The sequence below is a fragment of the Gigantopelta aegis genome, chromosome 3 (assembly GCF_016097555.1).
Source record: "Gigantopelta aegis isolate Gae_Host chromosome 3, Gae_host_genome, whole genome shotgun sequence".
In the NCBI taxonomy this organism is placed as follows: Eukaryota; Metazoa; Mollusca; class Gastropoda; order Neomphalida; family Peltospiridae; genus Gigantopelta; species Gigantopelta aegis.
Window position 1 is genome coordinate 93671137 of NC_054701.1, and position 72089 is coordinate 93743225.

Below are 72089 nucleotides of genomic sequence, written 5' to 3' on the forward strand. Positions count from 1 at the left end.
TATAACATTATTCATTATAGAGTTGCATGTCAATTTTAACATTATTCATTATAGAGTTGCATGTCAGTTTTAGCATTATTCATTTTAAATTTGCATGTCAATTTTAGTATTATTCAATATAGAGATACAAGCCAATTCTAGTATTATTCATTATAGAGTTGCATGTCAATTTTAGTATTATTCATTATAGAGTTGTAAGTCAATTTTAGCATTATTCATTATAGAGTTTCAAGCCAATTTTAGCATTATTCATTATAGAGTTACAAGCCAATTTTAGTATTATTCATTATAGAGTTACAAGCCAATTTTAGTATTATTCATTATAGATTGCATGTCAATTTTAGTATTATTCATTATAGAGTTAAATGTCAATTTTAGTATTATTCATTATAGAGCTGCAAGTCAATTTTAGTATTATTCATTATAGAGTTCAATGCTAATTTTAATATTATTCATTATAGAGTTGCAAGCCAATTTTAGTATTATTTATTATAGAGTTGCATGTCAATTTTAGTATTATTCATTATAGAGTTGCAAGTCAATTTTAACATTATTCATTATAGAGTTGCATGTCAATTTTAACATTATTCATTATAGAGTTGCATGTCAGTTTTAGCATTATTCATTTTAAATTTGCATGTCAATTTTAGTATTATTCAATATAGAGATACAAGCCAATTTTAGTATTATTCATTATAGAGTTGCAAGTCAATTTTAGTATTATTCATTATAGAGTTGTAAGTCAATTTTAGCATTATTCATTATAGAGTTACAAGCCAATTTTAGTATTATTCATTATAGAGTTACAAGCCAATTTTAGTATTATTCATTATAGAGTTAAATGTCAATTTTAGTATTATTCATTATAGAGCTGCAAGTCAATTTTAGTATTATTCATTATAGAGTTCAATGCTAATTTTAATATTATTCATTATAGAGTTGCAAGCCAATTTTAGTATTATTTATTATAGAGATGCATGCCAATTTTAGCATTATTCATTATAGAATTACAAGCCAATTTTAGTATTATTCATTATAGAGTTACAAGCCAATTTTAGTATTATTCATTATAGAGTTAAATGCCAATTTTAGTATTATTCATTATAGAGTTAACTGCCAATTTCAGCATTATTCATAATAGAATTACAAGCTAATTTTAGCATTATTCATAATAAAATTATAAGCCAATTTTAGTATTATTCATTATAGAGTTGCAAGCCAATTTTAGCATTATTCATTATAGAGTTACATGACAATTTTAGCATTATTCATTATAGAGTTAAATGCCAATTTTAACGTTATTCATTATAGAGTTAAATGCCATTTTAACATTATTCATTATAGAGTTAAATGCCAAATTTAACATTATTCATTATAGAGTTACATGCCAATTTTAGTATTATTCATTATAGAGTTACGTTCCAATTTTATTATTATTCATTATAGAGTTGCATGTCAATTTTAAAAAATTTCATTATATAGTTACGTGCCAAGTTTAGTATTATTCATTATAGAGTTGCATGTCAATTTTAACATTATTCATTATAGAGTTGCATGTCAAATTTAGCATTATTTATTATAGATTTGTATGTCAATTTTAGTATTATTCATTACAGAGTTGCATGTCAGTTTTAGCATTATTTATTTTAGATTTGCATGTCAATTTTAGTATTATTCAATATAGAGATACAAGCCAATTTTAGTATTATTCATTATAGAGTTGCATGTCAATTTTAGTATTATTCATTATAGAGTTGCAAGTCAATTTTAACATTATTCATTATAGAGTTACATGCCAATTTTAGTATTATTCATTTTAGAGTTACGTTCCAATTTTATTATTATTTATTATAGAGTTGCATGTAAATTTTAGTATTATTCATTATAGAGTTGCAAGTAAATTTTACAATTATTCATTATAGAGTTGCATGTCAATTTTAACATTATTCATTATAGAGTTGCATGTCAATTTTAGCATTATTTATTATAGATTTGGATGCCAATTTTCGTATTATTCATTATAGAGTTGCATGTCAATTTTCGTATTATTCATTATAGAGTTGCAAGTCAATTTTAGCATTATTCATTATAGAGTTACAAGCCAATTTTAGTATTATTCATTATAGATTGCATGTCAATTTTAGTATTATTCATTATAGAGTTAAATGTCAATTTTAGTATTATTCATTATAGAGCTGCAAGTCAATTTTAGTATTATTCATTATAGAGTTCAATGCTAATTTTAGTATTATTCATTATAGAGTTACATGCCAATTTTAGTATTATTTATTATAGAGTTACAAGCCAATTTTAGTATTATTCATTATAGAGTTACAAGCCAATTTTAGTATTATTCATTATAGAGTTAAATGCCAATTTTAGTATTATTCATTATAGAGTTGCATGTCAATTTTAGTATAATTCATTATAGAGTTAAATGCCAATTTCAGCATTATTCAAAATAGAATTACAAGCTAATTTTAGCATTATTCGTAATAGAATTATAAGCCAATTTTAGTATTATTCATTATAGAGTTGCAAGCCAATTTTAGTATTATTCATTATAGAGTTACAAGCCAATTTTAGTATTATTCATTATAGAGTTTCAAGCCAATTTTAGTATTATTCATTATAGAGTTACAAAGAAATGTTTTATTTAATGACGCACTCAACACATTTTGTTTACGGTTATTTGGCGTCAGACATATGATTAAGGACCACACAGATTTTGAGAGGAAACCCGCTGTCGCCACTACATGGGCTACTCTTCCAATTAGCAGCGAGGGATCTTTTTTTTGCGCTTCCCACAAGCAGGATAGCACAAACCATGGCCTTTATTGAACCAGTTATGGATCACAGGTCGGTGCAAGTGGTTTACACCTACCCACTGAACCTTGCAGAGCACTCACTCAGGGTTTGGACTTGATATCCCATTCCTTGACTGGGATCCGAACCCAGTACCTACCGGCCTGTAGACTGATGGCCTACCACGACGCCACTAAGGCCACTTATATAGAGTTACATGCCAATTTTAGTATTATTCATTATAGAGTTACATGTCAATTTTAACATTATTCATTATAGAGTTACATGTCAATTTTAGTATTATTCATTATAGAGTTGCAAGTCAATTTTAGTATTATTCAATATAGAGATACAAGCCAATTTTAGTATTATTCATTATAGAGTTGCATGTCAATTTTAGTATTATTCATTATAGAGTTGGAAGTCAATTTTAGCATTATTCATTATAGAGTTATAAGCCAATTTTAGTATTATTCATTATAGAGTTAGAAGCCAATTTTAGCATTATTCATTATAGAGTTGCATGTCAATTTTAGTATTATTCATTCTAGAGCTACATGCCAATTTTAACATTATTCATTATAGAGTTACATGCCAATTTTAGCATTATTCATTATAGTTACGAACTAATTTTAGAATTATTCATTATATAGTTACATGCCAATTTAAGTATTATTCATTATAGAGTTACTTGCCAAATTAAGCATTATTCTTTATAGCGTTACATGCCAATTTTAGCATTATTCATTATAGAGTTACATGCCAATTTTAGCATTATTCATTATAGAGTTACAAGGCATTTTTAGTATTATTCTTTATAGAGTTGCATGCCAATTTTAACATGATTCATTATAGTGTTAAATGCCAATTTTAACATTATTCATTACAGAGTTACAAGCCAATTTTAGTATTATTCATTATAGAGTTACAAGCCAATTTTGGTATTATTCATTATAGATTGTATGTTAATTTTAGTATTATTTATTATAGAGTTCAATGCCAATTTTAGTATTTTTCATTATAGAGTTGCAAGCCAATTTTAGTATTATTTATTATAGAGTTAAATGTCAATTTTAGTATTATTCATTATAGAGATGTATGCCAATTTTTGCATTATTCATGATAGAATTACAAGCCAATTTTAGTATTATTCATTATAGAGTTACAAGTCAATTTTAGTATTATTCTTTATAGAGTTGCATGCCAATTTTAACATGAATTATTATAGTGTTAAATACCAATTTTAACATTATTCATTATAGAGTTACATATCAATTTTATTGTTATTCATTATAAAGTTGCAAGCCAATTTTAGTATTATTTATTATAGAGTTAAATGCCAATTTTCGTATTATTCATTATAGAGATGCATGCCAATTTTAGCATTATTCATTATAGAGTTACAAGCCAATTTTAGTATTATTCATTATAGATTTGGAAGCCAATTTCAGTATTATTCATTATAGAGTTACAAAGAAATGTTTTATTTAATGACGCACTCAACACATTTTATTTACGGTTATATGGCGTCAGACATATGATTAAGGACCACGCAGATTTTGAGAGGAAACCCGCTGTCATCACTACATGGGCTATTCTTCCGATTAGCAGCAAAGGATCTTTTTTTTGCGCTTCCCACAGGCAGGATAGCACAAACCATGGCCTTTGTTGAACCAGTTATGTATCACTGGTCGGTGCAAGTGGTTTACCCCTACCCATTGAACCTTGCAGAGCACTCATTCAAGTTTGGAGTTGGTATCCCATGCCTCGACTGGGATCCGAACCCAGTACCTACCGGCCTGTAGACCGATGGCCTACCACGACGCCACCAAGGTCACTTATATAGAGTTACATGCCAATTTTAGTATTATTCATTATAGAGTTACATGTCAATTTTAACATTATTCATTATAGAGTTACATGCCAATTTTAGTATTATTCATTATAGAGTTACATGCCAATTTTAGTATTATTCATTATAGAGTTACATGTCAATTTTAACATGATTCATTATAGAGTTACTTGCCAATTTTAGTATTATTCATTATAGAGTTACAGGCCAATTATAGCATTATATATTATAGTGTTACGTGTCAATTTTAGCATTATTCATAATAGAGTTACAAGCCAATTTTAGCATTATATATTATAGTTACATGCCAATTTTAGCGTTATTCATAATAGAGTTACAAGCCAATTTTAGCGTTATTCATTATAAAGTTACAAGCTAATTTTAGCAGTATTCATTATAGAGTTACATGCCAATTGATCGGCTCACCAATATTCCAATGACTCAAATGGACTAGTAGTGTATGCCTATCTTTGAACTAAGGTAGGTAACTAATTAAGTTAAACCAGGAAGATTAATGTTTCTCCGATACAATTGTGTGTTAAATAAATACACCTGAACAGACGACAGCTGCACACGTGGCTGGATTTAAGACTATTTTATTATCTCCATCTCTGGCAGCAGCTGCTACTAGTCCAGCTTTCGGTAATTTTGGCACACGGTCTAGAGAAGAAACCCGCAGCCGTCACATTGGTTACTTATTTATCTTACATTACTGAAACTAGCTTAGTGTGAGCACGAACTCTTTTGACCTATGTGCTGGCTAGTAGCCTGCAGGTGAAAGCAGTTCGCGTTAAACCAAGCCAGCAGCAGTTCCTTATCTATAAGGCTATCTTTTCAACTGTCTGTTAGAGGAAGATCTCTGCTATGCAATTTCCCCACAGACGGTTACGCAACTTGCAAAGGACGTAAATGCCAACACTGTTATCAGGGACACTGTTAACTTATATCACCCAACCGATCACGTAAATGTATTTCAGTTAACCAAACAATCGGAAAGTCCCGAAAGCAAAGGAGCATTTGTTTAACAACACCTCAGCACATATGGCTATTCTTTTGGTATCTAACATAGTTTGACACTTGGTCATGACTGAGATATGGAAAGAAAGAGATAGAGAGAGAGAGAATAGATAAATAGGGGGAGAGAGAGAGAGAGAGAGAGAGAGAGAGAGAGAGAGAGAGAGAGAGAGAGAGAGAGAGAGAGAGAGAGAGAGATAGAGAATAATAATAATAATAAATAAATAATAAATAGTAAATAATGTAATAAATAAATAATAAATAAATAAATACAAATAATAATACAAACTAATTTACACACGGCAGTGACATGCTCTGTACCACCGTAGGCTCTCTTAAAGACCACTGAGCAACACCCTTCCCAGGACAGGTAAAATGTAAAACGCACCCAGAACAGAATGGTGAATATTCATGGATTCATCAGTTACACTGTCAAATTCGACCACAATAGATGGTGGGCATTCTTAGATTACTCAGTTAGAATGTAAAACTTGACTAAAAAACCTTTGTTGACATTCACGAATTCATCATTTAAAACTGGAACGTGTACCTATGTAATATATAACCCACATGACTCACTTGGCCCTGGTGGTTGTAGTTTTGTCTTTCTAAACTAATTTTTAATCATTTAAAACAAAATTATGTTATGTTATATTGAATTATTCAATAAATGTTTGAAAATACGTGTATTATATTTTCTTGAAATACATTACTTTACAAATATTTACGTATATTTGTGATAGGCTTGTATGTCTGCTGTATTATATCTATAAAATGAGGTTAATTTATGTTACAAGTAATACTGCATTGTATCTTTAAAAATGAGAGTAATATTTGTGCTATGCTGTATCTCTAAAATGAGGTTATTTTTAATGTAATATGTATTCTGTATTATATCGTTAAAATGAGGTTAATATTACAAGTACATGTTCGTGTTGCACGGTATCTTTATTACGAGGTTAATGCAAGACAATAATATTTATGTTGTATTGTATCTTTAAAATGAGCAACGTAACGTATGTACTACATCGCCTGTTTAAAGCCGCAGTCACAAAGTTGAACAAAGACCTAATGTTTTTGGTGTGTGTGTGTATGCGTGCGTGCGTCTGTACGTGTGCGTGCGCGTGTATGTGTGTGCGCGCGCGTGTGTGTGTGCGTGTCTGTGTGTGTGCGCGTGTGTGCGTGCGTGTGTGTGCGTACGTGTGTGTGTGTGTGTGTGTGTGTGTGTGCATGTGTGTGTGTGAGAGAGACAATACTATATTGATATACATGATCACAACTTCATTTACTATCTTACAGATTTATATTATTGCAAACTGCGATAAGGTTGACCAAAATATTAACACGTAATCTCAAAATTTAAATTTGGATTGGTTGGTATCTTATTGGATACGCGATGAATATGTTCTATGTACTGAATATTTTATTCGCCAAGGATTCTCGAGGAAAGCACATTACAATTTCAATATTCTTGAGTTACTTATGCAAATATTATACGTGGAATCGATTAATTTATAGTTATTTATTACACATGCATGTAAATATGAAATTTTGTAACTGAAAGAATACACTTTTTAAAATGAGATTGAAAATAATAAATATGTGTTGCACCGTATTTTCAAAATGAGGTTAATTGTACAAGTAATATTCATGCTGTATTATCTCTTTAAACTGAGGTTAACGTTATAAGTAATATTCATGCTGTATTATCTCTTTAAACTGAGGTTAACGTTACAAGTAATATTCATGCTGTATTATCTCTTTAAACTGAGGTTAACGTTACAAGTAATATTCATGCTGTATTATCTCTTTAAACTGAGGTTAACGTTACAAGTAATATTCATGCTGTATTATCTCTTTAAAGTGAGGTTAACGTTACAAGTAATATTTGTGCTGCGTTCTCTCTTTAAGCTGAGGTTAACGTTACAAGTAATATTTGTGCTGCGTTCGCTCTTTAAGCTGAGGTTAACGTTACAAGTAATATTTGTACTGTATTCGCTGTTTAAATTTGTACTGTATTCGCTGTTTAAACTGAGGTTAACGTTACAAGTAATATTTGTACTGTATTCGCTGTTTAAACTGAGGTTAACGTTACAAGTAATATTTGTGCTGCATTCTCTCTTTAAATCCCCTGCGTGTGCTGTAACCTCACCGTGGTGCAGGGGTGTAACATTCTCTTTGAGAATGGCCAATACAGCACAAATTGAAATTTTGAGTAAAAGTCAGTATCTATCTGTGATATTTGTATTTTTGCACAGTTCTTTACACTGTTTTTATTTAAAACTTGAATTTGTTTTATTGATGTTGATCATCACCTCACACCCAATAGCCGATGTATTTTTCATGCTGGGGTGTCGTTAAACATTCATTCATTCATTCATTCTCTCTTTAAACTGAGGTTAACGATACAAGTAATATTCGTGCTGCGTTCGCTCTTTAAACTGAGGTTAACGATACAAGTAATATTCGTGCTGCGTTCGCTCTTTAAACTGAGGTTAACGTTACTCGTAATATTCGTGCTGCGTTCGTTCTTTAAATTGAGGTTAACTTTACAAGTGATATTCGTGCTGCATTCGCTCTTTAAGCTGAGGTTAACGTTACAAGTAATATTCGTGCTGCGTTCGCTCTTTAAGCTGAGCTTATCGTTACAAGTAATATTTGTGCTGCGTTTGCTCTTTAAACTGAGGTTATCGTTACAAGTAATATTTGTGCTGCGTTCGCTCTTTAAACTGAGGTTATCGTTACAAGTAATATTTGTGCTGCGTTCGCTCTTTAAACTGAGGTTATCGTTACAAGTAATATTTGTGCTGCGTTTGCTCTTTAAACTGAGTTATTGTTACAAGTAATATTTGTGCTGCGTTCGCTTTTTAAAGTGAGGTTAACGTTACAAGTAATATTTGTGCTGCGTTCGCTCTTTAAAGTGAGGTTATCGTTGCAAGTAATATTTGTGCTGCGTTCGCTCTTTAAAGTGAGGTTGATGTTTCGCTTCTTGCGGTGAGCGACTCCCGCGGTTCCAGCTGTCTGTTTTGACGGTTCCTAAAGCCATAAGTGAACTTCAGCGAAAGGTCGGCCGGTCATACACCAGTTATCAAAAATAAACCCACTATTAAATGCTGTGGGAACAAGACCAGAACATAAAGATTAAAACGCGAACACGAATCTAGCACCAACGGAAACATACACACATACATACACGACATGATATCACCATATTCACGTTTCAAATCGTTTGTGTTCTAATTACATTTGCAAGAATTTTTTGTCACGTTTAGACCATATATAAATGCAATCAGATTCACACGTAGCTAATACTTCATGAGCAGGCACGGCAGAGGGGGAGGTATGAGGCGGAGGTGGTCGGATTGTGTGTGAATGGCCGTAGTTTGTACTCTGCTAAATAGCCCGAGTACTCTGGCGGCAAAAGAGCTAGATGGACATTTAGACGGATATCACGCTTTCTTACCGTCAGAATGAATGGATGAATGAATTAATTAATTAATATTTTACGACACAAAAATACACATCGAATATTGGGCGTCATAAATGGTAAATATATGAATATATTAGTTATATATAAGTATGTAAACCCACAGTGTAAGGAGCTGTGGGAGGGAACTATAATACAAAACATAAGTCAAGGTAAGTATATTTTAAAACTTTGTATAGAAGTCAAAGTGTTTTAAAAACTTTACAATTAATTCTGGATGGAATTTATAAGATTCCAAAACATTTCTGTTGCCAAATATATCATTTCTCGTCGGCTTGAGATGACCACACTCCACCAAAATGTGGTGCACAGTCATTGTACACTGACAATGTTCACACTCCGTCAGAGTGCTCGGGCTATCTGCTAAGCTGTCGTTAAAAAACTTCTTCTTTTTTTCTGTTATCTCTCAGTATAGAACGATTTGTAGCCCAACTTCCATGTGTTTAAGTTGTGAAGCCCGATATGAGCTCTCTCAGTAGCACTTAACACGATCTGATCGAGCAGTTGACTTAATGAACAGGGCTCGGTATGCACCCACTAACACCGGCGGACCCTCCCGCCCCGGAATCGACAACTGGCGATGTCAGAGGCCGAGTCCGGGGTGGGCGTGCCTGAACCCTCGTGGATAGGGGCACGTAAATATAGTTACCCATACCCATAACACCGGCGGTTCAAGCATGTTACGTAACGCATGACCCCGGCTCTCACAATAAGCATGCCGTGTTCTGGTGCCTGTGGAAGGTGGTAGGTACGAGGATTGCGTGTCTCCCCGAAACTCGAACATTCTCCTTCGATAAGCATGTCTTCTGGACTTGGAAACAGATACATGACATTTATATATCTAGACGCATGTTACATGTGCACGCCCGTTACTTTTATCTTTTTATCTCTCAATTCTGGTTTCTTGTCTGTGTCTGTCCGACTATCTGTCTGTGTCTGTCCGTCTGTCTGTGTCTGTCCGACTGTCTGTCTGTCTTTGTCACACCAAATTTATTATTTTCGTATACACATACACCCACATACATTTATATACACACACACATTCATACATACATACATACATACACAAAGATACACACACATACATACAAACATACATACATACACACACATACACACATACATACACATACATACACACATACATGCACACACACACACATGCATACACACATGCATACATACATATGTACGCACATACATACATATGTACGTGTGTGTGTGTGCGTGTTGCTGTACGTACGTACATACATACACACACACAAACAAACTCACACACTTAACATAGCATACACACATACATACAAAGACACACACACAAAGACGCACACACACATTCACACACACACATACAAACACACACATATATATATATATATATATATATATATATATATATATATATATATACACACACACACACACATACACATACAGACAGACACACATACAAACACACTCACACACAAATACACACACAGACACACACGAATACATACATATGTACGTGTGTGTGTGTGTACGTACGTACGTACTTACATACATACACATACGCAAACACGCGCGCACTCACACACACAGATACACAAAAACACACACGCATACAAACACACACATACGCACACACACTAGTGTCGTATACACATATTTGTATTCACATATATTTGGATGTAGCTCATATTTTTTCTTTTTATTTGGAATTGAACATCATCATCATCATGAACAACAATTTCAACATCCACAACAACACCATCGACATGAACACCTACAGCATGGTCGGGGACACAGTTGGTTTCACTGCTATACTAACTCCATGTTCGGACGCACGTCTTGCGCAGTGTCAAAACCCTCATCACCACAATCTGTGCATGTCTCCCCAAGTCTCTGCAAGTCACGTCTGCTACAGGTAATGGCTGTCCAAACTGACTCTATTTTCCCCCTCAACGTGTAATGCAACACTGCTAAGGAAATCAATGGGCGATTTCGTAAGGAAGTCACAAATGTGCATGGAGTTATAAGAGGTGAAACATTCCCCACCTTACACATTGAAATAGAACCAGTCGAAAGTGGCGGCTTGTACAATACGTATCAATCCATCCGCACCGCCCCATTCCAGTGAATGCTATATATTATTGTTGACACCTCTGTTCAAATCCACCTGTTTCCCGCCCCGTTGTTATTTCATATTTCGTCATTAACACAGCAGACATAAAGACTTGACATGCTTGGTAATGGTCATGGCCGTATTGCCCCCCCCCCCCCCCAAATCCGGCAAAACAGTGGGAACAATTCGGGCAAATTTTATTTGGGTAAAATTTCGAGCAAATCAACCCCTCCAGCCCCCCTAAATCAAAGAGTCCCCATACGCCCATGGTAATGGTTTCACGTTGCCATTAGCGTACGAGACGGGGTCGAAGGTGGCGAGGGTCAACTGCCCCTGTTCCTGAAACAACTCCTCAAATTCGTGCAAAAACGATAGAGATATTCGAGCAAAATGAGCTGGCCTGAAACGTTTTCACCATGTATTTCCATTATTCTAACCACAATATTAGATGTAATACCTATACAAATGCGTAGTGATTCGTTTGCAACCATATATAACTGTTTGGCAGTAATGCCACTATAAATACATGTTATCCAGATTCATGCATTTTCATTTTAATTCGAACAAAAAATGGCCTGTCCCCTACAATAATGGGAGCCCGTATCCAAATAGTCATGTATATATATATATGCATGACTATTTGGATATATGTATGTAACCATGGTATCTGTTTATTAGTGGCAAGAATGTGAATGTTTTCAAACTCTAATAGTATTATGGCTATAATATCGCTGATATTATCTCCGATTACAATTAAAGGAACAGACCCTAGTATCAACCCGTGAAATTTAACACAAAGTTTAGTTAATCTACAAACCTGTAACACATTTGGATAAAGTTACAATTTAGTGAAACACGAGTCTGTGACTTTGAAATGGTGAAATACCCTCTAAGAATAGACTAAAACTCGACTCCATCAGTGTTACTTTTCTGACGCACGTGCGGTTTTAAAAATATGAGAAATGTATTTTGTGATATTAAAAACATCAGGATGACCCAAAACACTTCAAATGTACGGAAATTGATAATCTAAACAATAAAATCTAAGTAAAGTATGATTTAAGTTATCAAAAATGGTTATAATAGTCAAAAATATGCGTTAGTGTTTAAAAACTAGGGTATGTCCCTTCAAAAAGGTTCATCTCGTGCATGTTGAAATCTTTCAAGCATTTTGATTTGTACTGTTTAAAGTCCAAGCTGTTACACGACACTAATTATGTATATCCGAGTTATAGTATAACTGTAAATCTCCTTAAAAGTATTAAATGTCATGTGATATCTACCTTTGTAAGAACATTAATAAATGCAAGGTGCATCTGTCCTTATAAGAGTACCCACTTAATGCCGGGTTGTGGTAGTATTAATGTGTATTGCTACAAGTGGGAATTATTCGAGTCTTCGTCCAACTTGTAGTACTACAAGTCCAGGTTACATAGGGGTGGGACGTAGCCTAGTGGTAAAGCGCTCGGCTGATGCGCGGTCGGCTTAGGATCGATCCCCGTCGGTGGGCACGTTGGGCTATTTCAACGCTTTAGCCAGTGCACCACGACTGGTATATCAAATACCGTGGTATGTGCTATCCTGTCTGTGGGATGGTGCATATAAAAGATCCCTTGGTACTAATGGAAAAATGTAACGGGTTTCCACTCTAAGACTACATGTAAGAAACATACCACATTTTGACATCCAATAGCCGATGATTAATAAATCAATGTGCTCTAGTGGTGTCGTTAAACAAAACAAATTTTATCATCTACATAGCAGTTGTCACGTGTGTGTTTTCTTGTGATAGCAGACATCGGCTAGACGATTCACAACGATTACAACACAACTTGATGTTACTGCTTTTAGGTCACGTACGACGTGACACAGTAAACTGACCCACCGCCACCCAGGGACGGCTAGAATAACGGCATCTACCGCAAACAACCAACTGCTTTGAGTTTTAACAATACGCATGTAGAAGAGAAACTCGCATTCAAGTAGTAGCCCATGCAGGGTGTATGGCTGTCGCAGATCACTGGGTTATGCTAACAGTGCCCGTATGATATGTCGAACGGTTTGATGAGAGAACAGTCACGTAACCCACAGAAACCCGTCACACGTTGACGGCTATAACGGTTCTAGTGTAATTTTTCCCTCGAGATAATAATTTACAGTAGCGGACATGAAAGATAAATGTGTTTTTTAAAAGGTCACAAAAGGTTATTTGTTTTTTTACACACAGATATCGGAGTAAATAGTCCAGTCGGTAGAACGCTCGCCTGCGGTGCTTGAGTCGTAGAATCGAATCATGATCGCTGGAACCATGCTCTGATTTGAGTTTTTTCCTCATCCCAACCAGTGCCCCACTACTGGTATTTCAAAGATCTTGGTATGCAGCCAATGCCCCACGACTGGTATATTAAATGCTGTGGTCTGTAATGTTCTGTCTGTGGAAAACGTGCATATAAAGGATCCCTTGCTGCTAATGGAAATATGTAGCGGGTTTCCTTTCAGACTATATGTCAGAATTACCAAATGTATCCAATAGCCGATGATTTATAAATCAATGTGCTCTAGTGGTGTCGTTAAGAAAAACAAATTATAACATTAATAAATCAATGTGCTCTAGTGGTGTTGTTTAATAAAACAAACTAAAATAACTTGCATAGTATACATTCTGTAAATGAATCTTGGAATATTATGTTTTGGCAAATTTTTCTCCATTTCATTTAGAACAAAGTAAACTTGTTCATGACTTAAAATAATCGTGAATCTCGCTAACCGGATATACAGTTATTTTAAAGAAAACCTATTATGTAACTGACTCGAAGTATTAAATTAAAAATCATCGTTTGTTTTGGACTGTCTTATAACAAAGTAGGTATGTCAGTGATGAAATATTTATTTTAGTGTGCATATTCGTCGATTCAGATATTGATGTGTTACAGAGGCGACTTTAATTGGCATATTGTTGAACAAGAACTATGCATGTATTCGGTGTCTGACGTTGTTTAAAATGAAAGGACAAACCATCCGACAAGACTATTCGAGTGTTAGATTTGGTTAAAGGCAGCTGGTTTGTCGCTTAAGAATTGCCTGAATGTTGTTCTGTCAGTGTGTGAGCTTGATTTAGCGCCAAATACACTAATTATAAAAACACACCCTTCTCTGTACTGAATGTGTGTACAGCACCGCGTTACGTTTGCGGAAATACGATCTTCTTTCATCCCTCCCCTGCGCATGCTGTAACCTCACCGTGGTGCAGGGGTGTAACATTCTCTTTGAGAATGGCTAATACAGCACAAATTTAAATTTTGAGTAAAAGTCAGTATCTATCTGTGATATTTGTATTTTTGCACCGTTCTTTACACTGTTTTTATTTAAATCTTGAATTTTTACATTGATGCTGATCATCGCCTTGTTTGTTTGCATTACCATAGTTTGACACCCAGTGGCCGAAGTGTTTTTCGTGCTGGAGTGTCGTTAAACATTCATTCATTCTTTCATCCCCACCACAAAGCATTGCTCATAAATAAATTTCAAATAATGTTTTATGAAGCTGGGGTTAGAATGTAATTATAGTGGTTATCGCTTTAGATTCCGCTTTCAAAGTGGAATGTTTTAACCTTTAAATATTTAGTCAGTAAAGACACGCTAACGTCAACAGAAATGTTCCATGAACAAAAGAGGATACAAAATCGTATCTCTGCACAAAGTAGAATCAAAGGAAAGCTTTGACAAAGTTGAGGCCTCTATCACAAAATGATTTGTTGACAGGACTGTCACTCCCCAGGATGGTAAATCTTTCCCGACACCCCCCCCCCCCCCCCGCAGGAGGACTGCCACTCGCAACACAGACTTGACAGTATGAACCTCGTAGGAGGGCTGCCATTCGCTCACGAACTTGATAGTATGAACCTCGGGACGACTGCCACTCGCAACACGAACTTGACAGTATGAACCTCACACGAGGACTGCCACTCGCAACACGAACTTGACAGTATGAAACTCACAGGAGGACTGCCACTCTCAACACGGACTTGGCAGTATGCAACTCACCGGAGGACTGCCACTCGCAACACGGACTTTACAGTATGAAACTCATAGGAGGACTGCCACTCGCAACACGGACTTGACAGTATGAAACTCGCAGCAGAGCTTCGCATGTGTGTATTAAAAACGTGCCTCTTTTTGAAGTTGAATAGAAAGGTATTCCAAACAAAACATTGATAGTTTGCACATAGACAGGTTATTATATTATGTTTTGAAGTTGAATAGAAAGGTATTCCAAACAAAACATTGATAGTTTGCACATAGACAGGTTATTATATTATGTTTTGATGGTGAATAGAAAGGTATTCCAAACAAAACATTGATAGTTTGCACATAGACAGGTTATTATATTATGTTTTGATGGTGAATAGAAAGGTATTCGAAACAAAACATTGATAGTTTGCACATAGACAGGTTATTATATTATGTTTTGATGGTGAATAGAAAGGTATTCGAAACAAAACATTGATAGTTTGCACATAGACAGGTTATTATATTATGTTTTGATGGTGAATAGAAAGGTATTCGAAACAAAACATTGATAGTTTGCACATAGACAGGTTATTATATTATGTTTTGAAGTTGAATAGAAAGGTATTCGAAACAAAACATTGATAGTTTGCACATAGACAGGTTATTATATTATGTTTTGATGGTGAACATTTTTTTTGATACCTGACTTAATTTTAAAATGACGCTAGATGCAACACGGAATGTGAGAAAGAAGCTATATGATTGAGAACCTACTCGACATCTATCGTACGTACTACCAACGATGATCAACTGTTGCACCACTGTCTTTCCATACAGCACGTTTTCTCATATAAACCCCCACACTTCTTTATTCCTTAGCAGTGGTCGTAAGAACAAGTTCACCTCTAGAAATGCTTTAAAAGAAAATTTCGCAATGTTGTGGGCAAAAATAATACTGTTTAAATAAAGAAGAGCACCTAATCCTGTAACAAAACACTATGGGTGTAAGGAAATAAAATGGTGGTAGATGGCGAGTATAATTTCACTGGTGTGGCATTTTTGATATCACGTTTGTATTACGCGCCAGTTTTGAAAGTAAGACACATATCACAATTGAAATGGTACCCATCAATATTCAAAATAATAAACTAGTTTTGTGCAAAATTTCAGATTCTTTCAGTTTACTTTATTCTTTGATTACTACTACTAATATTGATAGCATTTACCAATCAGTCCCACTTACCTATGTATAACATTTCTTTATAAAAACAATTCTTCTAATCTAAACGTAGTCATCCAACATTTCAGCCATCTTTAGACATTAGTTTTGTAACAATCTGATAGAGTGCATGTGTGTTGTGTATTAAATATCATACATCAGACATATGTCAGTAATTTAATGTTCATTGAATAAACAATGTTTTATAGGTTAATTTTAATTAACCTAATTAGTTTTGCGTATCATATTTCATACTGGCGGCTCTTTAGGGATAATATCCTCATTTGATCCCGAGAAAAGTCATTAAAAATTAAAAATAAACATACTCTACAAATTATTAAATATATACACAATTGAGAGCTGAAATGTATAAGTAACACGAAAGAAAACAAAAACATAAAACACAACAAACGTACAAACAAACAAACAAACAAAAATCAACAAACAAATACGTAAAAGAAAAGATATCTTTAGAAAAAAAGAATAATGGCTGAAGGCACATATTACATTCAGAAACATAAATATAAGTCTTCAAAGGTTTTCAAGACAGTTTCAATTATACAAACGCAATCCTACACGCACATAAAACGAATATAAAAGTACGATAACATCGGGAATAAACCGAAAACCTCTCAGTCCACAGGAAACATAATAGTACTAGAACTAGTTCACTGCCAAATTCAGGTCACAGAACTGTCTATTTATCTGATTATCTATCAATTTACCGTTCATATGCCAGAGGCCGTGGTATGTGCTGTCCTGTTATAGGAACACACATATAAATGACACCTTGCTGCTAATGAAAACATGCAGCACTTCCCTCTAACTACATGTCACAAAGACCAAATGTTGGACATCTAATAGTCGATGATTAATAAATCAATGAGCTCTCTAGTGGAGTCGTTAATGACGTAATGAGAAGTGGTTTTATAAGTGCAGTCAATTAACAACTGTGCCATATTATAAGTATCTTGGTATAACATTCTCTTCTCGTTTGAAATGGTCTAAGGCTTGCGAGACTTTATCTATTCAAGCGAGAAAAGCCTGTTTTCCTATTTTTACTTTATTCAAGAAATACCCTACATTATCATATAGTATTGTCCAGAATATATTTGATACTAAAATAGCTCCTATTTTATTATATGGCTCTGAAATATGGGGATTTACTTACCGAGAATCTATTGAAAAAGTACAAAGTAATTTTTTTAAAAGGTTTTTAGGAGTTTCAAAGAGAGTATCATCAAATGCTGTACTTGGGGAAATAGGTAGAGATCATTTGTGTGTGAAATACTTTAGCCGTTGTATAAAATATTGGTATAAATCGTTATATATGGATTCATCCAGATATCCCAAAGCTTGATATGATATGTTGAAATGTCCTGATGAAACTGGTACAATTAATTGGGTATCACATGTAAGAACATTGTTGTTTCAAACAGGGTTTTCTTATGTTGGGATTGCTCAAGAATGTGGCAATATCAAATTATTTATGTCCAGCTTTGTACAGAGATGTAAAGACATTCATTTTCAACACTGGCATGATAAAATTAACTCTTCTCATTTTTTAAAGACATATTCTTCTTATAAATCTTTTTTTGAAACAGAAAAGTATATATTATATTTGTCACAATACAAAGATCTCTTGAGAATTGTTTCTAAATTTAGGTGTTTGTCACATAAATTAAAAGTACAGAAAAGCAGATATAATCCAGTAATAGAAAGAAATGAAACTATCTGTTTAAAGTGTAATCTTAATCAAGTGGAAGATGAATATCATTTTCTTTTACTATGTCCATATTATGCTTTGAGCAGGAAATATTTCATATCGAATACTTTATAGTAAATCCTTCAAGAGAAAAATTAATTTATTGATTTCTACACAAAATATTACGTGTATTAAAGGAATAGCCTTGCTTTCAAAAAGAAATCTGCCAGTTTAAATTGATTATACCTGTATTGTAAATTTGTACACGCGTAGCGCACAATTAATTTGTTTTTAAAAGTAGTTATCTTGGTCATGTGACCTCAATAACTGAATAAATATCTTGTCTTGTCTTGTCTTGTTAATCATCTATCTATCTATCTATCTATCTATCTATCTATCTATCTATCTATCTATCTATCTGTCTATCTATCTGTCTCTGTCTCTCTCGCTCTATTTGTCTTTATATATCTATCATCCATCCATCCATCTAATTTACATACGAACATAAATGAATCCATTTATCCATCCACATCCATCCACCCATCTATTCATCCATCCATCCACCCCCCCCCCCCCCCACCCCACACACACATACACACATAGAGAGAGAGAGAGAGAGAGAGAGAGAGAGAGAGAGAGAGAGAGAGAGAGAGAGAGAGAGAGAGCGACATACACACACACACATACATACATACATACATACATACATACATAAATACATACATATATACACATACATATATACAATACATACTATACATGTATACATTGATACACACACAGTTATCGTGGTGGTCTGGAACTCGGGCGATTCGGTGCCAGAGGTTCGAGTCCCAGCAACGGCATGAGAGACAATTTGTGCGGCCAATTTGTTTTATTTGCTGTGACAGTGCGTTAATATCAATGTATGTACTAATAAAACCCGACACACGTACAATATAGATGCGCATGCATTGACATAAATGCTATTAGTAAATGACAGCTCTACAGACCATCGAATAAAATAATGATGACGTCATTTATATTTGTAAATGGTTGTTTAGTAGTACCTCGACTTATTGATATTTTTTGTTGACACTCTGAACATGGTCTGACCTGCATCTTGTACCGCGGCACATGAGGCCTTAGTTTATTGTGCCTGTCATGTTCTGCATTATGATGTTACGTTGTCTGTTCTGTTCTGTTATTTTATGTTGTTTCATCTTGTTTTAACTTGTCTTGTCTTGTTTTGTCTTCTCTTGTCTTATAAAACTCATTTTGTATTATATCTTGTCTCATCACATCTTATCCTGTATTATGTTATCTTGTCTTATATTTTATTCTGTCTTAACTAACCTTGTCTTATACTATCTCGTCATTTTATTGCTATCACATTATATTTTATTACAGATATTAATATAAATGTTACATTAAGCAAAATGTAGTAATAATTACACTCTTGTCTATTTTGGTATTTGTGAATATTGTGCACGTGGGCATACTTTGGAACTGCTAGTACTGTTCTACGTATGCACACACGCACGTGCACAAAATCTATTCACGGTTCTACAAGAATATCATTGAAGAACCGTATTTTTCTCATAGAACCGTATTTCCAAAGGGACGTGCATTCGTCCTGGACATGTTTTAGCATTTCACCATATTGAGTAAGAGCATGAAATGAGAAAACAATCGGCGAAAGAACGCACATGTGGCATCAGGTAGACAGCCCGTTGACCCTGAGACAATGTAGTACGTGCGGTCACACACGCTCGAGTAAATAGCGCCAGGGTCTGGGTGAGAACTTCCACCAATCACAGCGCTGTCGTTCCCGTGACGTATGACGGACGGCCGGTGCTTTAAAGGCACCACGCACTCGTCCCGTTGTCATTCGCCATTGGATCAGACTCAGTACTTGAATCTAAACGGTAAGTAATTCACTTACTTGTACTCGTGTGCAGCAAACTTCATAAGCAAAATTTTAAAAAGAAAAAGCAAACGAAAAAAAAAAATGAAAGAAGAAGCTAGTATGACTTTAAATGAAGCAGTTTTTATTTTTACCCAAAGTTTTAAAGGTTTTGTGCTCTTTGTATTAAGTTTTTTTATATTTCACGAAATGTGTGCGAGTTCATGAATAACGTATGTCGCTTATATCGGAAAGCTGGTTCAATACGCTCCCGGCTGAAATAGAGTCAACTGGGGTGAAATAAAACGATAGAACACGTTTCTCGCTCGGCATTTCTGTAACAGAAAAAGAAGTTGCCGAAAACTTGTTGGAATTCCTTATCGTTTGCTTGCTAAATAGTTTCAGTGAAAGAAAGTATGAGCGTACTTGTCTATAAGCAATGCTCTTTCTGAATTTTAAACTCATAAGTTATTATTTCTTAGAACATATTATTCGTGTACCGATTGTTTGAAACTTCGAAGAAGTTATATAGTGCGCACCGTTCCAAATGTGGAATGCGTGTCTACCAATTTTCTTTTAGCTTTATTATATCTTTATCTTTAAGTGACTAAATTTCACAGGCGAGAAACGCACAATCCCCAAGACCCCGAATCCCTCCTCAAGAATGCCAAGACCCAGTATTAGTTGCACTTTTCAAGAGCTTGGCTACGCCCCTAGTTTTAGTGTGTACGGAAACGTTAACTTGAGACGGCGTGGCTTTGAGCCTAGAGCAAGACTATTTGGGGAAAACAATTGCAGTTTTGATGAAACTTTTCTTACTCGTATGAACTACATTTTATACTTTAATGATAGTCACTTGATAAAATGTGGTTGGTGTTTCATAAATATAATATTTCGCTTCTTTTTTAATAATTAAATAATACAATTAGATTTTGTTTTCTTTCTTGTACTTCGTTTTCGTTCTTTTTTATTTAGTTTTGCGGTTAATGGTTGAAAAGACAAATATAATGTTTGAAAGGCAAAAAGATGTCGACAGAGGTACCACAATCTCTCTTTTTTTAATCTATTAGATTGTCGATTTAATGTGATTGTGACTAGACAGTAGTGTTATTTGAATTTCTAACCTATGTTATTAACATGTTACTTGGACTATCAGTTGTGTATGGACTTTCTATATTTGATAAGTGAGAATGAAGACACGTCATAAGACATGTGTTTCTGTTGTATTAACAAATCCAGATGAGAATACGATCAATCATCGGACTGGTGGTAATTAGTGCGATTTATTTACAATTAAGTGGAATCCAGTTGAGACGTGTCCAGCTGGGCCCCACTGAGAGAACTGTAGGCCCCCGCCCGATCAGTGCGACTCCTGCGAGAATTAGTTTTGACATTCACTTATTTTTATATCTCGGTATTAAAAAGTCCACGCACAGTCGGTATCCACGTGTACAAAGATAGCGCCAAAATAATATCTGCCGACGTAACGTTACGTTCGGCAATTCCCGTGTACAAAATGCCCGCCAAAACTCTGCCGATTTTATGTTCGGCATTTTCCGTCTACTGTGGCGTGGTCTGGAAGGCGGGACATTATGAGCGATTTGACTGGGGTTTTTTTTAGTCGTAATCATTTAATGTTTGGCACGAAAATAGGTCTAGTGAGTCGCTGCGGGCGCCCCACCTACTGAGCATGCTTCAAATGCCCGCCACAGCTGTGCCGACTTTGCCTTCGGTAATTTCCGTGTACCAATACCCTCCGTTGCCCGGATGACCTTGGCTGACTGGCTGAATCGAAAATTTCCGCTTCAGCCGTAACTTTAATGAGTCACAAAATGGAAATGAAAGCGAGACGCGTTAGAACGTGACGACAGCCGGGGACCGTGATCGAGTAACGGTCTCTGATAACGGTTTTAATTATTGGCTGTATGTAGTGTATATATACTCGTAGCTTTTTTCTTTTCTTTCTTTTTTCTTTAGGATTTTTTTTTTTTTTTAAGTTTGACATAATTTCATGTTTGATCTAGGAATGTAATTTAATTTAGTTTAATATATTTTAATTTAATTTAATTTAATTTTCATTTTTTGATCATGTACAACTAAACGACACACTTGTTCATAAATTTATCATAAAATATAAACTAGTTGGCACGTGTAGTTGGACGCTGCAGTTGTATGACAACACATCGGCTATGATATCAGCCGCAGCTCTCTATTCCTCTGTCCTTTGGCAGTTCAATTCCCCATACCATCTTGACAACTCCACACGGATTTCTCGCTACAGCCAGTGCACCACGACTAGTATACCAAAGGCAATGGTATGTGCTATCCTGTCTATGGGATAGTGCATATAAAATATCCCTTGCTGCTAATCGAAAAGAGTACAAGAGTACTCCATGAAATGACGACAGCGGGTTTCCTCCCTCAATATCTGTGTGGTCCTTAAACGTATGTCCGACGCCATATAACCGTAAATAAAATGGGTTAAGTGCATCGTTAAATAAGCTATTTCCTTCCTTACTCCACAAGGATACTTGATTGTTCGAGCCAGATTTAAGAGTGCACTGTTAGGCATCTCGGTGTTTGGAATAAGCCGTATGGTGGGGATTGATATGATTTTTGTTTAAAATTCTGCGGGGTTTTTTTTCTTTTTTTTCTCACTTTAGTTTTAAAACCCATACAGGATTTTTTAATAACTGATGGTCCCATCATTTAGTTTGACAAACTAATATTTATATTGATATTTCACTTAATAGGGAGCGTGGGTGCTGGATGACACCTAGTTAATTTTTAACCTGTAGGTAGCGTCTAATCGGTTTACTCAAGGTGTCTGCTTGTATAGTTGGTCTATAGACAGCGTGGATCCTGCGTACGTCTCTATTAACCCGTAGGTAGTGCCTAGGCGGCCTTTAGGTTGAGTTGGGCCATGGGTGTAAATATATAGTTAGTCTATAGATAGCGTATGTCCATAACTATTAACCCGTAGGTAGCGTCTAGACTGCCTATAGGTCGATTTGGGTCATGAGTGTAAATATATAATTAGTCTATAAACAGCGTGGGTGCTATGTGTGCTCCCTGTCTGACACTGGTTATTTCCTTGCTGACGACGATATTGAGTAGATAAATCAATGGCCGGACGACATGCTGCATATGAGCTGGTGGCTGTCGGTTTGAGGACGTGATAGGAGGCATACATTGAGGTGTACACAGGTGTTGGGCATGTGCCAGACCTGTCGGGCAAACATTGCAGTTACAGACAGGTCCTGCGGAACGTTTTCAAAACCCGCATCACACCACGTGTAGAAATATGTCTGATGCTGGTCGATATGGTCTTGTCAAATGCTACTCGTTCCCAGGTTTTGTGTGGACACGTTTCGTCTAGTTTATAACTATAAGTAATTGATTGATGCAGCAATGAACTGTTTTGTAATATTAATGTTTACTGAAATTTAAGAGATGCTTTGGTATATGTACGCAAACACGCACACAACCAAGCTCACACGTACGTACGTACAGATGTACGTACGTACGTACATGCACTTACACATACACAGAAATACATACATACATACATAACATACATACAGAGATATACCGGAGGCCGAATATTATGGTGGTCGTCTGGAAACTGCAGATTTGGTGCCTAAAGGATCTTTTTTTTCCTGTGCCCGTGCGTTTTTATATTTGTATGTACTTGTCAAACTCTACATACATACAACATATAAATATTCACACATCTATATATACATGCATATATACATACATTTACATAATATTGGTATCTTCTAAAGTATAGTAACCCGAGCATTTGTCAGTTGTCGTCGCATAAATCATGTTAAATGTCATCGCTGTTTATGGTGGTATTTATTGACACGTGACTGTATGCTGCTAGCCACGAATCTGTCAACACCACGCACAAGCGCTCTGAAAGGTGAACGTTTTTTGTTTTTATGGACGTTACGGAATGCGATTTTAAACTTTGCTGACTGATTTTGTCGACACGTTACGGAATGTACCGATTTTGTCGCTGGTTATGGACGTTACCAAATGCAATTTCAAACTTTGCAGACAGATTTTGTCTTATTGTAACCCAGTGTCTTCTATATCTGATCGATATCTCTACGCATGACCGTGTCCAAAGAATGTTTTGACAAACACGAGACTACTAGTACTATAATAAATGGAGGATCAGTGACTAACCTTGGCTAACGACCAGTTTGTCTGTAACGGCAAAACATCTACCCACTCTCTATACATCTACCCACGCTCTATACATTAATGTTTAAACAATAAAAGTGTATCGTTGATTTAACCCCTCCTCCACCCCACCCCCCAAAAAAAAGAAAAAAAAAGAAAAGAAAAAAGAAACGGCATATTTCAGCCGACTCTTAGGTTAGCTATTTTTCTTTGGTCTAGTTTTGTATACGAACAATCACTTGGAAAGGTATCTCTCTCCCCCCCCCCCCCCCCCCCCCCAATCCTTTCACGTTCGTTACATGATTTATAGGTAGTGTAGTGAAATTAACTAAATTCAAAATTTCACTATAACAAACTACATGCTGAGGCGCAGAAAAGACGAAAAATATATTTCTCAACATATCTCGCCATTTTGAATTTGACAATTTGTTGTTTTAAACTTGTAGGCCTATTTGGACTTGGTATTACAAAACCGATCTTGTCTAACAGGGAGGCGAACATTTCACCTCTGTAGTAATGCACTGATGGTTGGATGAATGGACGGATGGATCATGGCTGACGCAGAGTTTTCACACAGTCAGTCTTTCATGTGTATTCGGGTCAAAGGCTCCATGTTTACAGCGTCATCCTCTGTTTCCGTGAACTGCCAAAAGACGGACTGTTCTCTGGCGTTCAGCTGTGTTCATCCAGAGAGAGTGGAAAAAAACGTTCGCCGACCTGGTTAAATCGAATGACTACTTAGGGAACTAGTACAAACAGTTGACGAACGTTAGCGTAGCCCGCTGTCGCTGAACCCAGACGAGTGTTTAGGCAGGCAAGGGATGCTGGCCAGTGTAGAGACTGTTGACACGGGGTAAACTGTTGCCGGTCACACGAGAGCGCAACTATTGATTTTAAACGACTGGGATTTGTCTTAAACTTTTTTTGAAAGTTTCGTATTGATTAAAGAAAGCTTTATTAGAGCACCATCTGTGCTCTTTGTTCTCCATACCTCAGGGCCGTAGGTAGCGGGTTTTTTTTAGCGATCGTGTTAAACATGGCGTCATTCGCATAGGCGTACCAGATAGCGCTTTGTTTGGGGTGGACGGAAACTGCCCTGAAATGTTTTAGTTGCCTTATTTCCACATAAGCTTGTAATTTGTAACATTAAACAATAGTCAATACTGAATGAATTACAAATTATGAACTGCATACTTACAACAAGCAAATAACAAACATTCGGTCTTTGCGCTGAAAAATACATAATTGCTGTGTATGTGTATGGGGTGGGTGGGAGTGGGTGGAGGTGGGGTGGGAGTGCTATCCCAGACTCCTCGTTTTTATCATATGCTTGTTACACATCGACATGAACATGCGTGTTATATTCCATAATTAAGTCAATGTGGCATATGTTTCATGATTAATTGTTCCGTGTTGTAGGACCAACCCACTGGCCCATCCAAATACACAGTAATATAATTTACAATAACGTAATACTACAGTTTGCATGTAGATCGTCATATAGAATGATTCGTTATAATCATATTTATGAAACGCGAACTTTAGGTAGCATATTTGTAAAAAGCCTTACTCACAAAGATAAGAAAAATGTAAACACCCCCCCCCCCCCCCCCGTAATTTCCCCAAATTTGACCCTAAATGACCCCCGAAATGACCTTTAAATGTCACCTTTGTGTGGGTACCTACCCCTTTCGTTAAATTATGGATCTGCACCTGAAATTTCAATCAGGAAGCACCCCTACTAGATGTGTAATGGATATAACTATGAACATTATTGACAAATACTAATGAAAAGAATTAAAGTGAACAAATATTTGTGTCATTTTTAGCGTATTATATATTCTGAAACAAAGACCTTCATTTGACCTTGAAAGTATAGGTCAAATTGACCAATAGTGAAAATGCATCGAATCAAAATGAAAAGTTTGGATATAAAGCATAAAAAAAAACATTTTTAAAGAGTTTAATCTCCCTTATAACTGAAATTTGGTGTATATCCCGTGGACTGTTGTTTTTGGGTAGCAGCAGATCGAACAAAATTTACTTTGACGTACCATTAAAAGTATGCAAATTCCCAGTTAACATAGGTTTAGACAAGTAACAGTTTCAGATCTGAAATGTACACATAATATTATATTTACATTAGAATTAATGTTCAAACCTTCCTGACTCTCTAACATAGATAAATCGACCTTGCTCCCGTACTATAAATACGGTACATATATACAAACTAATAAACAAAGCAACTGACTGAAGGCAGTTTTTTAGTAAATAAATGTAGTTATATGAGGAAGGGGAAACAATCGTGATTTTATAAATTCAACAATGATCATCTCAAGATCTGTGGTGTAAAAGATTTAGGAAAAAAAAGTGTGCATTTTAGATAGAGTACATGGCGACCGTTTGGTGGTCTAAACTTGATCATGTGTTTTACGAAGTGGACTCCAGACGTTAGTTTGTTTTGTTTAACGATACTATAAGAGCACATTGATTCACCAATCATCGGTTATTGGATGCCAAACAACTGGTAATGGTTACATAGTATGTGCTATATTTTTCCATTACTAGCACGGAATCTTTCATATGCATTATCCCAAAGACAGTATAGCACATACCACGGCCTGTGATATAGCAGTCGTGGTGCACTGGCTGTATTGTCACATACAAACCTAATACGGCTATTATAGGACACACGGACTACGTTTAGGACAGCGACACCGCGAACAACACTTATGAGCGCGTCTTGGATGTAAATGTAAACAGTGCCAGGCAAGGCAACACATACTAAGAATGTACCTGCAAAAGATCTCCAAACTGTTGGCGACATTCCGCGCTTAAAGCTTCAACGTTCAAACTAAGCCTTCGCAAACACCTCCAACAAACCCGCTTATTGGCTGTCGCGCAGGTAACACCTACAGGGATTGGTCTAGACCTCGTCTCATTTTCAAACTCTTATTTCCTTTGAAGAAATATGTAAACTCCATGTCGAGCAGACGGAAAGTTTTCTCAAGAAAATCATTTACCACCGGTATACAAGGACATTCGAAATAGGACCGTTGTATTACTACGCAGACAATGTTTTTACAGCGTTGTCTTTTTCTGTATCGCATCTCATTAAAAACCTTTAAGCGCGAATAACACTGTTCTTGTCAGACGGTTCTGGGGAGCAAACGTTGATGCCGACGTCGCCTCCGTCATAGCAAATGTAATACCTATGCCTTTGATTTTTTTATTTTATTAAAATTCACTTTTTTCACTTTTGTACTTTTGATTAATTGAGGATTTTTACCTCACAACACATTTCGTTTATAGGCCTGCAAGAAGCTTAGACAATAAGTTCTGCAACATTCATGTTCTTGTAAGAAAAATAACCATTTACTAAGCGTGTACAGGTATGGTAACGTGAACATTAGTTTGTTAATTCATCAAATTCATTTTCAGTCAATCTGTCAAATAAATCATCCGATTTTCATTCAGTTTGTAAAATGACTGAACGGTTTCTTCATAAATTAATTGAACATTTTCTGTCATTTTACATATTGATATATATATATATATATATATATATATATATATATATATATATATATATATAGGTTTGATGATATATATATATATATATATATAAGTTTGATGATATATATTTGGTGGCAGAGGTAAATTATGTATTCTGTTGCATTGTATTTCAGCAGTTCGAAATAATCGAAGATGGTTGACGCCGGAGTGAAACAGTTCTGGAACGATAATGTCGCCAAGGACCTCAAGGGACATGGCATCGCCGTCTATATGAAGTACGTAACACACACTGCATACATAATTGCCTTGCATTGGCCCGTGTTTGGTCATAGTGGACGCACTCTGGGTCATTGTCAGTTGGCTCGTCTGTCCTTGTAAAATCAGGATGTGAGAAAAATTGAGGTGGATGTTTAACAAGACAAGACAAGCATTTACATTCGGGCTGTTGTACAACGGCATGGGAGGACTATATACATGTGCATATACAATGTATAACATACGCACTCCCTTGCCTGCTCCCAGAGCTGTGACACACAGACACACTTTGAAACATTTCTTGATCTTATACCTAATATATAAAGGGCAATTCCACGAGAGACATGAGAGGAAAAAATTACATTTCATTATACAAAGGGTCAAAATTAATTCACAAGACGCCCAATTTGCAGAAAAACTAAAAATTCATGTTTACACACGCGTCTTTCTTAATGCTTCAAGCATGAACACATTGCATAATTTCAAGGCCAACTCAGACCAAAAATCAGGAACATTAAGCCACTGAGAGCTGAGATGTTGAGCGCTTTTATCTGGATCCAGTTGGTGAATCTTGTTAATTTTTAAGCACAGTTGTTATTTTGACTTGTCGTAGCAATTTGTATATAAATTTTCAGAAGGGACTGGTGGACGGAGCAATTAAAAAAAAGCGTTGGAAGCATAAACTTTGAAAAATACAAAGCGTTTCACAAGAAAACAGTTAATTGCTTGCACAATTATATAAAAGTGTGAAAGACAAAACCGTATAGCGTGATCCTAATTGTATCTTTACACAACACAGAGCAGAAAAGATGTTTCAGACAAAGTCGCGATAGCTTCCATCCTACAATATAAAAACTATATATATATAGGGGGAGAGAATAATATAAGAGTGGCCGCTACATACCATTTATGCCACAAGTTGTTTTAAAATGTATCTAATGAGCGAAAGCGAGTTTGATACGTGTTTAAACGAGTTGTGAGATAACTGATATCTAACGGACACGAATGTATTATTCTTTTTCTTACATATCCTAACCCCCCCCCCCCCCCCCCGATTTTAAGCAAATTTTAACATCTTTTTCGACTAAAAGTTATTTACAGCCGTTGCATCACAGACACATGATTTCCAGGTTAACTATACGTCACAGTTTAATCGATTTCTACCGTGCTGTTTTTTATTGGACGTGGTCATCACCTAGGAGCAACCAGTCGTATGTCTTGAAATTGTTAACATACGTACATGTGTAAACAACTATGTGTTGCCAAAAATAACTCAAGATATTCTCACCAACGGGTGTGTAAGAAATATATTTGACTTCCAGGTTCCTGACAGCTCACCCAGAATTGCAGAAGAAATTCACCACGTTCGCAACTGTCCCACTTAGTTCCCTGGAAGGAAACGATGCGTTGGCGAAACAAGCTGTGGCGGTGATGACGAAACTCGGGGAGATCATCAACTCGGGAGACCTCAAGGCAGCCACCAAGACTCTGGCAGCCAGCCACAAGGGGTATAAGATCGACCAGTCTGAGTTCCAGGTGAGTCGATGGCCAGGCGTGCTAGAGTGTGCCCTAGTATCCTGCTAGAGGGTGTCCTAGTGTCCTGCTAGTGTGCCCTAGTGTCCTGCTAGAGGGTGTCCTAGTGTCCTGCTAGAGTGTGCCCTAGTGTCCTGCTAGTGTGACCTAGTGTCCTGCTAGAGGGTGTCCTAGTGTCCTGCTAGAGTGTGCCCTAGTGTCCTGCTAGTGTGCCCTAGTGTCCTGCTAGAGTGTGCCCTAGTGTCCTGATAGTGTGCCCTAGTGTCCTGCTAGAGTGTGCCCTAGTGTCCTGCTAGTGTGCCCTAGTGTCCTGCTAGAGTGTGTCCTAGTGCCCTGCTAGAGGGTATCCTAGTGTCCTGCAAGAGGATGTCCTGCTAGAGGGAGTCCTAGTTTACTGCTAGAGGGTGTCCTAGTGTCCTGCTAGAGGGAGTCTTGTTAGAGGGTGTCCTAGTGTCCTACTAGAGGGTGTCCTGCTAAAGAGTATCCTAATGTCCTGCTAGAGGGAATCATGTTAGAGGGTGTCCTAGTGTCCTGCTAGAGGGTGTCCTAGTGTCCTGCTAGAGGGTGTCCTAGTATCCTGCTAGAGGGTGTCCTGCTTGAGGGGATCCTGCTAAAGGATGTCCTGGTAATGTTGTCCAAGATGAGGAGTCTGATATGTCGACGACACCGAACTACGTTAGAATGATGTTAAGGACAGACGCCCGCACCCCCACCATTACAAAATCCTAGATCCATATATGTGGGCAGACCAGTCTACAATCTCACTTACTAACCTCGTTTGCACATTGGTTCAGGGGCAGAGGCCATACCTAGCCCAAAATAACGATAGGGACAGAGGCCACAGCTAGTCCAAAATAACGACAGGTGCAGAGGCCATACCTAGCCAAAAATAACGACAGAGATGGAGGCCATACCTAGCTCAAAATAACGACAGGGACAGAGGCCACAGCTAGTCCAAAATAACGACAGGTGCAGAGGCCATACCTAGCTCAAAATAACAACAGAGACAGAGGCCATACCTAGCTCAAAATAAAGAAAGGGACAGAGGCCATACCTAGCCCAAAATAACGACAGAGACAGAGGCCATGCCTAGCCCAAAATAACGACAGAGACAGAGGCCATACCTAGCTCAAAATAACGACAGAGACCGAGGCCATACCTAGCCCAAAATAACGACAGAGACAGAGGCCATGCCTAGCCCAAACTAACGACAGGGGCTGTAAAACTAGAATCATGAATTTTAGAATTTAAAAACAAAAAAACTTAATTACATTGAAATTTAACAGTGAATCTCAGCATTAATGATTCGAATCGGTAGCCTTGATATGCTGTTTCAGAGGTCTTTAATTGTTTTTAAAATGAGCTGCCCCTAAACGGATTCAGCTAGTCTGTGTTATATCCATATTAAGAATAGCCAATTCATATTTCTTTTAATATTCTCATTTTGATCATACATGTTTTCACTTACACGTTTCTGTATTTAAAATAACATATATGTTGTTGTCGTTGCAGAAAATCTTCCCCTCCATCGTCGAACACGTAAGTGCGGCTGGAGGCGACAAGGCGGCATGGACGAAGGCTCTCAACGACATCGGTGCCGCGTTCGGCTCCAACCAGTAGCGTGTGCATCTTCCCTAACCACACGACTATGCATATTGGAAATGGCAACGACATCGTTCAGTGGACCACCTTCTTGTGCTAGCTGTGACAACGTCAACTATTTTATTGTTTGGATTGTATTGTTTCAATTGGAATTTCACAGACAAAAGGCACTAAATCGTTTTATATGGTCTCACTATTAGTAGTCTTTTTATATTGGAGTACAGATTTGAATTGTTTTTAAAATCAGAATTTCTAGCGGTGAGTGGATGATGATGATGATGATGACGACGACGACGACAGTGTTGGTGATGCTGATGTCGCTAGTGCCAGGGACTGAATGATGCCGCTGCTGTAGAAGAAGATTCGGCTTAATCTGAGATACATTTCGTTGCTTCTGCTTCAAATAAAAACAAAACAAGCCTCTTATTAGCAAAATTAAATACAACAATTGCAAAATATTTGTGATTTGTTTTAATTACCCATTATAAGTCGGTTAGATATATTGTTAACTTGTTCCCTTTTGACATTAAAACCTTTAAAAACACTGAACGTTTCCTTAATTGTGTGTATGCGTTATTTTTCCTAAGTAGTTTTGCAATAAGACTGTCCGTGATGTATGAAGCTACCTTGATGACCTTCAACCTTTGAGTGTCGTCATGTAAGCCAAGCCATGCTACGTGACGAGCAACAGTACATGCTCATCACTCGAACCAGCTACTGACTGGTGTAGCTTGTTTAGTCTGACCTACTTTCTACAATAAAGATCCTGTGTTTATATTTCAATTATATATTGCAATATATGAAAATTGTGTTATATTTGTTCTTTTCATATCTCAGTCGTGTAGGTGAAAAACAAAACAACAAGTTACATTTGAGATTAGCAGCAAATAAAAGTAGACTTATTCTTGGTTCTACAGATAATAAAAATCATATATTTATGTGAATCTTATTTCTTTCAAATAGTAGGACTTCTACTAAAGTGTTAACGTGTGCTGAATATCGCTTATGCAGCTCACCATATTCTATATAGCAGCTCTCAAGGTAGCACTATACCAGACAACACCCGACTAGGTCAAAGTTCGAAATGCACTCTGCGTTTGATAGCGCATTTAATACTATAAGTCCTGCCATAGGTGATGAATGTGACAGTATGTGTTGTCAAAACAATTGTTTTGTCTTGGCCTTGACTATATATACATTTTGTTGCATCTAGTGCCAATGTATCAAGTACCACTGAGCTTGAAATATGTATAGGGTACCTGTAAAAATTGTCCAAAACTAAGGGTGTTCTAAAAACATACAGTTGTATAAAACATTGGCCATGGAAGGTTCCACTTTCTTCCGTTAATACTTTGGGGAAGGTGTGTAGTATTAAACAATTATGACATTGTCATGAAGCCGATATATTTTATGGAGCGAAAATAAGCAACAAACAACCGAACTCCCCCTAAAAAAACCCACCCCAACAAAACAACAATGAATTCCATAAAACACAGCGGTCTCACAATTGTGCCATAATTGTTTTATTACGTAACTAATTTATTTAAATGTTTTATATACATGCGCTATATCAAGTGTTTTATATACATGTACTATAGCAAGAGGTAGTATGTTGTAGTATGACGTATGACGTGAAATATGACGTCATTCCTAGCAAAGAGAACCAAAGCAATATGATCTGAAACTAAGATCACGTGACTTGACATTAACCATTCGGAAGTTATATACACTATGTATGATGTAGTAATATATGTGGGTTGTAGTTTTGTTGATTAGGGATGTAAAGGATTGGAACTTTCCATGGAAAGTTTCGGGGAATATGGATGGGTCAGGAATTTTAATTGTGCACATTAATGATTTTGTTAACATTAAGAACATTAAACCTAATATCATAATTAACAGCATTGTAAAACCTTTCACAAAAACCTTTATTCCTAAGAACATTAGCAATATTTTAATTATATTATTTTTTTAATTATTGGCCAAGCATGAAGCTGAACTCCACACTGATATATGTATGCTAAAGGTTTTCTCAGTATTAATAACACAATTATTTGTGTTTAATGTGGGAATCTCCATGATGCCAAATATGAGCAGCATTGTGACATTTTGAGTGTTTATTGCATTTACTAACAATACTACATTGGCATATTAAAATTTGGTCAATTATACCACGCCACGTGGGCATTCAGATGTATGAAAACATTTCACCATTGCCAATTTTTTTTAAACCAATATGGAAAAGAAGTGTACCTGTACAAATACTGTTAACAGTTATGTGACAAAAATATTACCAGACAATAGAAACACACGAAACATGTTCCAAGTTTCCCCCAAAACATTAACAAATGTCCAAGCCAATCAGTAAAGTGCATCATCACTACCATCCAATGATTTGACTGCGTCATGTGGTCCATCCTCACCTGGCTAATTAAAATACTCTTCTTCTGTTCATTGCCAATACAGCTGTCATTTAAATCATTGGTTATTAGATCTGACTGCGTCACGTGGTCCATCCTCACCTGGCTAATTAAAATACTCTTCTTCTGTTCATTGCCAATACAGCTGTCATTTAAATCATTGGTTATTAGATCTGACTGCGTCACGTGGTCCACCCTCACCTGGCTAATTAAAATACTCTTCTTCTGTTCATTGCCAATATAGCTGTCATTTAAATCATTGGTTATTAAGCCCATATCAGTAACATCAAGCTGGTAAATGGTCCATCCTGACTAGGCTAATTAAAATTCAGTTACTGACCTAGTCGTCAGTTTAACTGTCATTTTAATAATTCCTTATTATATTGGTAACATCAAGCTGGAAAATGGTCCATCCAGACCAGGCTAATCAAAATTCATTTATTGAGTTAATTATTAATTTGACTGTCATTTTAATAATTCGTTATTATATCAGTAACATCAAGCTAGAAAATGGTACATCTTGACCAGACTAATTAAAATTCAGTTATTGAGTTAATCGTCAATTTAGCTGTTATTTTAATCATTTTTTATTATACTAGTAATATCAAGCTGGAAAAGAAGTATTGAATAGATCAGTGTTATATTAAAAAATGTTTGTTTTTTTAAATTTCCAAATTCTCCGAAAGTTCCACAAAATTCCCGTCAATTCCTAAATATTCCCAGTGGAATTTTGTTTTGACTAAAAATGGAATTTTACAAACCTGTTTGATATATTGCATAATAGTTTTTTTTAAACCACATGCATTAACATTGCCGCTATTTAGTTTATAATTGATATAGTACAACCTACAAACTGTATGTAATAGAGAATAAGAATTTTGGTCGTTTACTTTACTTAAACTAAGCTGTTACATAGCTGTTACTCGATCATTCAAGTTTACAATGACCTTGACCGTGACAATATCACTGTACAGTGCTCTGAATATAGTTTAAATAAAAGTTAGCACTAAGGAAAAAATAGTTTTTGCCTACAGTTTATATTATAATATATATTAATAATTTCTTTATACATGGTGATTAACTCATCATATTCAAGTATACTTAACTATGGTAATATATTTAGGTAAGCTGATCACAAATATTAATGGAAATTTAATTTTCTTTTAAAAATAATTAACATAGTAAATTTATCATGTATTAGTAAGCTGAACATTTAACTTTTAACAATACTGATTTTTATTGTCATGTTAACATAGAACCAATTTTTCCAGATCTATTTATCTACCTTGGAGTAAATTGTGTTATCCAAGATTACTAACTACATAACATGCTAGTGAGCTCCGTGGTCTAGTGGATAAGCTGCTGGACAATCAAGGTGACTACAGTGGTTCAAATCCCGTCAAAGCTGGCTCACACAGCTCGTGTTTCTCACATATCACCCTCTGCCTATCATTCTCATTATCTTAATATAAAACAACTTTCCAATTTCTCCCACGATTTCAATCTGTTTCCACCCTTTCTGTCAGTTTCATCCGACTCTGTCTTCTGAGCTGTCCACACCATCGCCTACTTGTCTCAACTTCCTGCACCCAACTGGCATCCTTGTCCTCTGCCGCTGATAAAGCTGGTCTGACCCACGGCACTAACTAACGACCGCCGGTAGTAGGGGTGTATAGTACGTGGTTACAAGTGCCTGTTAACAATGTCAAAAGTCACTACTGAACACTCCCCGTAAAGGTCAGACTAAGCCCACAGCTAAAAGCTGATGGGGAATGGCAGGTGTGTGGCACATATAACCACAAGAGGCTGTGGATAAAATTTAACCAGGAATATGGGTAGCTGGGTAACATGTTTACAACCAACAGAGCCTGTTTGAGGACTAAAATTATATGCTAAAAATAGTTTTCTCGTTTAGAGTATCAGTGTCTGTATTCACAAGGTGTTTGTTGACGTCATAATGTTTGTAATAGCCAAAACCGCATTTTATTTCCAATACGAAACAAATGTATTTTACGAAAAAAGAGAAAAAAAAGAGAAGAAAATACTGCTACACACATTAGTACACGACCGCAAACATACAGCATATACAGACAGTGGTATTGTAAACAAGAACATATATCTGGTTAGTCATTGTAGTCGCCAACCAGACTGTTAGTCAGAAGCATCTTACAATGGCTGCAAACTCGGGACAGTTCCTTTCTCAAAATGATCGTAGCTACGATTGATAGTAGAGACATATGATCATTGTTACGGCTGGCACGTGTAACCTTTACAGCCGATTCACAAAGCAACCGTAGGAAAAACGTAACAACGCATTTAAGGCTCATTCACACTGGTGTGTGTGTGTGTGTGTGTGTGTGTGTGTGTGTGTGTGTGTGTGTGTGTGTGTGTGTGTGCTTCGTTTCATTTTACATTCATTTTAAAAACTTTTGCGGCCAATCTCAGTGAAATAACCGACAGCTTGCGTGTGTGATATTACATTAAACAAATGCTATTTAATTATTTTAACAAGAATGTTATAGTCAAGTACAAATTATTATGATATTTGACCTTTATCATAAGCATGTTTTAAAAACAAAACATTCACGGTAAAGCTGCAATTAAATATTTACTATTTGATAACAAACCATGTTGTCAATTTATCAAAATAATGGTTTATGTCCTCTTTAAATTTTCAGTACAAATAAAAACTCACTAATAAGAGTTATGTATTTATCGTGCAACCCATTATTTTGATTAGTTACTGATGTGGTTTGTAACCATGGAGTAGATATTCTTATTACATATTTGCCATGAACGCTTTTGTTTTTGTTACATATTTATAATAAAGACGAAATATCATGGTTGCATATGACTATTGTTGCTAAATTATTTAAGTAATATTTGCTTAAAATAACAAAGACGAAAGCCGTCGTTTATTTCATCGGAGACGCCCACACGCCTTACTAAACCGTACGCATCGTACGCATCTAGTGTATATGCTCTCACTGGAAACGGTCTAGTAGCACTTTCAATTTTTATTGTAGTCACACCGCATCCATTGTAAATGAAGTCTAAAAACTAAAACTATAAATATATTGCCATGGATACCAACAATTCCTGCTGTCTTGAACGGAGGGCTGGCTGACGTGAGAACCCAGGCCCAAGGCAGGCGTCTGCTAAAACAATTTGCTCTGAACAAGACCGTTAAACTAATTGACTGATTCGCTGACTTGCCGACAGTTCGGAATATGTCGGATATCTTCGTCGGTATTCCAACTCCACAAGAGATTTACTTTCAGACAAACATGCATCACCGTGCACACATACGCTTACATATTTAATATTTCAAATAAATAGGTTAAACGAATAATATAATATATTCAAAATATAAGAACGCATATAAAACTTTTCAAAAGCCTTTACTTTCTACGAGAAATGACAATTATTATATGATTATATGATTAACAGATGGCGCTTTGTTCGAAACAAGTAGCAACTAACAGTTCAAGCAGTCCATTTTTCTAAGTTAGCCAGGTCATTCACTGTCGAGTACATTCGATGTCATCAGCATCATCATTATCATCATCATCATCAGCAGCATCATCATCACCACCACCACAACCATCATCATCATCATCATCCTCAGGATGTCAAAATTATCATGATCATGATCATCACCATCATCATCACCACCACAACCACAACCATCATCATCATCACCACCACAACCATCATCACCATCATCATCATCACCACCACCACCACAACCATCACCATCACCATCATCAGGATGTCAAAGTCATCACCACCATGATGATGATCATCGTCATCATCTTCATCATCAGGATGCCAAAATAATCATCATTTATCAGCAGCAGCAGCAGGATGACACCATTATCTACATCGTCGTAAACATCATCATCACCATCATCATTATCATCATTAATTATCGTCATCTAGCCAAGACTGTTGTAGAACAGTCATTTTTTAATTCTTATAATTAATTAATTTTTGTAACAGAACCTTTCTTCACTACTACTATTACTACTACTACTACTACTACTACTACTACTACTACTACTACTACTACTACTACTATAGTAACAACAGCGACATTATTTAGCGTCCAACAATCAACATCATCGCCATCATCATCATCATAATCCAACTATCAATATACTTTTAGAATATGAATTTCAAAGAAAGTACAACTATTCTTAACTCGTATCATTAATTGTAGGAACAGATAGTTTCCTTGAAACAGCAGTAAACTATAGTTTAAGCCAATATTATTGCTACAACAGCGACATCATTCAGTGTTCAGCACGACCAATAATACATTATCTTCGCCATCTACTCAAAGCCATCAATTATTTTAAAAATTCAAATCTGTAAACAAAAGTATTAAAAAGACCAATAGAAAGATTTAAAGTGACAGACCCTAGTTTCGACTCGTAAAAATGGACACTAAGTTTGGTTAATCTACACACCTGTAACTCATTTGGATAAAGTTACAACAGAGTGAAACAACAGTCAGTGGCGTTGAAACGGAGAAATATCTTTAAAAATAGACTAAAGCGCGTCTCCATAACCGTTACTTCGCAAAGGTACGTGCATTTTTAAAAATGTGAAAAAAATGCATTTCGTAGCATTAGATGACCAGAAACACTCCCGATATACGGAGATGGATAATCTGAACAATGATTTCAATTACTTGTGAAAAATATGTTAAAAAACTAAAATCAGTCACTTTAACGCTTTTCTCTCTGAAATTCCAGTAGAACCAATACAATTCAAACAACAACATATCTGACGTAGTCACAGATAGCACCAGGACGTGGTCCACTGAACGATGTCGTCGCCATTTCCAATATGTATAGTCTTGTGGTTAGGGAAGCTGCACGTTCTATTGTTGGGAGGCGATCGCTGCACCGATGGCGTCAAAAGCCGACGTCCACGGACCTCTGTCGGCTCCAGCTCTGGCGACAACGTGGTCGATGATGATGGGGAAAATTTTCTGAAACAACAGCGAAAACAAATGTATGTGAGGTAGATTTTGTAGAACTGGGTGGATTAGCTGAAATATAGAACGCATCATTTACATTTAAATGATGATACTATTAAAAGTTAAACACAGCGCAACTTGAGGTAACGCATCTCCACCAGATTATAACAACTGCACCAAATCACACCAACCCCACTAGATATAACTGTCAAGTCCATCAAAAATAAATGTCAATTCAAAACTGTCAGGTCTGTAAAAGGTAACAGTCAACTCCACTAGAAGTACCCGTGCGCTCTACTAGAATTAACTCTCAATTACACTAGACGTAACAAACAACTCCACTAGACATTAGAGGTAACTGTCAACTTCACTAGACGTAACTGTTAAATACACTACACATAACTACCAGCGTCACTAGAAGTAACTGTGAGTTCCACTAGAGTTAACTATCAACGCCACTAGACACACGAGATAACGGTCAGATCCACTAAAAATAACTGTCATCTACACTAGAGGTTCCACTAGGTAACTGTCAACTTCACTAACGGTCAAATCCACTGGTAATAAATGTTTGCTGCAATAGATGTTACTGTCAGATCCACCAAAGTAGCTGACAGCTACATTAAAAGTACTGACAGCTACACTAAAAGTATGTCAGCTCCACTAGAAGTATGTCAGCTACACTAGAAGTATGTTAGCTACACTAGAAGAATGTCAACTACACTAGATAGAAGTACTGTCAGCTCCACTAAACGTATGTCAGCTCCACTAGAAGTATGTCAGCTCTACTATAATACTGTCAACTTAACTAGAAGTATGTCAGCTCCACTAGAAGTATGCCAGCTTCACTAGATGTATGTCGGCTACACTAGAAGTACTGTCAGCTACACTAGAAGTACTGTCAGCTCTACTAGAAGTATGTCAGCTCCACTAGAAGTACTGTCAAGTACTGTCAGCATCACTAGAAGTACTATCAGCTCCACTCGAAGTACTGTCAGCTTCACTAGAAGTATGTCAGCTACGCTAGAAGTATGTCAGCATTACTAGAAGTACTGTCAGCTCCACTAGAAATACTGTCAACGTAACTAGAAATACTGTCAACTTAACTAGAAGTATGTCAGCTCCACTAGAAGTACCGGGTATGTCAGCTTCACTAGAAGTATGTCAGCTACACTAGAAGTATGTCAGCTCCACTAGAAGTATGTCAGCTCCACTAGAAGTATGTCAGCTACGCTAATGGCTAAGGCTAACTCTAGAATGACGTGGCTAGGTCTAGAATGACATGTCTCGCTCTAGAATGACGTGGCTAGGGCTAGAATGACCTGACTAACTCTAGAATGGCGTGGCTAGTTCTAGAATGATGTGTCTATCTATAGAACGACGTGGCTAACTCTAGAATGACGTGGCTAGTTCTAGGATGACATGACTAGCTCTAGAATCACGTGGCTAGTTCTAGAATTATGTGTCTATCTATAGAATGACGTGGCTAACTCTAGAATGACGTAGCTAGTTCTAGGATGACGTGACTAGCTCCAGAATGACGTGGCTAGCTCTCACCTTAAATTCGGGTATGGTGACGTTCATCGCCTTGTGGCTAGCAGCCAGGTCACTGGTGGCGGCGTGCAGGTCACCCGAGTTAACGATGCTGTCGAGTTTCTTCATGATCACCATGGCTTGCTCCTGCACGTATCGGTTGCCGCTGAGGGAAGCAGTTGGAACAGACGCGAACTTGGAGAACTTCTTCTGTTCGCCTGGGTTAGCCGTCAAGAAACTGAAGTGGTTAAAAGCAGTCATTATTGTATTTCTATTGTTAGTTTGGTTTTGGTGAGAATCGTCTAGTCAGTTATTGGATGTTATAAGGATTCCAAACCTTATAGTGGGATCTTCATTATTATGTTTCAGTTTGATCACTTATTTTTCTTCCTTCTTCTATTTTGGGATTTAAAAAAAAAGGAGTTTAGTTGTTAGAAATACCCGTCCTTTATTGGAAAATACACATCTATAGAAATATAACCCATGGCACAGTGGACAAGCATGAATAAACAGACAAATCTAAATGCATCCAGTTTTAATCTTAAAGTCGATGACCCTAGTTTTTTGAGTAGGTACCTCATCTGTTTTCCATAAAGAGCATTTTGAGATACTGCAAACACCAGGACTTCTAGAAACATATTAGATATTATCTTAAGCAAACTTTTAAAGTAATGTGTAAGTTAGAGTCAGGGGCTTCACAAGAATACTGAATCACTTGAGTGACCCCTACCCCATATTCTGTCGATAGCTGGATAGGGGCTCAAGATACAAGTTTATGATGTTCAAGACGATCGAAACAACACTGAAGAGGTAATTGGACAAAATATTTTTCATATCATTTTGAGTTTTTACAAATTTATCATGCAAAACACATAGGCATGCACACATATGCACACACACACACACACACACACACACACACACACACACACACACACACACACACACACACGTAAACGCACACACACGTAAACGCACACACACGTAAAAAAAAACCCACTGCTCTGTTTAAATATCTAATTGTCACAACTATACGTCCAGAAATAACACAAAAGAAATCTGTAGTGAGTTTGTTACGTACTTGACAAAGATGGCGGTCCCATGACCCTGGAGGTCCCTGGCCACTTTATTGTTCCACGTTGATCTAATGGCGTCACACATCTTCGATTAATCTGGGATGCTGAAGTTCTGTTTAATATAAATAACATATATAACGAATAAGAGGTTGCTGTTATATCGGCTTTATATTGGGGAGGTTAGAATGGAAATTGCCAGGAGACTCTGCAGATTGACATTTACCATTGGACTTGATCAGAATAAAGCCGATATTTTAAGACGGTAACCGGTTTGTTTATTTATCCTGTAATTCTTCATAATACGAAAAACTGAATCAAATGACCCGTTTAACTTCACAACTTTACTGTTTTCCAGTGTAGGACGTGCATACGCGTTCATACCTTGTCGCCTACAATACCTATACACCAAAACAAAATACTTGTTAAATAACAACAATTTGCTTTAAAACAATAAAAATTGTCTTCTAAAAGGTTTTTCAAAATCAAAACCATTACTGGAAATAAAATAATAAATAACTTTGAACACTACTACATTCCTTTGCTAATTATAACTAGTAAAAATGTAGTTACGTAGTTCTCGTTCCAGCCAGTATAACATAGGCCGTGGTATATATCCCCCAGTCTGTGGGATGGTGCATGTAAAAGTGCTCTTGCTGCTACTGGAAAAGACAAGCATCCATGGGGTGGCGACAACGCGTTTTCTGTCTCATTATCGGTGTGATCTTTAACCTTAACTTCGACGCCATATCACCGTCAATAAAAACGTGTTGCGCGCCGTTAAATAAACTAGTTCTTCTCCAGTAAATACCTCGACGCCATATCACCGTCAATAAAAACGTGTTGCGCGCCGTTAAATAAACTAGTTCTTCTCCAGTAAATACCTCGACGCCATATCACCGTCAATAAAAACGTGTTGCGCGCCGTTAAATAAACTAGTTCTTCTCCAGTAAATACCTCGACGCCATATCACCGTCAATAAAAACGTGTTGCGCGCCGTTAAATAAACTAGTTCTTCTCCAGTAAATACCTCGACGGAGGGGCGGCATTGTAGTATTCACATTCATAATTTATTTCATGTATTGCATAGTACGTTTAGCATTTCAGTTTGTCGCTTACAGGATTCTCTTTGGTATAGTTCAACCAGTATATATGCAATGTCTTTGTATTGTAATATTAATTGGTATATGTATATGAATGCTGTGAATGGTCTAAAGTTTGATTTTATATTGGTACAAAGTAACACATGACACTGCTACATATATAACCAGTACACACGTTGAAATTTATGAAGCTGAGATGTAGTGGGTTTCCTCTCTAAGACTAAATGTCAGAATTACCAAATGTTTGACATCCAATAGCCAATGATTAATACATCAATGTGCTCTAGTGGTGTAGTTAAACGAAACAAACAAACTTTATGAGGCTGACAATAAGTCCATTTTAAATGAACCTAGCGAACACTGTCAGTATGGAATACATCACTTTGGCACTTGTGGGTGGTGACTAATGGTGCCCCCCCCCAAGTTTAATAAAATGCCTGCTATTAGAAGACGGAGCTGATTATTTTTTTGTTTTGGATTTTTTCTCTCAAAAAGCTGACAACTGACCTGCATGCTCCGATTCTATTTTATATCTCGGACAAAGTGATCGGAGCAGACGTATTGTGATCACGGTCGCGCCAAAGTATCGATACCAGGTGAGTTTAACCACGATCATCACCAGGGATTTATGTAAAACCTTGCTCAGTCTATTGACATCACTAAATACCAATATTAACCATTAAATTTCAGTATAATCTTTCAGCATCCACATAGTATACTTTGAACTATTTAACCGTTCCGTTTTAATTTTTTTAAATGATGATGCTATGATGTCCTTTTGCTGACATTAATACACAATACAGCTCTGTAAAAATTGAAAAATGTATTTTTGTTTGTCCATAAGAATTGTGCCCGAGTCTTTTCATACTACGGTACGTTTAAAAATATTTCGATCACAACTGTAGAAAACTAACAGTCAAACATTCAAACATCCCTTTCTTGTTGTATTAAATACAAATTTCATTAGAAATCAAATAAATTTATAATTAAAAATAAATAAATAAATAAAACATTAAAATACCAGTAGGCCTACATTGTGTGGGGTTTGACATTCCTGTAGTAAGTTTCAAAATTAAATTGTTTAATTAAAGCTATTTCACAAAGTTCTACTACTATTGGAGCATCGATCAATAGCAATATAAACTTGTAACAATGTTGCGTTCTCAAATAGAAAAATAAAATTCAAGACAAACATACTTTAAAGATATAGTATTTTCTTAAGGTCATATTTAGTTTAATTAATTTTTTTAAACTTTAGTTTAACTTTGTTAATTTCAAATACATATAAAGTAATGACGTGTACGTTAATTTAAAATACATATTATAAAATAATAACTTACCTGTTTAGGTAATAATTGTGAATATATCACCTAATGCCGATTGACAAACCACCGAACGCGTGTCGCCTTTAAAGAGTAACTTTACGTCATACGTCACGGGCTTGACACTGACATGATTGGTGGAAATCTACTTCACTGAGACCCTGGCGGCATTTACGCGAACATGGGTTAGCGCACGTACGACATTGTCTCAAACTTGAAAATAAATGTTTTGTCTACTTCATACCACATGGGCTGGTGTTTTGAATTTCATAAATCGACTCAATCTGGCAAAAAGGCGGGATACAGCTTAGTGCTAGAGGACGCAGTTCAGGTGCAATCGTTTATAGAAGTAATCGCGCTTGATGGACCCGTTTAAGTTATTTTCGTTTCCGTTAATGTCCCACGACTGGTATATCAAATACCTTGATATGTGCTTTCTTGTCTATGGAGAGAAGCACATAAAAGATCCCTTCCTGGCTGCTGCTGCTGTTATTCAGTAAGAGTAGCCTATGTGGCAACAACAAATTTTCTCTCTCAAAATCTAGACCAAGTATTGCAATGAGCATTAAGTTAAATATTAAACAGCTGTAGTTGAAAATATGGCGAGGTGTCGTTGAACGAAATTAATATCCCTTTCCATTATGGTGGAATGTTTGGTAGATTAGCAACTACATCTAAAGGTTGTCTGAGAATCATGACACGGCAACAGTGACCTCTGATGCTCTGTACCATCTCTGAAATATACTCGAGGTTGCACCTTTAAGAGCAGTCTGTAACTAGACACCAGCGTGCCAGTTGTATTGTCCACCTAGATTGTGATCCTAACTTGCGACAACCTCTTGAAACAGTATTATTCGTCAATACTAATATATTCATTTTGCGACATCGACGTAGGAAGGAGCGACACAGGTTTTGCAAAATAACAAAAATAAACTATGTTAATGTCCAATATATTTGATTTTTGATAGGAAAACTAATCACCTCAGTAAAAACGAATCATCTAAAGCCGGGTACATCATATCTTTAGGATTCCGTCGAACGATGAATATCGCTTGTTGCTGCCGATAAATCGGAAGCCGTCCGGACAGTTCTCGTTTTCAATGAGCATGCTCATCCAAAGAATGGTGCAAGGAAATGTTCCCCTCCACCCCCAGTTTTTCCAGGAACATTCACAACGAGTTGACCACTATAGCCGCCGGAGAGCCGTTACAACTGGCCTCAGACCAATAACAGGGTCGGCTGAGTGCTCGCTCGAGGTGCCTGCGTCACAGGATCGAACCACCTTAGTGAATCCATTCAGCTGACTGGGTTTTTTCTCGTTCCAACAAGTGTACCACAACTGGTCAAAAGCCGTGGTATGTGCTATCCTGTCTGTGGAAAGTGCATGTAAACGATACCTTGCTGCATTAGGAAAGTTGTAGCGAGTTTCCTATGATGACTACGAGTCAAATGTTTGACATCCAATAGCCGATGATTAATTAATGTGTCCTAGTAGTGTCGTTAAACAAAAAAATACCCCAAAGCTTTATTTTAATACCGACAGGCAAAACTGTGTTCCCTAGTAAATACCACAGTTGTATTTACTGACGTGGGACCCACAACCAAACAGAACTAAATCATAGCAATTTTCAGAGGAAAAAAGTAAACAGTTAGTAAAACGGCACATAGTTAACAATTACTTTTACAGAAATGTATCAATAATGGGTCATGTTCGAGCGATATTCCCATGGCAATACCCATTGGAAATAAAAAAGAGAAAGAACAAAGGATAATTAAAAACAATTTATAAGTGCAAACTCTGCAATATATATATATATATATATATATATATACACACACACACACACACACACACACACACACACACACACACACACATATATATATATATATATATATATATATATATATATATATATATATATATATATATATATATAGGCAAAGAAGGTTTAAACAAGGAATGTTTCAAAGTAGCTAGTGAACTCTGTTAGAGCGTTATAACCATGGAGCCATATTTTACGTCTCGACGCCAGGCATCTGTCGGAAATACAACAATACAAGACAACAATGGCGTTGTTGAGTCTGAATCTCCCGAGGGGATGAAGTTGTAAAATATCAGACGGGAATGTAAGTGAGAAAAGGAATATATGTGTATCGACACCTCACAAGGGCGGACCCTGGCAATATTTTAGGAGGGGGGGGGGGACTACGTCCATGAAAGAGGTCATTCAAATATTACGTAACGCTCGAGAGGGTGGGTGGGTGTATATATTTCCAAACAGGTTATGAGTGGGTGTGCTGAACAGCGTACGTAACGCACTTTTTTATTACTTTTGTTTTCTTTCATAAACACGGCGACAATGCTTAACGTAGGTAGTCATAGCCGTAGGTACTAATAGCCATACTAGGTAGTAATAGGCATACTAGGTAGTAATAGGCATACTAGGTTCTAATGACCATACTAGGTAGTAATAGCCATACTAGGTCGTAATAGCCGTACGTAGTAATAGTCGTAGGTACTAATAGCTAGATGTAAACCCACAATGATGATTATAAATCGAAATGCGTTTTTGCTCTTTCCCAAATAAAAAGCAATACGTTAAAATTATATTACACCCATATCATGACTTGTTTTTAATGGGAGGTGCGTGCGTGCGTGCGTTTCCGTGTGTGTGTGTGTGTGGTTATAACTAAAGAGTACTTCAATGAAAAATAAGGAGCGGAACGTAACCCAGTGGTAAAGCGCTCGCTAGATGCGCGGTCGGTTTAGGATCGATCCCCTTGGGCTATTTTTCGTTCTTACCAGTGCTTCACAACTGGTATAACAAAGGCCGTGGTATGTGCTATCCTGTCTGTGGAATGGTGCATATAAAAAATCCCTTGCTGCTAATCAAAAAGAGTAGCCCATGAAGTGGTGACAACGGTTTTCCTCTCTTTATATCTATGTGGTCATTAACCATATGTCTGACGCCATATAACCGTAAATAAAATGTGTTGAGTTCGTCGTTAAATAAAACATTTCTTTCAATGAAAATTGTAAAGAAATTGTTCAAAAGAAGGGTGGCGGGATGGGACAGGTCCCCCTAAACGCCTCCTTTGGCTCCGTCCTTGTCTTTCCTCAGCACATTATAAATACTGTATTTGTGGTTTATAGAATGAGGGCGATCTCTCCTACGATATATCACCCTTCAGGCGAGCACTCTATCAATGATATACCCCCCCCCCCCCCCCCCATTAAATTCAGGACATATATCCGGTTGAACATGAACAATAAATAGGGTGATGTAAATAGAGAATAATACATGACTGGCCGTTGGGTACCATTTATCTTACAATCGCTCGTTAGATACGTTTTAATACAACCAGTTATAAGATAAATAGTATCTAACGGACACGAATGCATTATTCTATTTCCATCTTCATAAATCAAGGCTAATATTCGTTCCTCGTATTCAGCCTTGATACATGTCGTCAAGAAATCGTGCCACAAAATGCTTAAATTTCATTGGATGCGATGAGATCCGATTGCAACGAATCGCAACGCTCCTTATAGATTCCCTTGTTATTGTAAACAAACATGGCAGCGTCAGCGTCCGGCGGTTAATTTTTGATATTGCTTTCAAGATTGTCACATGTTACCGATGCTGTGATTGGTCAGCGATGTCATCGTGTAAGGGACATAATCGGTGTTACAAATTTTCTTCCAATAGAGTGCGCTAGTAGTGGATATCAGTAATCTTGACTACATGTATCAAGGCTGAATACGAGGAACGAATATTAGCCTTGATTTATGAAGATGTTCTATTTCTTACATTTCCTCAAAACCAGGTTTTAAGCAAATTTTAACATCTTTTTCGATTAAAAGTAATTTACACCCCTTGCACTTTTTGCATCATAGACACAATTTTATGATTGTCAAGTTAACTATACGTCACAGTGTAATCGATTTCGATCGTGCTGTTTTTTTTATCGGATGTATGGCATTGGTGACCTGGGACCTAATTCACTAAACTCCCGCAACTTTGCGATCTCGCAGGGCAATGCAAAATGACATGCAAAAACCATATGATGTTGCTTAAGAAAGCCTAAGAGAGCTTTGTGAATAAGGGTCTTGGTCATCACACAGGAGCAGCCAGTCGTATGTCTTGAAATTGTTAACACACGTACATGTGTAAACAAGTAGGTGCTATTAAAAGAAACGAATAATATTCTCACCAACGGGTGTGTAAGAAGAAAACAAGGATCACACCAACACGAACAAGATAGAGTAACTGCAACGAAAACTCTGGTCCACAGTGTAAGGGAGATAACCGTGTTACTGACTGTCGGCCCCACACTGACATTCAATGTCACATCACATCTATGGATTTTCTACAAACATCACGATGCTAGTAGATAATTAAAACTTGTCTACAATTTCTTTCAGTATCATCACAAAGGTATTATGTTGTGGTAAATTCCACAAACAGTCGAATACAATGACATATAACACGAAACAACTGATTTCGAAAACAAAACAATAAAAGTAAATTGTTCTTTCTTTTGTTTTTGTTTCTTTTCTCTTTTTGGGGGAATGTTTGGCATTTGCTTTTTTGGGGTTGACGGGTTATTATGGCCTATATGGGAGAGGTTATTTTTAATTTTAATTTTTTTCTTGCTTTTTATTATTTGTTTTGTTGAGGTTTTTGTTAGTTTTGTTTTGTTGGGGGGTTTTGTTGCTGTTATTGTTATTTTGTATTTGGGTTTTGTTTTTGTTTTTTAAACAGACAAAGCGCCTTTAAAGTTCTATTCTTTTCTATTGGTATTTTGCACTTGGAAATAGGAAGATGGTGCACATTAAAGCAGTCTCAGACGTGATCCAGGTCAATTATTTGAAACGATTCATGTACGCCGTTGTGTGCATTTAGTGTCAGAGAGCTCTGTTATATTAAAATTATGCTGTAATTACAATTTCCTGGCTGAAAATCTTTCCTTAATCCATACATATTTAAAATATCTACAGACATAGTTCTGCTATGTTTCTTATTTATCAAATAATAATAATAATAATAATAATAATAATAATAGTGATAATAATAATAGTAATAATAATAATAATAAACTCTGTCAAAAAAGAAACGCATAGGCGAAATATTCTTGGAATTATTTCTTTAATACAAAGTGGCATAATTTCATTATTTATAATCGTATCACAGTCAAATTTGACATGAGTATGTGACAATGTTCTTGTTATGGACTGACGGCAGTGGAGGCGTTTTCGTCGCCAAACAGCGTCGCACGAGGGCGCTGAAATCAGTACCTTGTGTGGCCACCAGCAGCAGCAATCACTGCGCGACATCTCCTTGGCATAGACTGAATGAGTCTCTGAATCCGGGAACGTAGAGTCCTAGCCCATTCGTCCTGCAGTGCATGTGACAGTTGCGGAAGCGTCTGAGGCTCCGGGTCACGCTGGCGTACATGTCTGTCCAGTTCGTTCCATAGATGTTCAATGGGGGGTTGAGATCTGACGATCTTGATGGCCATGGCAGCATATTAATGGTCTCATTCTGTAGGAAATCCATTGTTACACATGCCGTATGCGGCCTGGCATTGTCCTGCTAAAAGAGTTCTCTCCGTCGATCCAAAATGGGAAGCATGTGACGGCGAAGAATTTAATCTCGGTAGCGTACAGCTGTCAGGTTGCCTTGTACGAACACAAGTTCTCTTCTGCTGGTGTATGAGATGGCTCCCCACATCATGACACTCCACCTAAACTGTCATCTTGGGCGAAGCAGTTGGCAAAACGTTCATTGCGGCGTCTCTAAACACGTTGTCGTCCATCACGTCGCTGTAGAAGGAAACGTGACTCGTCGCTGCACCATACTTGCCACCAGTTTCCCAAGTTCCACCCCTGTACATTCGTGCACCAGCGAACACGTAAATGTCGATGTTGGCGTCGCAGGATGGGGTCTCCTAGCCCGTAAACCATCTTCTCGAAGTCGGTTCCGAATGGTTTGTACAGACACCCTTCTCAAACCAGGTATGCGTCCAGCAGTGTTCGTTGCTGTGGCAGTTCGGTGACGCAAGTGCAGAACCCGGATATAGCAATCTTGTGCTGCAGTTGTTATGCGAGGTTTTTCACTTCTGGGCCGGTCTTCAGCTGAATGGGACAGGTACGAGTCCCAGAGACATGAAATGGTGCTCTGATGGACGTTCATGTGGCGTGCGATTCACCTAACTGGAGGCGGCCTATTGCAATGTTTCGATTCGGCAGGTTTAGTCTTGGCATCTTGTAACTCGAAATGGAAATGAGGCATCATTGCGAGCATTGCGTCTTTAAATACCCATCACTATCTTAATTCCCCCCCCCCCCCCCCCCCCCGAGTTTCATGTGCATTCGCCAAAATCTGACCATTTCACGCCGATTTCCTGCAATTGTCGCACAACGTGCCACAACGTGCGTTAACTTTGTTTTAGGGTGAATTTGGGCCAATTTAATTAAAATTAACTCCACTATTACATGTGGATCTAACAGCAGCCATTTGGAGCTCATGTCCACCAATCAAAACCTTACTTGCAGAATCATGCCAGTGATTTGAAAATAATTTGAAAATATTCCGAATTATCCTGAGGGTATACGATATGTTTCATGTGAATTACGAATGCCTTATTTAGACCAGTAGAACTAATTTTAATCAGATTGCTAATAACACTGCGTAGTCTCCAATGTCCAGGTAACATTTCGTCTGTAAATAATAATTTAAATATTGACCAATCACACTTCGCCTTTTATAACGTTATTTGGGAGCATGCAAATTCTAAAAATATCGGGCGAGTCTATTTTAGTGGCCGCAGTACAGCGAACCATACCAATGGGTGGGTTATCAGTCTTCAATTTTATATTAAAAATTATTTTTTTATTTATAAAAAAACCCCCAACTAAATCAGTCTTCAGTTTTACATTACAAATTATTTATTTTATAAAATAAAACATGTTTTAAGGCATTCGTAATTCACATGAAACATATCGTATACCCTCAGGATAATTAGGAATGTTTTCAAATTATTTTTAAATCACTGGCATGATTCTGCAAGTAAGGTTTTGATTGGTGGACATGAGCTCCAACTGGCTGCTGTTAGATCCACATGTAATAGTGGAGCTAATTTTAATTAGATTGAATTTGGGCATGCTGTCCCATTCCAGGAACATTAACAAACATAGTTATTCAGCAACATTGTACAAAAACCCCCGATATTTTGTAAAATAAAACACTTTCCTTTTTTGACAGAGTAAATATTAATAACTACGATAGTATTCCATTGGTCAATTTGCGGCCTTCACGCTGTTACAAACATTCGGATTCAGTTAAATTATTAGGGTGTAGACATTTGTGTACAATGCTTTGTACTGTAACTTCATTTCTTAGTTGGTCTAAGCAATATTAATAAGCTGCAATTAGTTTATTTTCATTACGCGTGAGCTATGTTTGTTATTCTCGCGCAAGGCGTTTGGACTGGTATGCATATTCAACGATATATAATGCACATTATTGCTTAATATCTTATAATCTTATAATTAATTAATAAAAGGGTTAAATGTGACGACTATTATATATAAGCCAGCAATATATATATATATATATATATATATATATATATATATATATATATATATATATATATATATATATATATATATATATATATATATATTATTATTATTTTTCAATACAAAATAAACCACATTTGTTACAGTGTCGAAATCACTGTATTATGTTTTGTCCATACATTAACCCACGCACTGAAATGATCATCGGAGTATTTTCTTAGTTAACTGGTATTTTCTTTCCGTGTTCTGTACCTGTGGTTCCTGATTGGTAGGTGTATCTTTGGAAGGTCACCAGTCAAGGTGACTAGACACACAAAAATACGTGCCCGTTTTATTAAGATCACAGGGTATTGTGGGATAACCAACTACCCCTAAAATGGCAATGGACATTATTAGCCGTCCTGCTTTATTACTGTAAATAATTCTGTGAAACCTTTGATTAAGTAGACTTTCCCATTTAAAATCACAATACTGACCAATTACGTCGTCCCAAAGAAAAGAAAATTAATACTTGTGTATCGTGAGTGGTCGTTTTTCGCTCCAACGTACCCTACCAATAGGCCTAATAATAAGCATTTTTTCTTGGATTTTTAAGAGAGAAAAATACTATAACCCCATTTCGTCCTATTAATGCAAATTGAAATATATTTAGATAAATAGTTTATTACATTATCAAGTCATTTATGCTATGTTACAAGTCAGGTTGATGAAAGCGAAAAGCCTTGTTGTAAATGAATGTGTTTGTTTGCACTGTGCATACGGGAGATGGTCGGAGCTGACGTCACTTCGTCCTAAGCTAGAATTCTAGACGCAACGAAAACAAAAGAAAACGGCTGCCCCCAGTTAGCAGGAATAATCACTGTTTTTTATTAAATTTAAAATTACGCGTTTTTCATTTTTTAAAGTGTCAGTATGTGTTGGTGGTCCGGGTATGCATCATTCCAACATATAAGGCTCATGTTTGAGTTTAATATCCTTTTAACGGCTGATATCCCGAGGGTTCAAACACGCTTACTGTGGGCACAGCCTCTGGTCATGACTGTTCCCATAGTAAAAGGGGGAGGGGAAAAGGAAATGTGATGGACAGAAATTTGCAATACATTTAATCTAATAATAAAATTTAATTCAGCCAAATAAATATGCACTAGTTTAAAATTTGGGCACAAATTTACATGGTTCACCAAAAGTAAAATGCAGACAATTAATGTATATATTTTAGAAAAGTGGTCTGAAACCCAAAATTTAGCCCGAACGCCACATTGCCTTTGCACACAACATTTTAGCCAGTGCACCACGACTGGTATATCAAAGGCCGTGGTATGTACTACCATGTCTGTGGGATGGTGCATATAAAAGATCCCTTGCTGCTAATCGAAAAGAGTAGCCCATGAAGTGGCGACAGCGGGTTTCCTTTCTCAATATCTGTGTGGTCCTTAACCATAAGTCTGACGCCATATAACCGTAAATACAATGTGTTGAGTGCGTCGTTAAATAAAACATTTCTTTCTTCTTTTTTTTTTGCACACAACATTGCAAGGCGATTACGTGCTATGTTATGCCGTGTAGAAGTTTCGACTTTTTATTTTAGCAGTAGATGTACCAAGGGAAAGAATAACGTCGCTTACATGGCTCCGTTGTATTTTCACAGTTCTGTCCCATGATGAAAGATATTTCCTTTTAATATTTCAATTTTAAAAATAAATAAAATTGCATGAGTTTGACAGGTAATGCAGGTGACTGACATGTATACGCATAACCATACGTCAGACGCCATGTGCAGGAACTAACGTGTTGGAGTGGTGCATCGTTAAATAAAATATTTCTTTCTTTCTTTCTTTGTCTACGGTCAAACCACCTTGAAAACACCGGTTCACCAATGACCGTACTCTCCCTAAAAATCATGTATTTCGAAATATGACATTTGCAACTATGATTATTATGTATCTTTAATTCTAATACATTATATAATTTTGTATATCATTGTATATCATTGTATACATACATACATACATACATACATACATACATACATACATAGTGTGGGTCCCCCTCCCCTACCACCACCACCCCAATCTAAAATCGTGTCTACGCCAGTGGTCCTATGACTTATATTCCTAGATTTGAAAGACCCTTGATCTTGTATTCATAGGAGTGTGGAAAGGTGGGGGTGGTGGTGTGGTGGGTGTTTGGGGTGATGGAGTGGTGTGTGTGTGTAGGTGTAACCATTCCTACGGAATATTGTTTTTAAAGACAAGACAGACATGGCATAATTTACCGCATAAATTTACTCGAGGTATGCATTGTGATTTCAGTGGTGAAGAGCTTAACTAAGGTGTGGTGGGTCTTGGATCGATCCTCGTCCGTAGGCTCATTGGACTATTTCTCGTCAAATGCCGAGGTAGGGCCTGTGTGCTGTCCTGTCTGTGTGCATATAAAATACCCCTAACTACTTTAATTTTACTTTAACTCTCAGACTATATTTCAAAATTACGAAATGTTTTATATATATCCAATAACCGATCATTAATTAATATGTTGTCAATCAAAACGTCAAAAGTGTGCAATAACCATTCACACCATGAATAAGTTTATGAGGTAACTGACTTGTAACAAAGTTAAAGGTTTTTTGTTTAACGACACCACTTGAGCACATTGATATATTAATAACGGCAATTGGATGTCAAACATTTGGTAATTTCGACATCTAGTCTTGGAGAGAAAACCCGCTAAATTTTTCAGTAAGTAGCAAGGGATCTTTTATATGCACCATCCCACAGACAGAAAACAGCACATACCACATTCTTTGGTATACCAGCCGTGGTGCACTGGCTGGGACTAGAAATAGTGCACGTCATCAAAAGAAGGCTGGTTCAGTGAAAGGTGGGTGTTTTAAACATGTGCGGTTATACAAATGTATTGCACACTTTTGTCAATGGAACAACAAGATAAGTGTGATACGTGTACAATGTTAGATCTTCAAAATCATTTAGAACAATTTTCAAAACGAACTTTTACCATCCCCATATTACCCAAACGTTTCGTTTACGGTTATATAGCGTCAGACATATGGTTAAGGACCACACAGATATTGTGAGAAGAAACCCGCTATCGCCACTTCATGGGATACGCTTTTCGATTAGCAGCAAAAATATTGTATATGCACCATCCCACAGACGTGGTAGTACATACCACAGCCTTTAATATACCAATCGTGGTGCACTGGCTGAAACGAAATATAGCCCAATGGGCCCACCGTACGGGATCGATCCCACACCGACCGCGCATCGAGCGAGCGCTGCACCATTGGGCTACGTCACGCCCCCGAACAGGAGGAGGCAAGTTTGATAAAATCAGGTCTTTACGAGTACCATGATTATTTCTGTGTCCCTGGATTCTTTCCTCGGTTACCCATTCCCTACTCAGATATGGAAACTCGTGCTCATAATGGGGGTGCCACTGGTGTATCTACAAAGTAACAGTAATAAACATAGTACAGACTAATCTTGTAGCCTGTAGATGTTTATCGAAGTAGAAATAAATTCTGCATGTCTTGTGGTCGTATAATGCGTGTTGGCCATTAATGCAGCTAAATAACCTAATCAAATTATTCGTGGTGTCTGATGTCACCATAATATACACGGGAAAATAACAATAATGTATCGAAACTTGGACTATTAATAACAAGCTACCTTGAGAGAGTAGCGTCAACTTTTGTTGTGGTGCCAACAATCGCCATTGACCGGGGAAACACCACACCGTGGGATAATTAGTCGAACCACAGACTAATGAGTCACGTGACTCTTTCATATACTATATTTAAAAACATCCCTGGGAATATCAATGCGAAACTGCGACAGGATCAGACTTGGTAAGTTAATTTATATTTTACTTTCGAGTTTTTATTTTTATTTTTATTTTATGTTAATTTTATCTCCTTTTTTTCATGTTCTAAAAAATAAAATGGTTAAATAGCACCATCTGTAATGACACGTTTTAAAACTAGCACATTTATTGATCATCTACTGACATCCAGTAGCCGATGATTAATAATCTGTAATGACACCTTTTAAAACTAGCACATTTAATGATCATCTACTGACATCCAATAGCCGATGTACTTCACTGGTGTCGTTAAACAAATCAAACTTTAACTATAAAATCAAACTAATCGATATTTAGACAATTAATTGAAAATATAGAAATTTTAATGTACTGGCGCTTTCAAAATCAGGAACCCCCCCCCTCAATACTTTGAGTGCGTTGATAAATAAAAACATTCCTTCCTTCCCCCAAGAATGCTTGGCTAAAATTAAAAAGTACAAAGCAAACACCCATCCCTACTTCCGACCGGCGGTTTAAGATTGGATTTCAACTTCCATCACGTTTTATCAAAAGTTAACAAATCTTATAAAATGGGCGATTCTGAGATCTGTAAGTAAGGTCATCAGAGACATATTTGATACGTTTCGCTCCTAAATCAAGTTACATGGCAATACATTTTTGTGTGTAAGTAGTTTAAGACATTTCAAAAGAAAAATTAACCAATGTTTTCATTGGCGTAGTCAGAATGTTATATTTGAGGGAACCCACACTGGGGTGGGGGTGAGAGGATGAACCAACACTGTCTATGAGTCGTGTTTTGGTGATGGGGGAGGGGGAAAGAGGTGTGATGCGGTATATGTTCCTCATAGCCATAGACGCACGGGCTCCCATTTCTGTGGGACGGGATGTAGCCCAGTTGTAAAGCGCTTGCTCGTTACGCGGTCGATCTGGGATCATTCCCCGTCGGTAGGCCCAATTTCTCGTTACAGACAGCTGATTTCCTCTCTACAATATCTATATGGTCCTGAACCATATGTCTGACGCCATATAACCGTAAATAAAATATGTTGAGTGCGTCGTTAAATTTAAACATTTCCTGCTTTCCTTTCCCATTTTGGTAGGGGGTAGGCTGGTTTTGCTCAGGTTAGAACATTTTGACCTAATAGCTATATAATTTTTGTTCGAATTTGAGGCTTTGTTCCGGCACAAGGTGGTCAGTTGACCCATCCCCCTCCCCGCCCCCTGTCTCGTATTAATTATGCTCATAGCTTCTCAACTAGGTACCCAGTAACAGTTAATCTTCTTGACGGCAAACTACTCGTCATTATACATAACATGTATCGGGGTATTAAATCGTGTGTTAGTGTAAATTCAGTACATTCTCAGCTTTTCCCATGTGACATCGGAGTACGCCAAGGGGGGAAATATGTCACCGATCTTATTCTTCCTCTACTTAAACGACTTAGAGACTTTAAACACCCCCCCCCCCCCCCCAAAAAAAAAAAAAAAACTGTATGAGTGTTACAAATGCAATAGACGACGTAGATATATTTCTTGAAACAGGTGTATGTCTATTAAGCCTTCTATATGCAGACGACCGGCCTCGGTGGCGTCGTGGCAGGCCATCGGTCTACAGGCTGGTAGGTACTGGGTTCGGATCCCAGTCGAGGCATGGGATTTTTAATCCAGATACCGACTCCAAACCCCGAGTGAGTGCTCCGCAAGGCTCAATGGGTAGGTGTAAACCACTTGCACCGACCAGTGATCCATAACTGGTTCAACAAAGGCCATGGTTTGTGCTATCCTGCCTGTGGGAAGTGCAAATAAAAGATCCCTTGCTGCCAATCGGAAGAGTAGCCCATGTAATGGCGACAGCGGGTTTCCTCTCAAAATCTGTGTGGTCCTTAACCATATGTCTGACGCCATATAACCGTAAATAAAATGTGTTGAGTGCGTCGTTAAATAAAACACTTCTTTCTTTCTATATGCAGACGATACTGCCTTACTAGCTTCCTCAGCATCTAGCCTACAGCATACATTAAATGCTTTTTTCGAATATTGCAATACCTGGAAACTCAAAGTGAACATCGACAAGTCTAAAGTATTAATATTTAACGGTAATACAAAGGATTACAAGAACATATTTATGCTTGGAAATAGGGTAATTGAGAATATAAAGGAGTATAAATACCTGGGACTAACGCTAAACAAACTTAATAAATTTAACACAACCATAAAACTGCTAACACAACGAGCAACAAAAGCTATGTATTTAATTTTATCTAAATCTAAAGATAACAACCTATCAATCGAATGTAAATTAAAACTATTCGACTCTATAGTAACCCCTATCCTTCTATATGGTTGTGAAATATGGGGATATGAAAATACCGATATAATTGAAACTATACATGTAAACTTCATGAGACGCATACTACCTTTAAAAAAGATCACACCGTTATTCATGATATATGGCGAGCTCGGAAGAAAGCCACTCAAATTCATTATACAACAAAAAAATAATTAGTTTCTGGGCCAGAATTGTAATGGGAAATCAAACAAAGATTTCATTCTTACTACACGAATTAATGTTGCGTGATCAGTTCTTGAATGAACACAGTTATAAATGGATAAATAATATCAAAGCTATACTTAATAATCTTGGCATGTCAGACACATGGATGTACTGAAACTTTCAATCCACCTAAAATATTAATAGAACAAATAAAATTAAGGCAGCATGACCAGTACATTCAAAACTGGAACAGTGATAAAAATATATCTTCCAAAAGAAAAAATTACAATATCATTAAAGATAATCTTAGCTTAGAAAAATATTTTTACATTTTACCCGAACATATCTGGTCCAACCTTATTAAATACAGAACTGCAAACCATTACCTTTGTGAAATGAACGACATAGGTGACGAATATCATTACCTGTTTATATGTAAATTTTTTCACAGATATCCGCAAACTACTTTTGAAACCATATTTCTATGTTAAACCAAGTACATTGAAGTATAATGAATTAATGAATACCCACAGAATTAGTTATCTAAAAAACACATGCAAACTTATAAAAGAAATCATGAATAAATTTAAGAAACCGTAAGTAGCAAACATTACATATTATTTACTACATCATAAGCTATATTTATATACCATTGATAAAATATTCAATATTATAATTATACTAGTTTTGCTCCTGTAAACCATGTCCTACCATTGAACACGTCTTCATATGCCGTAGAATACGGTCTGGGTGTAATAAATTCTTGTCTTGTCTTGTCAGTGTGCAGCTTAAAGAGAGATCGTGTAGACTGATAACAATGATAACAGTTCAAGTTTATTCAGTTTGTTTTCTTTAACGATACGTCTAGAGCACATTCGTTTATTAATCATCGACTATTGGATGTCAAACGTTTAGTAATTGTGACACGTAGTCTTCAGAAGAAAACCGTTACATTTTTACCATTAGCAGGTCAGGTCAGGTCAGGTCATAGGTTTTAACGTGTACATTCAGAGCATGCTCTTGTATCGCACGTCTGTCGTGGGCGCAGGTATCCACCCATGCTGGCTCGTCTGTCTAGGACACAGGAAAGGAGCATTAGCAGAAAAGGATCTTTTATATGCACTTTCCTACAAACAGGAAAACATATACCACGGTCCTTGTCATACCAGTCGTGTAGCACTGGTTGGAACGGGACAACCCCTATCAGAGAATAGGTCCATCGAGTAGGTTCCGAGCGCTCTGCTGTTGATTAATATGACAGTATATTCAATATCGCATCTCTGCCCAGGTCAGTCCAAAAGGCGTTATGACGAGTCGTGACATGCTAGTAAGCGAATAACCTTCGCCAGCTCATAGTAGTTACATTGTAGTTTGTATGACCTAGACTGAAGATAAGATCCCAGTTGCTCCAAATGTGTAAAACGCAATTTACGAGTTCATGATATTTATGTATGTTTATGAGATATGTTTGTCCTAAATTATTTCACGAATGTCATAAATGCACACTGAGCAAAACACAATTTGTTTTGTGGTAGTTATATGTGGAATATAAAATGTATCACAGATCAATGGTTTGTGGTAGTTATATGTGGAATATAAACTATATCACAGATCAATGGTTTGTGGTAGTTATATGTGGAATATAAACTATATCACAGATCCATGTTTTGTGGTAGTTATATGTGGAATATAAACTATATCACAGATCCATGTTTTGTGGTAGTTATATGTGGAATATAAAATATATCACAGATGCATGTTTTTACTATTCACCCATTTTAAAACATCCAAGAGACACTGACGTTACCACCCCTACACTATGGTGGGGGGGGGGGGGGCGGGACGTAACCCAGTGGTAAAGCGCTCGCCTAATGCACGGTCGGCTTAGGATCGATCCGCGTCGGTGGGCACATCGGGCTATTTCTCGTTCCAGCCAGGGCACCACGACTGGCATGTCATAGGCTGTGGTATGTGCTATCCTATCTGTGGGATGTACTAGTACATATAAACGATTCCTGGCTACTAATGGAAATAATGTACCGGTGTAAAAGGAACGCAGGTTCGTAGGAACAGTAGTCCTATCGGACCTCCATAGCTTAGGAATCATAGTCCTATCCGGACTTTCATTCCTGGTTTATTTTAAAGTTGTTTTTATCCTAGGACTTGTATTCTTACCGGACTTAAATTCCTTCTACAGCAGTGACAGAAATACTAGTCCGGCAAATTAGATGTCCGTTTATTATACTCTGCAATTTGCACGAGCTGCCAGAAAGACACGAGAAAAAAAGTGAGATTTCGGCAGCCTTCCATCGTAGTGTGATGGATAAGTGTATGAGTTTATTAAGATTATTGTGGGTTCAAATCTCCATGTCAAAACATATTTTTAAGTTTGAGTATCAACTTAATTCTTTTTTTACGTCTTAGACTTGTGGATCAGACACGTGAGTGAATTTTTGTAATCGTCTTACATTTTTGTTACAATATTGAAGTAGGACGAATATCTTGCTTTTTTCAAAAGTATATAAAGCAACTACAGATATAAAGTAGGCTATATGTCCATGTGTTCAACACGAAGAAATATACCCCCCCCCCCCCCCCCCCAATATGTAGCCCAAAATTGTTTTAAAAATATATATATGAAAACTGGTAACTCCAAAAAAACCTTTGGTGAACAACAAAAGACAATTTCCATATGCACCAACATAATGTTTAATAATATGTTTTGTAAGTTTATATTTTGACGGTATGTCACAATTTGATTAATTGTGATTTTCTAATCTTTGTCCGATCGGACTTCCATTCCTCGGAATCCTAGTCTGTGAGACCTGTATTCCTAGGAATTTAAGTCCGTGGGACTTTTATTCCTGGTACTCCTAGTCCACGGGACTTTCAATCCTAGTATTTCTAGTCCTCTGGAATTTATTTCCGATAGTTTGCTTATTACATATATATGTGATTCCTGAAAATCCCTGAAATAAAACTTTAAAAACTGTACTTAGTTCTAGTAGTTAGTACTTATAACTGGTACTATAATGATCAGGTACTACAATATAAAATAACAGGAATAATAAGCATGAAATTTGGACTTTTATTGATGAACAATTAAAAATAGCATCAAAGCACTTGAAATTAATTATCACTGACCTTATGGCAGTTTCGACCATAAAAAGCATAAGATATGAGTTGGGGAAAGGGTCTCTGTATAATTATACCTGACCGTTAGGAACATCATAAGCGTTCGAGACTGGGTGGAGGTGTGAGTCGTGGGGTCACTCCTCCAGTGGGGGGGGGGGGGGGGGGGGGGGGGGGAGTAATGGACACGTTCGGGCAAAATGAGCTGGCCTAAAATCTTCACCATGCATTTCCATAATTTTACTCACAATATTAGTTGTAATCCATGTAAAAATGCAGACTGATTTGTTTGAAATCCTATTTAGCATCTTGGTAGTAATGCGAATATAAATATACGTTGTGTTCCAGATTCGGACATTTTCGTTTTATTCGGGCAATAATGATCAGCATGCCTCCTCCACCCCTTCTCCCAAAAAGATAATGTATATAACGCAAATATCACATTTTTATAATTAAATTATTATTAATATTATTATTATTATTATTATTATTATTATCAAATACCAATATATAATGTCTAACAGATAACTGTGTTGGTATATCATATGGGCAAGTTATACTTATTTGCGAGTACTAATATGCTTCGAATTATGGTAAATGTTTTTGAGTTACTTTTAAATGTTTAAACATTTATTAGTTGGAACAATAAGCAATCTGCTCATGTAATAAGGTCAACAAAATATGTACAAACAAATATTGGAACAAATAGAAAATATTTAAATAAAGAGAGGCGCTAGTATCCTAAGTTAATTAAATAAACCAAAAAGGAAACTGTTTTTCGTTTTGTTTACATTTATAATTTAATTTTTATGTGTACGACCGGACTTAAATTTTGATTGTCCAGGAATGCAAGTCCGGCCCGAACTTGATATCCTGGCAGTCAGACCAGTATTCCTAAGGAACATAAGTCCTAGGACTTGCATTCCTAGGTATATTAGACCTAGGACCTGCATTCCTAGGAGACTAAGTCCGGGCAGACCACTGTTCCTACGGACTTGCATTCCGTTTACACTGGGTTTACTTTCTAAGGCTATGTCATAATTGCCAAATGTTTTACATCCAATAGATGAGGATTAATAAACTAATGTGCTCTAGTGGTGTCGTTAAACAAAACAAACTTTTTCTGGCTAGTTATTTCATTTATATATTTTATTTTTTATTTTTGCCAGGTGTTTAAAAAGGTGAAATATAATTTAAAAGCATGAAGACACCGTTGTTTATAGCAGGTAAGAATGAACTACATGTAGCTATATTATCTGTCAGAACGCTGGACTTAGTTTCCCGACACTGTGTGTTTTTGGAGTGCTCTGTGTGGATTTAAAAAACTCCCTGAAAATCGAAATATTTTTTCTGTTCCTTTTATTTTCAAGATAGCTAAATATTCCGTAATTTAAAATACATGTTGTACTGCCGTATTTCTAACAATACTAAATATTCTGTAATTTAAAATACATGTTGTATTGCCGTATTTCTAACAATACTAAATATTTTGTAATTTAAAATACATGTTGTATTGCAGTATTTTTAACAATACTAAATATTTTGTAATTTAAAATACATGTTGTACTGCCGTATTTCTAACAATACTAAATATGTTGTACTTAAAACAGACGTACTGTAGGGTTTTTCAACAACGCTACATTTAGTGTATTTAAAATATAATTATATACTACATACTGAAACACAATGAAAACGCAAAAACAACTTTTCATTGCAAATAACTATTAATGAATTGATGGATAATGTAATATTACATTAATGACTGGTATTCATGAGATGCATTCACATGGAAACATGACCAGTTATCATCAGTAATCGAGTTGCATTCGTAATCGAAAAGTGTTGCTTGCTGTTATCGTCGCAGTTCTGAACCGGTCACGGAGGTGGTGTCGTCGAATCTGCCGATCTTGGCGTGGGGTCGTAACGGGACGTTGACCAGGTCGAGGTCGATCACGGACACTCCAGGTCTGTTGATGACGTTCAACAAGTCGTCCAATAGTTGATGGATGGACTCTGAAAGTCCTAGCAACTTGGCTTTGCGAAGTCCCCACTTGAACCATGCCCAACGCTCGCTACCTTTGTTCTTCTCTGAGTCGTGGCATTCTTAATGTGACGAGGACTATGACACCGTTACGTGACTTTTATGTGTCCACATACTGGCATTTCACATGCATTGCATGCAGCATGATTGGGCATGTAGTGAACGCATTCACATCATTTTGTGTTTTTCTGCTATTGTATGTGTAACGAGAACAAAACCAGGATTAAAACCCAGACAAAAGTACCAATCAATGGCTTCCTCTCATAAATTGTTATTTTCAGTCCAATAAATATATTTTTCATTAATCACAACAAAATATTTAAAAATATTTGTTTTGCGTTTTCATTGTGTGTCAGTATATATTGCTTTATTTCTAAAAACACTAAAGTTCGTTTGATTCAAAAGGGAACCAGTGAATTAGCATATAACTCGATAATAAATAATGTTAAAACTCCCTGAAAATCTAAATATTTTTTCTGTTCCTTTTAATTTCAAGATAACTAAATATTCTGTAATTTAAAACACATCTTGTGTTGCCGTATTTCTAAAAATACTAAATAGTTTGTATTTAAAACAGACGTACGGCAGTTTTTATTTTTTTTAACAACGCTAAATTTGAAGTATTTAAAATATTTATTAATAATATACTATATTGCTTTATTTCTAAAAACACTAAAGTTCGTTTGATTCAAAAGGGAACCGATGAATTAGCATATCATTCTACAATAAATCTTGTTAAAACTTATATTAAAACATATTGGTGAGTTTTAAACCCATTCCAACTCAAATGACATTTTTTTACTACAAATGTCTATGTATAAATGTTATTTGACTTGGTATAGGTTTAAAAATTAATGTTTTATCCTATGAATTGCCCATAATGTGCATGTCATAAATTCATTGGATATTTATCATTATTAACTCTGTTAATAATGCTTTGCTGTCAATGGGTCATTTGTTTACAGCAGCAATATTTGTATCCCTGAGCGTAACGTTAGGATGAGATTTGTGGTAGGTAGTTGCGTAACGTTAGGATGAGATTTGTGGTAGGTAGTTGCGTAACGTTAGGATGAGATTTGTGGTAGGTAGTTGCGTAACGTTAGGATGAGATTTGTGGTAGGTAGTAGCGTAACGTTAGGATGAGATTTGTGGTAGGTAGTTGCGTAACGTTAGGATGAGATTTGTGGTAGGTAGTAGCGTAACGTTAGGATGAGATTTGTGGTAGGTAGTTGCGTAACGTTAGGATGAGATTTGTGGTAGGTAGTAGCGTAACGTTAGGATGAGATTTGTGGTAGGTAGTTGCGTAACGTTAGGATGAGATTTGTGGTAGGTAGTAGCGTAACGTTAGGATGAGATTTGTGGTAGGTAGTTGCGTAACGTTAGGATGAGATTTGTGGTAGGTAGTAGCGTAACGTTAGGATGAGATTTGTGGTAGGTAGTAGCGTAACGTTAGGATGAGATTTGTGGTAGGTAGTTGCGTAACGTTAGGATGAGATGTGTGGTAGGTAGTTGCGTAACGTTAGGATGAGATGTGTGGTAGGTAGTTGCGTAACGTTAGGATGAGATGTGTGGTAGGTAGTTGCGTAACGTTAGGATGAGGTTTGTGGTAGGTAGTTGCGTAACGTTAGGATGAGATTTGTGGTAGGTAGTTGCGTAACGTTAGGATGAGATGTGTGGTAGGTAGTTGCGTAACGTTAGGATGAGATTTGTGGTAGGTAGTTGCGTAACGTTAGGATGAGATTTGTGGTAGGTAGTTGCGTAACGTTAGGATGAGATGTGTGGTAGGTAGTTGCGTAACGTTAGGATGAGATTTGTGGTAGGTAGTTGCGTAACGTTAGAATGAGATTTAGTTGTGCGTGATGTGCTAATCGCATATTATCGATGAGGCGACTTCAGAACTTCGATTTTTCTAAATGTCGAATTAAAATGTTATTTTAGAAATGTTATAGGATAAATATAATTCGCCACTCGTGTTATTTTTTTAAATGTAACATATCAGCCTCGTCTAGTTAATACCGATTAATATAGACTCAGTTGATATTTTCCATATTAAAAAACACTCGTGACGGATTTTAACTTCATTCATATAGAGTGACATGCCAATTGATCAGTTCCCTTTTTATGCAAACGCACTATAAAATTAATGTTTTGTATTTGAATTAGTAAAGTTTGGTTCTTTTGTTTTGTTTAACGACACCACTAGAGCATATTGATTTATTAAAGCGGCAGTATCCGCAATATTTTTATTATTTAAGCATATAGAACAGAAAATCCAATTACGTTTGGTACATATATGACGCCGCACACCGCATTGGTTTCACTACGCTGGCTTATCCAGGTAAAAAACAAAGCCAGTATTTCGAAAGTGGGGCACTTTTGACGGGCTCCTACCGATCACGGTTTTCATTGGCTTATCACAAGTGTGGAATTCCCAAACAAGAGACCACGTGAGATTTCGCAATTTTTGAACAAATTTAACTGTCTTGATTGAGGGGTCGTCTCATATGTTCAAAACATATTGATATCCATAGAGGTATGGTACAACGCCTTTCCAGGGGTCGGTAGGTGGGGGATTTGCCTTGAAATTGTGACAGTGTCCAGCTGTTGGCATACGCGTTACATGTAAGGGGGTGTTACTAATTACGTAACGCTCTAGGGGTAGAGGAAGAGGGTCCTGTGTTCGATTTACGTAACATTTTTCAAGACTATATGTTATTTTTATTCATTACTTAGACCTAAAAAGGTGTTTTTTGGAAATGCGCGGTCAGTCTAGGATCGATCCCCATCGGCGGGTATATAAAATACCATGGTATGTGATATCCTGTCTGTGGGATGGTACATATAAACGATCTCTTGCTAAAAAAAACATGTAGCGGGTTTCCAAGGCGCGTGTTTAGGGATTTCAGCGGGTTGGGGTTATAGACTGTTGAGCGAACTTTATATGGGGCCATGCTGCCCCAGAAAATACATTTCAATTTTTTTTAAGCTTGGGCAAGTAAGGGTTTCGACCTCCAATACCCTCCCCCTGCACATGCACCCGATTCCTCTCTAAGATTATATGTCAAAATTACCAAATGTTAGACATCCAACAGCAGATGGAACAAAGGATAGGATATGTTTTATTTAACGACGTACTTAATACATTTTATTTACGGTTGTATGGCGTCGGATGATTATTAAATCAATATGCTCTAACTTCGTTAAACACACACACACACCCTAACTTTATCCTTTCCAAACGAAAGAATATTTATTTGAATTTGTCGATTTTAACACGTAAAATTACGAAGTGAAAACGTTCATTGTCTACTTTAGTATATTTTATTTTAAAAATATATACATGATTAATGTGTTACTAGTATACAAACTAAACTTTGAAAGTTCTACTAACACTTTATAAAATATTAATTCTGAAGTAGGAAAGTACGATTGTCGATAATACCTTGTTAAGATCAAACCGGTTTTAACGAAAGACTAATTTTGACATATAGTCTTAGAGAGCATACCCGCTACATTTTTCCATTGGTAGTAAGGGATCTTTTATATGCATCATCCCACAGACAGGATAACACACACCACGGCCTTTGATATACCAGTCGTCATGCACTGGCTGGAACGAGACGTACAGCAATGGGCCCTCCGACTGGGATCGATCCTACACCGACCGCGCATCAAGCGTCCCTCCGTTGTATTTGAATTAGATGTACGGTGTAAACGTATATCTAACACGACGTACTTTCTGTTTAAAGGTGTCTTTGCTCTGCTGCTGGTGAACGTAGCACACGGCTGGGACCAGATCACAGACAAACTGGCAGTGATTCTTGGTGGGGGAGATGATGATGCTGATGCGGGTGCTGACGTCCTACTTAAATGGATGAACGGCTGGATGAAAGAAGAATTGGACAACCGGATGCCGCACCGGATACAAAAACGAGGTAGGGCTATATAATAAATGGTGGATCAGAAAGCTGCTCTAGTGCATCATCCCTCGCCCATCCCCTGAGCATCACCATCCTCGACATTACGCCCATCCAGGGGACAAGGTTCTAGGGCATCATCCCTCGCCCATGCCCTTAACATCTGCGCCCTTGACATTACGCCCATCCAGGGGATAAGGTTCTAGGGCATCATCCCTCGCGCATGCCCTTAACATCTGCGCGTTGACATTACGTCTGTCCAGGGAACAAGGTTCTAGGCAATACCACGGCAAATAATACACAGAGAATACTGAACGAGTTTCCGTGTAAGACAATTTGTATATTACGAGTGTATTTTCAATCATACATCACGAACAAAAGCGAGTGAATTACGATTAAAAACACACGAGTTGTATTAGTTAGAAAGCACTGGCAGTGACTGGAATAGCCACTGTCAAGACAAATATACTAGTAAAGGAGTAATTCGGCAGATATTATTTAATCCCTCTGGTTTATAAGTGACATGTTTTATTAGTGTGCACATTTTGTTTTGTCTTCAGAGTCTGAACCGATAACTGAACCAATCAAGGAAGAGAAACGTACGCGCAAAAGGAAAGGTAAAACACATGACTGGTGGAAAGAAAGTAACACAGGGTGTTGTGTATGTAAGGTTGTGTATGTCCGTGTTTGTCTACGTGTATGGAAGTATGTTTAGATGTAGCAATCTCTTTATGGTGTATGCACATATGTCCGGTATGACAGTACATACACAGATATTAACTCACGGATACAGTGGATAAAATACTGTTTAACCTCACAACTTGTGTAACCTTTTTTTTATTTTTTTTTTATTCTAGTAACCTTTTTTTTACAAAATTCTACCCATTTTCAACCCATTGTATGTATGTATGTATGTATGTATGTATGTATGTATGTATGTATGCATATGCCTGTATGCCTGTGTGCGTGTGTGCGTGTATGTATGTGCTTGAGTGTGTAATGTGTGAAATCGGTTTATCTGTGACGCATGTTAACTACAAGTGTTTAGGTCAGTAAATAAGTTTTAGTTGGAAAAGACGTAAGAATTTATTTTTAAACATATGTAAGAAATAGAATACGAAATTCGTGTCAGTTAGATACCATTTATCTTACAACTCGTTTAAAAACGTATTCAACTCGCCTTCGCTCGTTTGATACGTTTTTAAAACAACTCGTTGTAAGATAAATAGTATCTAACGGCCACTCATATCACGTAGCATTCTCTATTTATCACACCTTAAAGCATCGTGATATTTTTCTGGTTAGCAAGTTCAATATTTCTAATATGAGAACACGGGTGGGGTCTAGCTCAGTCGGAAGAGAGTTCGCCCGAGGTGCTTGCGTCGTAGGATCAAACCACTTCAGTGGATGTATTATCTGATTGGGTATTTTCCCTCATACCAACCAATGCACCAGGACTGGTATATTAAAAGTCTTGTCTGTGGTAAAGTAGATATTAAAGATGCTTTCCGCTAAGACTACGAGTCGAAATTACCAAAACTACACATGATTAATAAATCAATGTCCTCTAGTCTTTAGTGTAATGCTAGGCTCAGACTATCTATGCCACGACAAAGTTGGTCAATTGTCTGCTCTCAAGACGTCCACGACTGTCCAGTTATCAGTGTGAGCGCTCTTACAGCTCAATGCTCAGCGTATACCGGCCTGAGTATAATAAACAACAATTATATGTATGACCCATTAGTTGTTAATCTGAGCGCTCCCGTCTAAGTCGGGAGTTGGGAAAATTACAACGCAACCGTCGAATTGGCCAATTTCGTGGTGACAGTTGACAGTCTGCGACTAGCGTCATATTGTGCTGAGTTCAAGTATTTATTGATGGACATGTATTTTCAGGAGGCAAACACGGAGACGGCAAAGGCGGTAGACTTTCAAAGGCTGAAAAGCGTAAATCTATATCTTACTGTTATATTCACTGTAGTATTGTTGCAAATAAACTTTTGTTATAAAAGTTTGGATTGGTGTTCATAATCCTGCATGAATGCCAATTTTGCACTACTTTCGGCAATGCTTAAAAATCAAAAGAGGTCTATCGCTTCAACTATTTTCTGTATTTGACTGGACTCGAGAATCATCAATCAAACTAAAACTCTGTCTTTTAGACTCAGTAGCTGGCGGCCATTCGGTTGTCGACGATTTCCAAAGTATTACATAGAGTTTCTCTAACCCTACACTACAACATATCAATAAGGGGAGGGCTGGAGGTTAATCGAGCTTCCCCTACATATCAGTATCAACAAGGGGAGGGCTGGAGGTTACACGAGCTTCCCCTACATATCAGTATCAACAAGGGGAGGGCTGGAGGTTACTCGAGCTTCCCCTACATATCAGTATCAATAAGTTGAGGGCTGGAGGTGACTCGAGGTTCCCCTACATATCAATATCAATAAGGGGAGGGCTGGAGGTGACTCTAGCTTCCCCTATATATCAATATCAATAAGGGAAGGGCTGGAGGTGACTCTAGCTTCCCCTATATATCAATATCAATAAGGGAGGGCTGGAGGTTACTCGAGTTTCTCCTACATATCAATATCAATAAGGGAGGGCTGGAGGTTACTCGAGCTTCCCCTACATATCAATGTCAAGGAGGGGGGGGGGGCTGGTGGTGACTCGAGCTTCCCCTACATATCAATATCAATAAGGGGAGGGCTGGAGGTTACTCGAGCTTCCCCTACATATCAGTATCATCAAGGGGAGGGCTGGTAATCACAAATGAGTACATCACTCCATTAAACTGTCACTTTTTCAGGTAACCTGATCGCGGGTGAACGTAGCCGCTTCCATGAAGGTAAGTTAGACACTTTAAAATATATTTAACATCAAGTTAAGTTTATTTGAATATGATTACATTTTCTTTGCGATTGTCACGGGGATCCTATAATACCCGTAACTGAATAAAACACGACTATGCAAATATCTCTCCTAACTGTATATCTATTAGATCTCACTGTATCGGGTAGTCCAATACCCGAGTGGCTCGTCTCTAGGTATATCAGAGATAAGATCTTTTATAAATATATATATATATATATACGTTTAGTTCACTAGAAAACACAACAATACACAATACACTTTGGAATCTGTATTAACCTTACGCTGACAAATATATTTGCCGCAGTTAATTAATTAACAACAACAATAATAACAACCCAGAACTAATCACTTAATTAGTTAATTACTAGGTGTCTAGTTTACACAATATACTAATCACTTCACCGTGATACAACACGCACACGTGTGATAATTGAGAAACGCTGCCAGGGGAACTTAATTAATAAAGGAATTACAACTCTATTCCTAACTGGTTAATTTTTAATTAACCCTTAACTACTCATTCAGTAACCTTGTAATACAGAATTAATACTGGTACCTATCACAATAAAGACAATAACCTACAGTTTACCTAGGTCCTCTAGGATCACCGGCTAAGCTTTATATTTTTAGAACAGTGAAGCCTACAATTTACTTCGTCAGATTACCGGAAACACTGTCTAAATAATATTGGTATAATACAGTATTAAAATATTTAAAGTCACATCAATCACATCAAGGTTATACAACAGAGCAGAAAAATATATTTAACACGTCCGGCCTGAACTTATATAGATCGTTCAGTGGACGACGTTCGTTCCCCTGCAGCCTTCCAAAGTTTCTCCTCGATATCTCTAAAATCCTATCTATTTATTCAAAAATCTGAGAGACAGCGAATATCGGCTGGGGGCACAACGCGGTCCCTCACCTATCATGTGAATTTCCACAGCTCCCAGAGTCGGTATGTTTTTCTTAGATAACCAGACATACTGTCGCCAGTTCGCTAGCAATACCCTGGTCATAAACCGCACTATCTGAGGTATTACGTAACTACTGGCCACCCGGCCTCCACATCTGGTCTGGGTGTGTATTAGAATGCACGGTCGCGCGGAGGTATTACGTAACCAAGTGCCCACCTGGTCTAAGTGCATATTGGGACACAAGACTACCACCGTCGCGCGGGGGTATTACGTAACCAAGCTGCACACGGCCCTCTAAAACAATTAACATCGCCACAGGCGAAAAGATAAGAGCATGTCCGTCACAACGATTATATACACTTTACAACAATCTGATTGGCTGAACAGCACTGGATTTGTTTAGTTCATGTCTCAATGAACGAACACACGCATCTACGCCCTTCTCCACGGGTTCGAGGTCCCAAAACGGCATGCGACAATTTGTGAGCCCAGAAAAATGTAATTAACCCTTGCGCCAGTGCGTCAATTTCTATAGTCAAACCTGACATACATACAATATATAGAGATTTATACATCAATACACACTAGCCAGTGCCAGGTCTGTCCACTGTTTCATGCACGTAAGCGGGATCGACCGCATAACTTGTAGTCCCCATGCTTATGGTTCAGTTAAAAAGAACATTTTGTAAAAAGATGACTCGATAGCTGAGAACATATCGTGGCAAGTCTGCAAGTTGTGGGCAATTCGGTGTCACAGGTTCCAGTCCCAACAACGGCATGGGACAATTTGTGAGGCCAGAAAGGATTTAATTATCCCCTGCGCCAGTGCGTTAATATCTATGTACCGGTATGTGATAGTCAAAGCCGACATACATACAATACGTAGATATTCATACTGATACAACAATACACACCAGCCGACGCGATAGTCTAATCGGGGTAAAACTGGAGATTTGCCCTGCACACACCTACCAATGAACGCCAACCCAACTGTCGAATCGCTGTTAATCGCTAAGTGTATGCCACGAATTAGACGCTACAACTTCCGATTTGATCAAACCGATGGCATTTATTGGTCATTGCTATGGGGATTTCCTATTTTACACCGGAAATAGTGCAATATCATGATTTATAATTTACCAAAACAAGTGCGATGTAATCTCAAATGGAATCACACGTGACGTAACATTAACCAATCGGAAGTCATATAGAATATGCACGGGATAATAACAATTAAAATTGATTATAGGTAATAAATAAGATAGTAAACTCATTAGCATTTCTTATGTTTATATCCCCCGTGAAATAATTTTCATTGTCACTCGCTAAAGCTCGTAAGATATGAACATTACTTCACTCGGGATACGAAATGGAAGCTCGTTTAATATCCTATAACTGCGTTCATCTCGTTAATCTTGTAATTATTGGGGCACCGCTTGATCGCAATATTAATGCAGCCTTCCAAAACCTAATTTTTGTTCTTTGTTTTACAGTTCTGCAAAAGAATGGCTTCACCAGTAAAGGTATGATGCAGAGGCGGATCCAGGGATGGGGGAGGTGCACCACATTTTATTCGCCGACGTAAAACAAACCCATACAAAAAAACACACAAAAACTTACACAAGTACATGTAATAATAAAATAATAAATAAATAAATAA

At 37.0% G+C, this 72089-nt stretch overlaps 2 protein-coding genes and 1 long non-coding RNA gene across 4 annotated transcripts; 1 reads left to right on the plus strand and 2 right to left on the minus strand.

The window, feature by feature from the left end:
* Positions 1 to 20046: 20046 nt before the first annotated feature.
* On the plus strand, positions 20047 to 31726 carry LOC121369371 (myoglobin-like). Of its 2 annotated transcripts, none has more exons than XM_041494427.1 (4): positions 20047 to 20104; positions 27966 to 28067; positions 29370 to 29583; positions 31093 to 31726. In XM_041494427.1, the coding sequence occupies exons 2-4, from the start codon at positions 27985 to 27987 to the stop codon at positions 31198 to 31200; spliced, it is 405 nt and encodes a 134-aa protein (XP_041350361.1). In that variant the 5' UTR covers positions 20047 to 20104; positions 27966 to 27984; the 3' UTR covers positions 31201 to 31726. The 2 variants fall into 2 exon arrangements, with proteins under 2 accessions (XP_041350361.1, XP_041350362.1); XM_041494428.1 differs by having other exon boundaries at positions 20057 to 20104; positions 27969 to 28067.
* Positions 31540 to 35000, minus strand: LOC121369372. Its single transcript, XR_005957609.1, has 2 exons — positions 33705 to 35000; positions 31540 to 33605 (listed from the first exon to the last, which is right to left on the minus strand). It is a non-coding gene; the product is annotated as an uncharacterized LOC121369372 (long non-coding RNA).
* A 3490-nt stretch (positions 35001 to 38490) lies between these two features.
* On the minus strand, positions 38491 to 41283 carry LOC121368947 (hemoglobin F-I-like). The gene is made up of 3 exons (XM_041493712.1): positions 41204 to 41283; positions 40147 to 40360; positions 38491 to 38601 (listed from the first exon to the last, which is right to left on the minus strand). The coding sequence occupies exons 1-3, from the start codon at positions 41281 to 41283 to the stop codon at positions 38491 to 38493; spliced, it is 405 nt and encodes a 134-aa protein (XP_041349646.1).
* Positions 41284 to 72089: the final 30806 nt, after the last annotated feature.

Excerpts from the sequence above, each read along its gene's own strand:
- LOC121369371 (XM_041494427.1), top strand. The coding sequence starts at position 27,985 with ATGGTTGACGCCGGAGTGAAACAGTTCTGGAACGATAATGTCGCCAAG. Across the intron at positions 28,068-29,369 it reads GGCATCGCCGTCTATATGAA|GTTCCTGACAGCTCACCCAG; the intron begins GTACGTAACACA and ends TTTGACTTCCAG. Across the intron at positions 29,584-31,092 it reads TCGACCAGTCTGAGTTCCAG|AAAATCTTCCCCTCCATCGT; the intron begins GTGAGTCGATGG and ends TTGTCGTTGCAG.
- LOC121368947 (XM_041493712.1), bottom strand. The coding sequence starts at position 41,283 with ATGTGTGACGCCATTAGATCAACGTGGAACAATAAAGTGGCCAGGGAC. Across the intron at positions 40,361-41,203 it reads GGGACCGCCATCTTTGTCAA|TTTCTTGACGGCTAACCCAG; the intron begins GTACGTAACAAA and ends TAACCACTTCAG. Across the intron at positions 38,602-40,146 it reads TCACCATACCCGAATTTAAG|AAAATTTTCCCCATCATCAT; the intron begins GTGAGAGCTAGC and ends CTGTTGTTTCAG.